Source organism: Hypanus sabinus, chromosome 1 (genome assembly GCF_030144855.1).
Source record: "Hypanus sabinus isolate sHypSab1 chromosome 1, sHypSab1.hap1, whole genome shotgun sequence".
Lineage (NCBI taxonomy): Eukaryota > Metazoa > Chordata > Chondrichthyes > Myliobatiformes > Dasyatidae > Hypanus > Hypanus sabinus.
This window is the reverse complement of record NC_082706.1, coordinates 167,867,075-167,939,163: the sequence shown is the minus strand read 5'-3', so window position 1 is coordinate 167,939,163 and position 72,089 is coordinate 167,867,075.

Here is a 72,089-nt window from a genome sequence, read left to right as displayed (position 1 = left end):
TATGTTGACACCAGAGGCATGGTGATACTTGTGGGCTGCCCCTAGGCTGCCATTCTTAGACAGCATTAGCCGTGGATGCAAGTGACAGATTTCACAGTGTGTTTTGATGTTTCAAAGTAATGTTTCAAAGTGACTAATAAAGCTGATCATTAAGTTCATTGTGTTGTGTTTGTAGTTCAGCAGAAAGTTTCCTAATTAATATCTCATTGTTAGTTTCAAGTGTACTTAAATATTTGCTTTTCTGTATTTCACTGCCAATGTTCACTGATGTCTCTGCCAGGTCATCTGATGCTGAATGATGTTATCAATTAAGCATGTAATTAATATCATTTGTTTGATAAAGTGCTATAAAAGAAATTTATAACATTGAAGGTTATTGTCCAAGACTAATTCTTCTGTTAAGCCATGATGGATCATAACACTTCAACTTTGTCGTACGATGGCCTTTCATTTTTTACATGAGGTCCTTTTGCATGACTGTCTATGAATATCAACAACAATAATGGTGAATGGGTTAGCAGATTTACTGTAGTCACAGGTACTATGGTACAGTGAAAAACATTGTTTTCATGCCATCCACACAGATCATTTCATCATAAGTCCATAAGATATAGAGGTAAAGTTAGGCCATTTGGCCCATCAAGTCTGCTCTGACATTTCATCATGGTTGATCCAATTTTTCTCTCAATCCCAATCTCCTGCCTGCTCCCCATATCTCTTCATGCCCTGCCCAATCAGGAATCCATTAACCTCTGCCTTAAATATACATGAAGACTTGGTGTCCAAGCTGCCTGTTCCTAAGAATTCCAAAGATTCTTCACTCTTTGCTTAAAGAAATGTCTCTGCATCTCTGTTCTAAAAGGACACCCCTCTATTCCGAGGCTGTGCCCTCTGGTCTTAGACTGTTCCATCATAGGTCTCTCCATATCCACTATAATAAGACCTTTTACCATTTGATAGCTTTCAATGTGAAGTTACACCTCTTTCTTCTGAATTAGTCCTTAAGACCATTAAGATATAAGAGCAGAATTAGGCCATTGAGCCCATCAAATGTGTTCCACCATTCTTTCATGGCCGATTCCGGATCCCACTAAACTTCATACACCTGCTTTTTCGCCATATCCTTTAATCCCCGACTGATCAGTAAATGATCAATTTTAGCCTTAAATATATGCACGGACTTGGCCTCCACTGCAGTCTGTGGCAGAGAATTCCACAGCTTTACTACTCTATGGCTAAAAAAAAATCCTTCTTACCTCTGGTCATTCCTCAATTTTGAGGCTGTGCCCTCTAGGTCTGTATACCCCCACCACAGGAAACATCCCCTCCACATCCACCCTATCTAGTCCTTTCAACAGTCTGTAAGTTTCAATGAGATCCCCATGCATCCTACTAAATTCCAGTGAGTACAGGCTCAAAGCTGCCAAACGCTCCTTGCATGTTAACTCCTTCATTCCTGGAATCATCCTTGTGAACCTCCTGGGCTCTGTCTGATGACAACATATCCTTTCTGCAATATGGAGCCCAAAACTGTTGACAATACTCTTAAGTGAAGCCTGACTGGTGTCTTATAAAGGTTCAGTATTATCTTCTTACTTTTATATTCTATTCCCTTTGAATTAAATGCCAATGTTGCATTGACCTTCTTTACCACAGACTCAACTTGTAAATTAACCTTCTAGAGGTCTTGCATAAAGACACCTATGTCCTTCTGCACCTCTGATGTTTGGACCTTCTCCCCATTTAGATAAAAGTCCGCATTATTGTTCCTTTTACCAAAATGCATTATCATACCTTTCACAACACTGTATTCCATCTGCCACCTTTTTGCCCATTCTACCAATTTGTCTAAGTCCTGCTGCAATTGCATTGCTTCCTCAGCATGACTTACCCTCTCCCTATCTTCGTATCATCTTCAAACTTTGTCACAATTAGCCATCAATTCCATTATCCAAATCATTAACAAATAATGTGAAAAGCAGCACTTCCAATACTGACAGCTGAGGAACACTACTAGTCACCGGCAACAAACCAGAAAAGGCCCCTTTTACTTCCACTTACTGCTTCCTGCCTGTCAGCCATTCTGCTATCCATGCCAGTATATTTCCTGTAATGCGATAGGATTTATTCTTGTTAAGCAGCCTCATGTGTGGCACCTACTGAAAATCCTAGTAAATGACATTCACTGACTCTCCTTTGTCCACACTACTTGTTACTTAGTCAAAGAACCTCATAAACTCCATATGCAGATCCTCATCACTGGTTCTACCCATGTCATTGGTATTTATATGAACCACGTCTTCTGGCTGTTCAATGCCACACATGAGGCTACTTAATAAGATAAAAGCTCATGGTATAACAAGAAAGATACCGGCATGGATGGAATATTGGGTGTCTGGCAGGAGACAAAGGTTGGGAATAAAGGGAGCCTTTTCTGGTTGGCTGCCAGTGAATAGCGTTGTTCCACATGAACCAGTGTTGGGACTGCTTCTTTTCATGTTACATGTCAATGATTTGGATGGTAGAATTGATATCTTCGTGGCCAAGTTTGTGGACAAAACAAAGATAGCTGGAGGAGCAGGTAGTGTTGAGGAAGCAGAAACCTGCAGAAGGACTTGAACAGACTGGGAGAATGGACAAAGCAGTGGCAGATGGAATAAACAGTATTGTAAAGAAGCATATGGTCATGCACTTTGCTAAAAAAAAAGGTTCAGGGCATAGATTTTCGAAACAGGGAGACAATTCAAAAATCAGAGGTTCAAGTGCCTCAGGAGTCATTGTGCAGGATTCCCTAAAGGTTAACTTGCAAGTTGAGTCAGTGGTAAGGAAGGCAACTGTAATTCTGTCATTATTTCATTATTTTCAGATAATCAAGAATAAAGATGTAATGCTGATGCTTTATAACAGATTGGTCAGACCACACTTAGGGTGCTGTGAATAGTTTTTTGGTCCATTATCTAAGAAAAGATGTGCTGACATTGGAAAGCATACAGAGAAGATTTACATGAATGTTTTCGGGACTGAAAAGGATGAGAAGTGCTTAAAGGCTCTGGGCCTATATTCACTGGAGTTTAGAAGATTGAGGGGGGGAATCTCATTGAAACCTTACAAATCTTGGGAGGTATAGGTAGAATGGATGTAAAGAGCAAATTTCCTGAGGTGGGGGCATCTAGGACCAGAGGTCACAACCTCAGAACAGAGGGATGTCAATTTTGATCTGAGATGAGGAGGAATTTTTGTAACCAAAGGGTACTGGATCTGTAGAATTCATTGCCACTGGAGTCTCTGGATTTAAAGCAGAGTTTGATAGGTTCTTGATTAGTCAGGGCATCAAGGGTTATGGGAAGAAGGCAGGAGAATGGGTTTGAGAGAAATAATAAACTATCACTGATGAAATGGCAGAGAAGACATGATGTGTCAAATGGCCTAATTCTGCTCACATGTCTTATGGCCTTATGATTGTGGAGGTACTTTTATATAGGTCAGCACAAAATTGTGGTGAGAATGGCCTGTACTATGTTTTATGGTCTGTGATCTATAATATTAAAGAATCATGTGATCATGAGCACTTTACAAAGGTCAGTTCAGTGTAAGCTGTGCAAGAATTGACATTAAGTTCTAACAAATTTAGTTGTGAAATAACACTTTCGTCAATTCAAGCAATGGAATACAAACAAGTTCTTTTTGGAAGATCGGTAGGTCTCAGAAAAACTGCTACGCACTTCAGTCTTTAAATAATGTGCATGTAATAATTACGTTTTCATATCAAAAAGAGGAAACAGTGGTTTATGTCAATGTGTGACACATACAGTATACTGGAGTGGACGGAACAAGATACAAATATCTTAGCAATTCTCTACCTGTTTGTCACTTTGTGAATTATTTTATTTGTCACAGTGCTAAATACCAATTACAATTGGAGATGTTACAAAGGTTTGCACAATTTTTCATAGCAGTTTAACAACACTATCAATTTCTCCATCTGACTTGGCCAGAGATTGGATCAGATATTGTAGCATATTCTAGAAGACTTGAATGTATAGAGGCAAATGGACTGTCCACATTTTGGGTCAAGGCCCTTCATCTTGACTGAAGGAAAGAGAATGAACCCTTGAACATGACCTCATTATTCCTTCTTTTTACAAAGTATATTCATCTTTGTAATCTGTTGTAATTCTATATCTTTGATAAAGAAAAGCTTAACTATTAGATACTGATAAAAATTAGCTTTATTTGCCACGTGTACATTGAAACATGCAATGGAGTGTGTTACTTACATCAAATCAATCAGTGAGAATTGTGATGCATTGCCTGTATGCATTGCCATGCATCTAGTACCAACATAGCGTCCCTATAACTTACTAACCCTAATTGTTTATCTTAGGAATATGTGTGGAAACAACAACAACTGGAGGAAATCCATGTGGTCACAGGGAGAACTTACAAACTCCTTACAGACAGCAGCAGGAATTGAACCCTGACTGGTGATTTCTGGCACTGTAATAGCGTTATGCTCACCACTATGTTACCATACCACCTTCACCCAAACTAAAAATTTCAGTTCCTTCCACTGAAGCTGCCACCCCATTGAATTTATGTGTTGTTTCAGATTCCAGCATCTGCAGCCCCGTGTCTCTCCCTTTCTTCCAAATGAGTGTAACTCCTTTTTTTACACCATGGACCCCTACCTTTAACCTAGGGGTGTGTAGGCCCCAGTTTGAAAGAATCCAATACCAACTTCTGTTTTTGAGGTTTGTAAGCTACATGACTAACATTGATAGCTAAAGCAACACACAAACCATTCCCCAGCTTTGCAATTCATATTGAATCAGTTCAATGTGATCTTCTGACCTGTACTAGATATGTAACATGATATTCATAGTGGCTTATGAAAATAGATTCAGAGAAGGAACCACATGTAAAAGGTGGCTGGAGACTTCACTGTCATTCTTACTGAAAGCCTCACCTGAATATTTTGTTTTCGATACACAAGTGGTACATTATATTGTTTTGAAATCATCAACTGGGAACTGGCTGGGCTTATCTGTATATCTTTCTCTATCCTACTTAAGGTTTCAGTGACACTTACAGGTCAGAATTCAGAGTTATATTAATGGCTTAAAGTGTACAGTTACAATAGTCTATTTCCTCTCCCCTTAGTATAACACTGGTTCCCATTCACAGCAGTTTGAAAATGTACTTAGTGGATTATGGAGATCAGAGCTTACAAAAAAAAACTATTTGCCCTTACAGAGTCAGTTAAATATTTGAATGTTCATGTATCATATAGAATTTCAAGTGATGGAAACTAATGTTATAGCATACAGACTTTTGGAGAGTTCTGAACAGAATATACTGTTTATATGGCTAGAATTGACAGACACAGTTCTTACACAGATGTACTTACCCATATGTGCAGCTAGAGTAAATAAGTAAGAAGGCAAATAAGCTAGGGTTTAATGTAGATGGGATAATGCATAAAAATAAGGAAGTCTTACTACAGCTATTGAGTACATTGGTGAGAACTTATCTGTATTGTGCATTGAATTTTGATTTCCTTATTAGGAAGACTTTAGTTTTTGAGGCTGTGCAAAGAAGTCTATTGGATGTAGGATTTGTCTTATCAGCAAAGACAGAGCAGGAGAGATGACCTTTTTGAAACATTAGATTCTAAAGCTTGAAAATGTATACTCTGAGAAAAAATATTTCCTCCTGCAGAATTCTAGGAAAAAGGTTTCAGAAAAAGGAGTGGAAGAGTGCAGAAGTTTCTTAAATGGTTTTGTCATTGGATATGTCATAGCCAATGCTAGACATATTTTTGGTATATTAAGTAGACATGAATGATGAGTAATAGCAGAAAACAAACTGAGACTAGATCAACAACACACACAAAATGCTGGTGGAACACAGCAGGCCAGGCAGCATCGATAGGGAGAAGTGCTGTCGACGTTTCGGGCCAAGACCCTTCATCAGGACTAACCGAAAGTAAAGATAGTGAGAGATTTGAAAATAGTGGGGGGAGGGGGAAATGCAAAATGATAGGAGAAGACTGGAGGGGGTGGGATGAAGCTAAGAGTTGGAAAGGTGATTGACGAAAGTGATAGAGAGCTGGAGAAGGGAAAGGATCATGGGACGGGAGGCCTCAGGAGAAAGAGGGGGGGGGGAGCATCAGAGGGAGATGGAGAACAGGCAAACAACTAAATATGTCAGGAATGGGGTAAGAAGTGGAGGAGGGGCATTATCGGAAGTTCATGCCATCAGGTTGGGGGCTACCCAGCCAGTATATAAGGTGTTGTTCTTCCAACCTGAGTTTGGATTCATTTTGACAGTAGAGGAGGCCATGGATAGACATATCAGAATGGGAATGGGACATGGAATTAAAATGTGTGGCCACTGGGAGATCCTGCTTTTTCTGGCGGACCGAGCGTAGGTGTTCCACGAAACGGTCTCCCAGTCTGCGTCGGGTCTTGCCAATATATAAAAGGCCACACCAGGAGCACCGGACGCAGTATACCACACCAGCTGACTCACAGGTGAAGTGTCGCCTCACCTGGAAGGACTGTCTGGGGCCCTGAATGGTGGTGAGGGAGGAAATGTAAGGGAATGTAGCACTTGTTCCGTTTACAAGGGTAAGTGCCAGGAAGGAGATCAGTGGGAAGGGATGGGGGAGGGGGGATGAGTGGGCAAGGGAGTCGCGTAGGGAGCGATCCCTGTGAAAAGCAGAAGGGGGGGGGGGGGAGGGAAAAATGTGTTTGGTAGTGGGATCCTGTTGGAGGTGGCGGAAGTTGCGGAGAATTAAATGTTGGACCTGGAGGCTGGTGGGGTGGTAGGTGAGGACAAGGGGAACCCTATCCTGAGTGGGGTGGCGGGTGGATGTGGTGAAACCCCATTACCATTTCACTGAACACCTACGCTTGGTTCGCCAGAAAAAGCAGGATCTCCCAGTGGCCACACATTTTAATTCCACGTCCCATTCCCATTCTGATATGTCTATCCATGGCCTCCCCTATTGTCAAAATGAATCCAAACTCAGGTTGGAGGAACAACACCTTATATACCGGCTGGGTAGCCTCCAACCTGACGGCATGAACATTGACTTCTCTAACTTCTGTTAATGCCCCTTCTCCACTTCTTACCCCAACCCTGACATATGTAGTTGTTTGCCTGTTCTCCATCTCCCTCTGGTGCTCTCCCCCCACCTTCTTTCTCCCGAGGCCTCCCGTCCCATGATCCTTTCCCTTCTCCAGCTCTGTATCACTTTCGCCAATCACCTTTCCAGCTCTTAGCTTCATCCCACCCCCTCCAGTCTACTCCTATCATTTCACATTTCCCCCTCCCCCCACTAATTTCAAATCTCTTATTATCTTTCCTTTCGGTTAGACCTGACGAAGGGTCTCGGCCCGAAACATCGACAGCGCTTCTCCCTATCGATGCTGCCTGGCCTGCTGTGTTCTACCAGCATTCTGTGTGTGTTGTTGTTTGAACTTCCAGCATCTGCAGATTTCCTCGTGGTTGAGACTAGATCAGATTGGTTATCTTTATTTTATTTATATTTTATTTAGAAATACAGCGTGTCAACAGGCCCTTCCACCCAATGAGCCTGCACCACCCAAATACATTTATGTGACCAGTGAACTTACTAACCTGTACATCTTTGGGAAGTGGGAGATCATATAAACACCTTACAGACAGTAACAAGATCTCAACCTGTTTCACTGACACTGTAAGAGCATTTTCCGATCCACTATTCTACCATGCCAACCCAGTGAAAGTGAACTGGGCACGAGGGGCCAAATAGCCTCCTTCCAATGCTTTATTATGAATTGCCATCGAAGTTTAAAACCTCATCAGTAAAGACTTTGAGTGAAAAGGAAAGTTAAAAAAAAATAAGCAAAGTTTCACTTCTTTTTCAAACAGCAATAATTAAAAAGCAGATAAATATCTTTCCCTTTCTATGATCAAGATAATCCATACCTTTGAATTAGAGCATTGGTGATCAGTTTTTAAAAAAAATTCATTTGACCAATATTAACTTAAATTAATTTGTCATTCTTAGCAAACTTGACAGATTTTTATACCTGATACAGGAAATTAGGTTTTCCAATTAACCCAACATTGTTTCAGCCTCCTCCTCACCTCCTGCCTTCACCACTTCCTTTTAGAGAGGGTTGTTGTTTCCTTTTTTACTGACATAGGAAAGTGGTAGAGTGAAATAACACAAAGTTATAATACATTCTCGGAAAATGGACAATTGTGTATAATATCCAGTCTATTTGCAGACAAATCAAATTTTATAGTAGCATCATTTTAAGAATGCCAGTGACCTGAATTGAAAGTGAATAAGTAAATGTTTGAAGAGATGTAAATATAAAAATATGAGAAGCTGATGGGTGTCACAGCTGTTGTTATCAGATATTTGCAAATATTTGCTGTTGTACGTTTGAGCTCTTTTGCATCAGTCAAATTAGATGCACCAGTTTATAAAAGTTGTGTTTTTATCATGCAAGGATTTGAAATTAAAATAACTAAATTATATATACAATAAAGTTTATATGTTTTTAATCTATTTCTGTGAATTTCAGTCTTAAGTGAATGAGCTGAGTTAAGAGTAATGTTAAATGTTGAGTAATGACCTGAGTTAAAACAGGACTCCAGGTGGAAGTCATTTTATGTATATTTTCATAACAAAGAACAATGGAGGAGATTTTATATCTGTTCTGTCACTGTGGAAAACTTTTCCACTATTGAACAATACTGTAAATAAACGTCCAATTTTGGTTCTACAGAGAGGATTGGAAGATTGTGGACACACTTAATTTCCAATTTGAACAGCACTTAGAAGGGAAAAGATCAGCAGGAGATACTTGTGCGTGCAGCTTTTTTAATATGTCTGATGTTTTAATAGCTAATATAACTGCAACACCTGTACACACCTGACATTGTAGAAAACATGGATTATCTAGTCCACAAAATGGAAGACAAATTATTCTGCCCAATTACTTCCTATTAGTCTACACTCAGTCATCAGTAACAAAGGAACAGGAGGTCATGACCTTGCTGTCAAGTGCTATTTTCTTCACCAATAACCCTGTCGTTTCTTAATTATTGAAAGAACTTCTAAAATCCCAGGAAGTTTTTCTTTATATTTACATTTTGCCAAATCTACTAAACATTTTTTTATGTAGTTCAGTCTAGTTTTTGTACTGTGTCATGTAACACCATGGTCCTGAAAAATGTTGTCTCATTTTTACTGTGTACTGTACCAGCAGTTATGGTTGAAATGACAATAAAAGTGATTTGACTTGACTTGACTTGAATAACCTCATTGTCAATGCTCATGTTAGCTGTGCTCAACCCCAATTCATTACAATCTTGGTAAAATTCCAGACAAAGGAGATAATTTCCATATGTGAGATGGGAATAATTACAATTTAAGATACAGGAGTAAATTTAGACACTTGGCCCATCAAGTTTGCTCTGCCATTTCATCATGTGGTGATAGGGGATTTGTTAGGGGAATGGACAGAAGGTACTGTAGGAAAGAATGAGATGCACAGATGGTATGTGCCTCCTGGGTGCCAAAGTCTGGGATATCTCGGATCGAGTCCTCAGCATTCTTAAGTAGGGTGGTAAACAGCCAGAAGTTGTGGTCTATTTAGGGACCAATTTGGTGCCATTTGCACCAACCTGATTTTCTCAGTCTACCTGCTTATTGAAATTCCCCATGACATTCGTAACCTTGTCCTTATTACATGCCTTTTCTATCTCCTTTTGTAATTTATATCCCACATCCTGGCTACTATTTGGAGGCCTATATATAACTCTCATCAGGGTCTTCTTACTCTTGGGTTTTCTTAACTTAATCCACAAAATTCCTACTACTTCTGATACAACGTCACCTCTTCCTAAGGATTTGATTTCATTTGTTATTAATGGAGCCACCCCACCTCCTCTGTCTACCCACCTGTCCTTTCAATACAAGGTGTATCCTTGAATGTTAAGCTCCCAACTATGACCTTCTTTTAGCCAAGACTCAGTGATGCTCATGATGTAACATCTGCCAAACCATCTGCACTGCAAGATCATCTACTTTATTCAGTATGCTGAATACATTCAAATATAATACTTCCAGTCCTCTATTCATTGCCCTTTTTGAGTTTGCTCCATGTTACTCTTGAAGTCATCCCACTGACTGAAATTTTGCTCTACCATCTGCTGGTCTGCCATGCAGTCTCACTACACAGTTCATCAACTTGCATACGAATTACCCTATCCTCAACACTATCACTTTGGTTTACAGTCCCCTGCTGAATTATTTTATACTCTTCCCACCTCTAGCAAACCTGTCCACAAGGCTAATGGTCCCCTTCTGGTTCAGGTATATCTTCCCCAGAAAAGATCCAAATGATCCAGAAATCAGAAACCATGCCATCCGCTCTACTCCGTCAGCCACTGATTCATTTGTACTATCATCCTATTCCTGCCTTAAAGAACTTGTGGTACTGCAAGTAATCCAGTGATCACTACTTTGGGTGTCCTACTTTTTGCCAGACCCTTATACTCACTGTGCAGTTGTTCTTCCCCTTTCTACCTTGAATTAAAAATGCAGTCCAGTATCATGAACCTATGATAAAAATAAAGTTAACAATAATCAGCCAGGGAAAGTCAGAAAGAGCCAATTGAAAGGTGAAAATAAAATCTATAATGTTTCATTCCAAATCTTTTAATTCTGTTACACAGAAGGCTGAATTGTTTTCCATAAGACTTTACTATTTACTTGGAAACATAAGCTGTTCAGTCATTAAGTTGAGTCTGACTCTTCGTGACCTCATGGACTCCTGCACACCAAGACTTCTCGTTGGAAACTGCCTCTCTAAGATCCCCCAAAGTTATATGCATTGCCTGAATCATATTATCTATCCATTGTAGCCTCTGTCATCCTCTCCTTCTTTTATCATCTGTTTTACCTAACATGAGAATCTCCTACAAGAAATACAGCCTTCTCATGATGTGGCCAAAATATTTCAGCTTTTGTCTCATAATCAAGCCTCCTAGTGAGCAGGCTGGCTGTATTTCTTCAAATATTGACTTGTTGGATCTTCTTGCTGTCCAATGAACTCTTAACTCCAGTATCCAAGTTCAAAGGCATCGATTCTTTTGTATTCAGCTTTATTAATAGTCCAGCTTTCGCAGCCATACATCACAACTGGAAATACCATAGACTTGACTATACGGAGCTTCATTGACAATATTATGTCACTGCTCTTCAATATTTTATCTAAATTTGCCATTGCTGCACTCCACAGAAGTAAGCACCATTTAATTTTATGGCTGCAGTTACCGTCTATAGAAATATTTGAACAGAGGAAGACAAAATTGTTTCCACTTACTTTCCATTATTACCACAGAGTTAAAAGGGCTGGTCGATATTATCTTGTTTTTCTTAATATTGAGCAACAAGCCAGATTTTGCACTTTCTTCTTTCACTTTGATTGGAAACTTCCTCAGATCCTCCTCACTTTCAGCCATTAGAATAAGCAGGGTGACAGTATGTAGCATTGTCATACTCCTTTCTCAATCTTGAGCCAGTTTATCGTTCTGCATTCAGTTCTAACTGTTGCTCCTTGATCTTTGTACAAGTTTCTCATAAGGCAGATCAGATATCCACGTATCACCATTTCTTTAAGGATTTGTCATAGTTTATTATGGTCCACACTGTTGAAGGCTTTAGAGTAGTCAATAAGACATAGGTAAATACTTTGCTGGAATTCCCTCGATTTCTCCATTAGCTAGTGTAGGTTAGCAATTTGGTCTCTGGTCCCTCTGCCTCTTCTAAAACCAGCTTGCACATCTGGCAGCTTTCATTCCATATATTGCTGGAGTCTTGCTTTCATGATCTTTAGTATTACCTTACTGGCATGTGAAATTGCTCAGTAATTTGAACATTCCTTTATATTTCCCTTCTTGAGAATTGGGATATAAACTGATCTTTTCCAGTCTAAAGGCCACTGCTGTGTTTTCCAGATCTGCTGGCAAATTGTATGCAACACTTTTACAGCATCACCTTATAAAGTTTTAAACAATTCCACTGGAATCCTGTCACATCCTGCAGCTTTATTATTAGCAATGTTTTCTTTTGCCCATTCAACTTCACTTTCCAAAATGTCCGGCTCTAGATCGATGAGGGAGTCATTGCAGGTGTCTTCACTGTTGGGATCTTTCCTGTACAATTCTTCTGTGTATTCCTGCATTCTCTTTTTGATGTCTTCTGCTTCTGGAAGATCCTTCCCTTTTTTGCCTTTTACTATACTCATTTACTATACTCATAATCTTCTTGAATAGATATGTTTTTACAATTCTGTTGACTTCATTAGATTCTTTAAGTAAGTTTCCTTATCTTTCCTTGCTATCTTCTTGAACTTTGCATTCAGTTGGAGATATTCTTCCAATCTCCATTACCTCTCAGTTCTCTTCGCTGCTCAGCCACTTGTAGAGACTCCGCAGAAAGCCATTTTGCTTTCCTGGTCTTCTTTTTGTTTGCAATATTTCTTTTTCCCTATGTCTATCCATAGTTCTTCTGGCTTTCTCTCTACCATTGGTTTAATCCATTGAATCCATTCTTCACCTCCAAGTCATATCCTTGAGGGATGCTGTGAACATCAAACTTTGATGGTACATTGGTTTTCCTGATGCTCCTCAGTTTCATTCTGAATATTACAACAAGCAGCTTATGGTCTGAGCTACAGTCTGCTCCTGGTCTTGTTTTAGCTGACTATGGCACTCTTCCATCTCTGATTGCAAAGTATATAGTCAATCCAGTTTCGGCGTTGACTGTCTGGTGATGTCCATGTATAGAGCTGCCTCTTAGGCTGTTGAAAGAGGGTATTTGCTATAACCACAGAGTTAATTTGGTAGAATTCTACCAGTCACTGTCCTGCTTCATTCCATACTCTAAGGCCAAAGTTGACCGTCACTCCAGGTGCTCTGTGATTTCTAACTTTGGCATTCCAGTCTCCAATGATAAATGTAATGACCATTTTTGGTGCCATAGCCAGGAGGTGCTGCATTTCTTCATAAAGTTGGATAATTTCATCATCTTTGGCATCTGTGGTTGGAGCATAAACTTGGATCACTGATGTTGAAAGGCTTGCCTTGAAGTCATATTGTCATCGTTCTATCATTTCTCGGGTTGTATCCAATCACTGATTTTGATACTTTTTTTTCACAATTAAAGCCACTTCATTCTTTCTGCAGATTTCCTGCCCACAGTAGAAGAAGTGGTAATTGTCTCATGTAAAATGACCCATTTCAGTCCACTTTAGTGTACTGCGTATGTTAATCAAAATGGCTTCTTTGTTTGTTAAAAGTAAAACTTCTTCTTTGTTATGCTAACTGGTGAGAGAGTGTTGTCTGGCAGAGCATTCTCGAAGCTTCTCACAGCTTGTTTAGGTTTAGGGTTGCTGATAACGGGGATTGTATTCATTTGTTAACCAATGGGGTTGGATGCCATTTCTTTCTTGTGGGTCTGGGAGCTGAGATTTTGTGATCTTTTCGGGAGTCGGGGGAAGAAGACACCGAAGAAGGTGGGCGTGTGCCGCAGTGCTTGGTTGACCACTTCATGTGGTCCCAGGTGTGAGGTCGTGCGGGTCAGAGGAGAGGGAAGATGGGCCAAACAGTTCGATAGTTGAGCTCCAACGATGTGCACTAAATTGACTGAACTCTGATAAGTTTGACGCCTTTTTCTTTATTTTCTTTTCCTTCATGTATACTGTATCATTATCAATCACTTAGTTTTAGTAAAATCCTTAAAGTATATTCTATAACTGTATCTGGTGTAAGCTTGATATTATGTGTGTGACGCTGCATTAGCTTGTTTTCCACAGCATCTGCGTATACGGGAAATGGGGTCAGGGAACGTCTGGAATTTTCCCCCTAGACATATACCAGCCTCTCACATAATCACTACATTAGTTCGCTACTTCCCAATATGTTAATGCCATCTTGCCATCTCGTTTTTAACCATATCTAGATTACCTTGATACATGGATCTTACATTTCAGGTTCCAATGGTGTATTGATCTTTACAACATCAGACCTTCTTTCCATTTCCAGGTACATCAGCAGCTGGACGTCCTTTCGGCTTTAATCCAACCATGCCATTAGCTCTGGTACTACTCATACTTGTCCTCCATTATTCTGTATTAGCATGTTGGGCACCTTCAGACCTGTGGGGCTCACTCTCTGGTGTCATTCTCATATATCTCTGGTTACTTCTATCTATAAGGTTTTCCTGGCAAATTACAGGAATAGGTTGTCATTTCCTTCTCCAGTGGACCACATTTAATATGACCTCTCTGCCATCTTGAGTAGCTCTACATGATATGGCTCATAGCATCACTGAGCCCCCTCAACACTTCCATGAGGAAGTGAGAAAATTAAGACCATGAGATATAGGAGCAGAATTAGGCCATTTTGTCCATCAAGTCTGCTCTGCCATTCTATCATGGCTGATCCATTGTTTTCTCTCCAATCTCCTGCCTTCTCCCTGTATCCCTTCATGCCCTGACCAGTCAAGAATCTATCAACATTTGCATTAAATATGCATACTGACATGGTCTCCATGGCAGCCTGTGGAAAAGGGATTTCACAGATACACCACTCTCATACAGAAATTCCTCCTCATCACCCTTCCAAAAGGACATCCCTCTACTCTGAGGCTGTGTCTTCTGTTCTCAGACTCTCTTACCACAGGAAACATCCTCTCCACATCCACTGAATCAAGGTCTTTCACCATTTAATAGGTTTCAATGAGATCACCCCTCATTCTTCTGAATGCTAGTGAATACAGGCCCAGAGCCATCAAACGCTCTTCATTTGACAAGCCATTCAATCTTAGAATCATTTTTGTGAATTTCCTTTAAAACCTCTCCCGTTTCAAAACTGCTCACAGTACTCTAGGTGCTTTATAAAGTCTCAGCATTACATCCTTGCTTTTATATTCTAGTCCTCTCAAAATGAACGTTAACATTGCATTTGCCTTCCTCATCACAGACTCAACCTGCAAAATAACACTTAGTGATTTCAAGGATTCCAAAATCCCTTTGCACACCACAGTATTTTTTAATTTCTCTCCATTTAGATAATAGTTAACCCTTTCATTTCTTCTTCCAAAGTACATGAGCATACACTTCCTGTCACTGTATTCCACCAGCCCATTTTCCTAATCTAAGTTCTCTGTACCTCTCTACTGTGTTGGCACATGGCCAAGTGGTTAAGGTGTTCATATAATGATCTGAAGGTCATTAGTTTGAGCCTTGGCTGAGGCTGCATGTGTGTCCTTGAGCAAGGCACATAACCACACATTGCTCTGCGATGACACCAGTGCCTAGCTGTATGGGTCCTAATGCCCTTCCCTTGGACAACATCGGGAGTGTGGAGAGGGGAGACTTGCAGCTTGGGCAATTGCCAGTCTTCCATTTAAAAAAAACCTTGCCCAGGCTTGCGCCTGGAAACCTTCCAAGGCGCAAATCCATGGTCTATCGAGACTAACGGAGACCTACACACACACACCTCTCTACTTCCTCAAAACTACCTGCCACACCACCTATCTTCATATCATCTGCAGACTTTGCAACAAAGCCATTAATTCCATCATCCAATGCATCATCCTTAATAATCGGCTCCAACTTCTTCCAAACATCTGAGTCACTCTAACTGGCTTATAATTTCCTTTCTTCTGTCCCTCTCCCTTCTTGGAGTGTGCAGTGACACTTGCAATTTTCTAGTCGTTTTGAACCATTCCGGAACCTAGTAATTCTTGAAAGATCATTGTTAATGCCTCCACGATCTCTTCAGCCACCACTTTCAGGTCTCTGGGGTTTACACCATCTGGTCCAGGTGATATATTTACCTTCAGACCTTTCAGTTTCCCATTAACCTTCTCATTTTTTATGGTAACTTCACACACTTCGTGAGCCTGTCACCTGGAACTTCCACCATACTGCTCGTGTCTTCCACAGTGAATACTGTACTGATGCTAAATACTTAACAGTTCATGTTATTTCATTGTCCCCTATTACTACCTCTCCAGCATTGTTTTCCAGTGGTATAATATCCACTCTCATCTCTCTTTTACACTTGATGTATCTGAAGAAACTTTTGGTAGCCTCTTTAATATTATTGGCTTGCTTATTTTTGTATTCCATCTTTACCTTCTTAATGACTTTTTTAGTTGTCGTCTTTGGCTTTAAAAGCTTCCCAATCCTCTAATTTCCCACTAAATTTTGCTCTATTGTTTGCTCTCTCTTTGACTTTTATGTTGGCTTTGACTTCTTTTGTTAGCCACTGTTGTCCCTTTTTTCCTTTAGAATACTTCTTTCTCTTTGGGATGTATTTATCTTGTGCCTTTCAAATTGCTTCCTGAAATTCCAACCATTGCTGCTCTACTGTCTTCCCTGCTAGCATTCTTACCCAATCAATTCTGGCTAACTCCTCTCTTATGCTTCTGGAATTTCCTTTCCTCCTCTGTAATAGTACTACATCTGACTTCTTCTCCTTCTCAAAATTCACGAGAACTTCAATCACATTATGATCACTTTCCCCTGGCAGTTCTTTTACCTTAAGGTCTCTAATCAATTCTGATCTATTGCACACCACCCAATCCAGAATAGTTGATACCCTTGTGTGCTCATCCATGATCTGCTCTAAAAAAAACCCATCTCGTAGGCATTCCAGAAATTCCTTCTCCTGGAATCCAGTACCAACCTGATCTTCCCAATCTACCTGCATATTGAAATTTCCCATGACTATTACAACATTGCTGCTTTGGCATGCATTTTCAATTCCCATTGTAATTTGTAGGCCACATCCTTACTCCTGCTTGGGGGTCTGTATGCAACTCCCATCAGGACCTTTTTACACTTGCAGTTCCTTAGCTCCAGCCACAATAATTCAAAACCTTGCAACCCTATGTCACCTCTCTCTAATAATTCAATTTATATTTTTACCAACAGAGCAACGCTGCCACCTTTCCCCTCCTGCCTATCCTTTCGATACATACAGAGTTCATCCTTGTAAATTAAGCTCCCAGCTATAATCTTCATTCAGCCAGGATCCTGTGATGCCTACAACATCATCCCTGAAACTGTTCATCTACCTTATTCTGTATATTGCACACTTTTAAATATAACACCTTCAGTCCTGTATCATCCTTTCCCATTTTGTCTGCCTTTTACATTGCAACTCATCCTGTTGATTGCAATTTTGCCCTAACAACAGCCTCTCCACACTACAGATAGCCTCTGTTTGTAAACTCATCTTCAGCACTATCACCCACCTATCCTGCAATACTTCCTGCATTGAAATATATGCAGCACAGGACACCAGTCACACCATGCTCAATGTTTTGATACCTAACTTTGTCTGAGGTCTTACAACCTGCCTCCACAACCTCCCTATTAATTGTTCTGGCATTCTGGTTCCCATCGTCTGCAACTCCAGTTTAAACCCCCCCCCCCCCCCACCGTGCAGCATTAATAAACCTTCCTGCTAGGATTTTAGTTCCCCCCACCCCCACCCCCCCCAGTTCAGGTGCAAACTATCCCTTCAGTACAGGTTCCAACTTTCCAGGAAGAGAGCCCAATGATCCAAAACTGTTATGCCCTTCGTCCTACACCAGCTCCTTAGCCACGTATTACATTGTATAATCTTCCTAGTTCTGGCCTCATTAACACATGGCATAGGCAGCAATCCTGAGATCACAATGCTGGAGGCCCTATCTTTTAACTTAGCACCTAACTCCCTATGCAGAATCTCATCACTCATCCTACCCATGTCATTGGTACCTACATGGACCACAAGTTCTGGCTGTTCAACCCCTCACTTAAAAAAGCTGAGAACTCAGTCCGAGATATCCCAGACTCTGGCACCCGGGAGGCAACATACCATCCGGGAATCTCATTACTGCCCATTCTCCTAACCTCCTGTCCATTCCCCTAACTAACAAATCTCCTATCATCACAGCGTACCTCTTCTGCCCCCTTTTGAATCACAGAGCCAGGCACAATGCCAGAGAAACAACTACTGTGACTTTCCTCTATTGGGTCATCCCCTCCCACTCTGAAAGTGATATACCTCTTGTTGAGGGGTTGGCCAGAGGGGTACTCTGCACAGGCTCCTTAACCCTTTCTCCTTTCTGACTGTCACCCAGTTTCTTGCGTCCTGCACCCTGGCTGTTGGTACCTCTCTATATGTTCTATAAATCACCCCTTCAACCTCCTGAAGGATCGAGTTCCAGCGCCAACTCCTTAATGCAGATTGTTAGAAGCTGCAGCTCAATACCTGGGGGATTAACAGTAGCCATGCCTCTGGCACAGAGTCTGGCCCTGTGGATCAGAAGGGTAGGGAGAGGAAGACGATGGCAGCAGTGATAGGGGACTCTATAATTAGAGGGTCAGATAGGCAATTCTGTGATCACAGGTAAGAAACATGGATGGTAGTTTGCCTCCCAGGTGCCAGGGTCCGGGATGTTTCTGATGGCGTTCACAATATCCTGAAGTGGGAAGGAGAACAGCCAGAGGTCCTGGTACATATTGGTACCAAAGACATAGGTAGGAGAAGGGAGTGACATAGGTCCTGAAAATGGACTACAAGGAGTGAGGAAGGAAGTTGAGAAGCAGGACCACAATGTAGTAATCTTGGGATTACTGCCTGTGCCATGTGACAGTGAGTATAGGAATAGAGTGAGGTGGAAGATAAATGCTCGGCTGAGGGATTGGAACAGGGGGCAAGGATTCAAATTTCTGGATCATTGGGACCTCTTTTGGGACAGGAGTGACCTGTAGAAAAAATTATGGGTTGCACTTGAAACTGCGGGGGACCAATATCCTGGTTTGCTAGGGTGATTGGGGGAGAGTTTAAACTAGAATTACTGTAGAGGTGGGAACCGAACTGACGAGATGGAGGAAGGGGCAGTTGGCTCACAAATATATAAAGCTCAGAGACAGTGTGTGAGGGAGGATAGGCAGGTGATAGAGAAGGGATACACTCAGACCGATGGTTTGTGATGTGTCTTTTTTAATGCCAAAGCATCATGAACAAAGTGGATGAGCCTGGTGTGTGGATCAGTACTTGGAGCTATGTTGTTGTGGCCATTACAGAGACTTGGATGGCTCAGGGGCAGGAATGGTTACCTCGAGTGCCAAGCTTTAAATGTTTCAGAAAGGACAGGGAGGGAGGCAATAAAGTTGGGGGCATGGCACTGCTGATCAGAGATAGTGTCACGGCTGCAGAAAGGAAGAAGTCATGGAGGGGTTGTCTACAGAGTCTCTGTGGGTGGAGGTTAGGAACAGGAAGGGGTCAATAACTCTACTGGGTGTTTTTTATAGACCACTCAATAATAACAGAGACTTTGAGGAGCAGATAGGGAGACAGATTCCGGAAATGTGTAATAATAACAGGGTTGACGTGGTGGGAGATTTTAATTTCTCAAATATCAATTGGCATGTCTCTAGAGTGAGGGTTTAGATGGGGTGGAGTTTGTTAGGTGTATTCATGAAGTTTTCTTGACACAATATGTAGATAAGCCTACAAGAGGAGAGACTGTACTTGATCTGGTATTAGGAAATGAACCTGGTCAGGTGTCAGGTCTCTCAGTGGGAGAGCACTTTGGAGATAGTGATCACAATTCTATCTCCTTTACCATAGTATTTGAGAGGGATAGGAACAAACAAGATAGAAAAGCATTTAATTGGAGTAAGGAGAAATATGAAGCTATCAGGCAGGAACTTGGAAGCATAAATTGGGAACAGATGTTCTCTGGGAAATGTACGGCAGAAATGTGGCAAAGGTTCATAAGAACATAAGAGATAGGAGCAGGAGTAGGCCAATCGGCCCCTCAAGCCTGCTCCGCCATTCAACAAGATCATGGGTGATCCAATCTTAACTCCAGTTTTCACCGAATCCCACAAGGCAACAGTGCCAACCAACAGGGCACCATGCCGCCCATTTTATTTTATTATTCATCCCGCCCAAACCCATGTGATCACCCGGGGGAAAAAAAAACGATTTGCCAATTGAGGAGAAAAAATCTGGAAAATTCCTCTCTGACCCATCCAGGCTATCAAAAGCTGGTCCAGGAGATCACATGGCTGATCTAAACCTAACCTCATGTCCACTTACCTGCTCGCTCACCGTATCCCCTAATGCCATTTTTATCCAGGAAAATGTCTATCTCCGTTTTGAATTTATTGAGTGTAGTAGCTTCCACAGCTCTCTGGGGCAGTAAATTCCACAGCCCCACTTCCCCCTGAGTGAAGAAATTTCTCCTCATCTCAGTCCTGGAACAGCATGCCCTTATTTTAAGATTATGCCCCCTAGTCCTAGTTTCACCCATCATTGGGAACATTCTCCCCACATCCACCCGATCAAGCCCCTTCACAATCTTATATGTTTCAATAAGATCGCCTCTCATTCTTCGGAACTCCAATGAGCAGAGTCCCAATCTACTCAACCTCTCATCATACATCAACCCACCCATCCCCGGAATTAACCTAGTGAACCTTCTCTGCACTGCCTCGAGAGCCAGTATGTCCTTTCTTAAATATGGACACCAGAACTGCACGCAGTACTCCAGGTGTGGTCTCACCAATACCCGGTACAACTGCAGTAAGACCTCCCTGTTCTTATACTCCATCCCCCTAGCAATAAAAGCCAGCATTCCATTGGCCTTCTTGACCACCTGCTGCACTTGCATACTAACTTTTTGTGTTTCCTACACCAGGACCCCCAGATCCCTTTGCACAGAAGCACTTTCCAGTTTCTCCCCATTTAGATAAGAACTTGCTCTATTATTTTTCCTGCCAAAGTGCAAGACCTCACACTTGTCAGTATTATATTTTATCTGCCAAATGTCTGCCCAATCACTCAGCCTATCTATGTCCCGCTGCAGGGTTTCAATGTCCTCCGCAGTCATTACGCTCCCTCCCATCTTTGTGTCATCAGCAAACTTCGATACTTCGATTCAGGGGATACTTGCATGGCGTTCTGCATAGGTACGTTCTAATGAGACTGGGAAAGGATGGTAGGGTACAGGAACAATGGTATGCAAAGGCTGTTGAAAATCTAGTCAATAAGAAAAGAAAAGCTTATGAAAGGTTCATAAAACTAGGTATTGATAGACATCTAGAAGATTATAAGAGCAAACATGAGGAAATCTGCAGTTGCTGGAAATTCAAACAACAATACACACAAAATGCTGGTAGAACACCTTTCCAGCTCTTAGATTCATCCCACCCCCTCCGGTCTACTCCTATCATTTTGCATTTCCCCCTCCCCCCCTACTTTCAATCTCTTACTATCTTTCCTTTCGGTTAGTCCTGACGAAGGATCTCGGCCCAAAACGTCGACATCGCTTCTCCCTATAGATGTTGCCTAGCCTGCTGTGTTCTACCAGCAATTTGTGTGTGTTGTTGTTAGAAGATTATAAGGCTAGCAGGACAGAGCTTAAAAATGAAATTAGGAGAGCCAGAAGAGGCCATGAGAAGGCCTTGGCAGGCAGAATTAAAGTAAAACCCAAGGTATTCTACAAGTATGTGAAGAGCAAGTGGTTAAGTATGTGAAGACTGAGAGAATAGGACCAATCAAGTGTGACAGTGGAAAAGTGTGTGTGGAACCAGATGAGATAGTGGAGGTACATAATGAATACTTTGCTTCAGTATTCAATAGGGTAAAGGATCTTGGTGATTGTAGGGATGACTTACAGCAGATTGAAAAGCTTGAGTATATAGACATAAAGAAAGAGGATATGCCGGAGCTTTTGGAAAGCATCAAGTTGGATACGTTTCCGGGACTGGATGAGGTGTACCCCAGCTACTGTGGGAGGCGAAGGAGGAGATTGCTGAGCCTCTGATGATGATCTTTGCATCATCAAGGGGTATGGGAGAGGTTCCAGAGTATTGGAGGATTGCAGATGTTGTTCCTTTATTCAAGAAAGGGAGAAGAGAAAGCCCAGTAAATTATAGGCCAGTGAGTCTTATTTCAGTGGTAGGTAATTTAATGGAAAAGATCCTGAGAGGTAGGATTTATAAACATTTGGAGAGGCATAACATGATTAGTAATTGTCAGCATGGCTTTGGCAAAGGCAGGTCATGCCTTACTTTAGACCTGACGAAGCGTCTCAGCCTCAAACGTCAACTGCACTTCTTCCTATAGATGCTGCCTGGCCTGCTATGTTCCACCTGCATTTTGAGTGTGTTGTCATGCCTTACGAGCCTGATTGAATTTTTGAGGATGTGACTAAACATATTGATGAAGATAGAGCAGTAGATGTAGTGTATATGGATTTCAGCAAGGCATTTGATAAGGTACCCCATGCAAGGCTTATTGAGGAAGTAAGGAAGCATGGGATCCAAGGGAACCTTGCTTTGTGGATCTAGAATTAGCTTGCCTACAGAAGGCAAAGTGTGGTTGTAGACGGGTCATATTCTGCATGTAGTTTTGTGACCAGTGGTGTGCCTCAGGGATTTATTCTGGGACCCCTTCTCTTTGAGATTTTTATAAATGACCTGGATGAGGAAATGGAGGGAGGGGTTAGTAAATTTGCCGATGACAAAAAGGTTGGGGGTGTTGTGGTTAATGTGGAGGACAGTCAAATGTTAAAGTGGGACATTGTTATGATGCAAAACTTGGCTGAGAAGTGGCAAGTGGAGTTCAACCCAGTTAAGTGTGAGGTGGTTCATTTAAGTAGATCAAATATGATGGCAGAATATAGTATTAATGCAAGTCTCTTGGCAGTGTGAAGGATCACAGGGATCTTGGTGTCCAAATCCGTAGGACACTCAAAGCTGCTGTACAGGTTGACTCTGTGGTTAAGAAAGCATATGGTGCCGTGGCATTCATCAACCGTGGGACTGAGTTTAAGAGCTGAGAGATAATGTTACAGCTATATAGGACCCTGGTCAGATCCCACTTGGAGTACTGTGCTCATTTCTAGTCACCTCACTATACAACACGGTTGTAGAAACTATAGAAAGGGTGCAGAGGAGATTTACAAGGATGTTGCCTGGATCGGGCGGCATGCCTTATGAGAATAGGTTGAGTGAACTCGGCCATTTCTCCTTAGAGCGGCGCAGGATGAAAGGTGACTTGACAGAGGTGTATACGATAATGAGAGGCATTGATCATTTGGATAGTCAGAAACTTCTTCCCAGGGCTGAAATGTCTATCATGAGAAGGCACAGTTTTAAGTTGATTTGAAGTAGGTACAGAGGAGATGTCAGGGGTAAGTTTTTTTTTATGCAGAGTGTTGAGTGTGTGGAATGGGCTGCTGGCAACAGTGGTGGAGGTGGATACAAAAGGGTCTTTTAAGAGACTCCTGGATAGGTACATGGAGCTTAGAAATATAGAGGGCTATGGGTAACACTAGGTAATTTCTAAAGTAAGTACATGTTCGGCACAGCATTGTGGGCTGAAGGGCCTGTATTGTGCTGTAGGTTTTCTACATTTCTATGTTTCTATGATGCACTCCTCACAGTTTTAGTCATCAGTAATACTTCCCACATCCTATAAGAGGAGCAATCAACCATCTTGCCTGGCATCTCTACTTTCCTAGCAGAGCAGATATAAAGAAGGAAAGGAAAAAAAAGCTTAACCTTGAGCTGTTCTTTTATTTGAGTTGAACCTATTCAGTTTTGCTTTTGGTGAACCCTGTCACTGGATTTAATTGTATTATTGAAATTACAGCACAGATGGGAGTTATTTGTTCTATCACACCTATGTGAACAGTAGTTAACTTGAATCAGGAGATGATGAAGAACAGAAAAAAAAAATGTACGAGTTTTAACTAAGGAAATTATTCCGAAGGTGATCCTGTTCCTAATTGTGCAGCCCGTCTCACGTGCAACCAACAGACAGATCAGAATGGAATGTGAATTTAGACTGTTTCAAAAGGTCAGTGAGGGATTTTTATCATTGCAGTTTGTAGATAACCTCTCAGCTAGGAAGCTAATGCTTCCATCTAAGAAATATTTTGAGAGATACTGGAAGGAACAATTATCTCCCAGCTAAGCCTTAGCACTTGGTTATTTGACATCAATATTGATCCTTTTCTTTTCGTAGAGAAAAATAAATTTGTTTAAGCAATCTCAGACATTGTAAGCTGGTCTGTGCAATATGACACCACCTTCTTTCAATCCAGAACCTTTTATGTGGAAAAATATTTTAAGTTAAATTAGCACGCGTGTATGTAAACAATGAGTTGATACTGAGACACAGAAATGGATATTAGGTCCAATGATTGCAAGGCTGGTTGAAGATGGGATGAAATGGAAAATCTGACAAGAAAGATAGACAAGTTTGAGGAGAGATGTTTAAGAACATAGAATTTTGGCAGCTGAGGGCATCACGTTCAGCAAGGAATCAATGATACTAGGGTTATTCAAGACCTTACAGTTAGACACACTTAGCATGCTGCCTGCATGGGCTTGCCTGGTGCAGCACATTACCTCAGGAATATGGGAGAAGAACACTGGTAAGTGGACAAACCAGTAATGTGTTGAAATATTCATGTCTGATGTTAACAGGGACAGTGGCCAATCAGTCAGATACAAATAAATGTCATTGATATTACAAATGTGGGACTCCATTTTTTGAGGCACTGCAGCAAGACACAGTCTGGGGTTTAATACATTCAAAGATGACAAGCTCCCTGACAGTTTCAGCCAGATATCGGGACAGGACAAGGGCTCGGAGAAGATGGTTTCAGTCTTCCCAATAGTTCATTGTGGAAAAACAATTTTAAAAAAAAAGCTCTTCGTCCAAGCATTGAGTACAAGAGTCATAATAATCATAATGTCTGTTGCAGATTTATAAATCTCTATCTAGGCCACATCTGTAGTATTGCACTCATTTCTGGTCACTCCATTATAGTAAGCATATAGACAATATGGAGGACATTCAGAAGAGTTTTCGAGGAATGCTGCTTAGATTGGAAGGCATGCGCTATAAAAAGATCAAAGTTTAAAGTAAGTTTGTTATCGATGTACACATATGTCACCATATACAACCCTGAGATTCATTTTTGCGGGCATATTTAATTAAATCATTATATAATAAATAATAATAGAATCGATGAAAGACTGCACTAGATTGGGTGCTCAGTGTGCGAAAGACAATGAATTTTGCAAATAGGATAGCGTGGACAAGCTAGGGTTGTTCACTCTGCAGCAGTTGAGGTTGAGGGGATACTGATAAAAGTTTATATGATTATGACAGGCATAGGTAGTAGAGACAGCTAGTATCTTTTTCCCAGGATCAAAATATTGAATACCAGAGGGTATGAATTTAAGGTGAGGAGGAAAGTTCAAAAGAGATATGCCTGGTGAGTTTTTTTTACACAGAAAGTGGTAGGTCATCTGAAATACACTATTTGTAGTGGTGGAGGCAGATGTGAGGAGGTGTTTACAAGGGTCAGAAGTAGTAAGGCGTCATTAACTAAAGACTTTGGCACAACATTGTGGGCTGAAGGGCCAGTTCCTGTTTTATACAGTTCTATGTCCTGTCAAAGCATTATTAGATTTTGAATAAACTGTTTGATAATTTGGATATACTGTAGTGTAAGAGGCACAGGAAGTAGATCGTGATGAAGTTAGATGTCATCAGCAGCGTGCATGAGGAAATGACATTTTCCTGTAACAATTTTGTATATTTCTGTTTGGTTATGTAATGTGAATGCCCATTGCACCTCTGGATGAATGAAATCCACATCGTGATTTGTAGAACTGGGACTGAGGGCTAAGGGGGAGCCAAAGGGACAGCAAGGAAACTGCACTGCACCTGCTGTCAAAAGGCCATTGGGGCTGGCCCAGAAGACCAGGCTTCATGTTACTGGATGCCCAGTGAGATTGCATATAAGAATTTTGAATGTACGCTTTAAATGTGTCAGGTGTGAATACAACAAAGTTGTTTGCTGTGATGTTACTTGTCAGACTGTGGAAGTTAGTAGCAGTCAAACCATTGCATCTCTGTTCAAACACTCCAGAACTACTCCAAACATCAGACCATAAGACATAGGAACAGAAGTAGGCCACTTGGTCCAGTGAGTATGCTCCATCATGGCTGATTTATTATTCTAAATTAGCTTAATCTTAACCCTATTCTTCTTCATTTTCCCTCTATACTTCGCTCCCCTTACCAATCAAGAACCTATCAATCCTTTAAATACAGCCAATAACTTGGCCTCCTGGGCTGTCTGTCAAAATGATTTCCACAGATTCACTACTCTCTGGCTAAATAAATTCTTCCTCATCTCTGTTCTTGTGTTCTGAGGCTGTGCCCTCTAGTTCCAGACTCCCTCACTATGGGAAACATCCTCTCCACCTGATCCCTACCAATATTCAATATTCCATCGGTTTCAATGAGATCATCTCACCTCATTCTTCTAAGCTCCAGCAAGTATAGGCCAAGTATGGAACGTTTCTCATAGTTAATCCACACATTCCCGGGATCATTCCTGCGAACCTGCTCTGGACCCTCTCCAGTGTCAGGTGAGGGTCCTAAAATTGCTGACCGTATTCCAAGGTTTTCAACCAGACTGCTTTCTGCCAGTAGATCTCGTCCAGCTCCAAATATTTATACTTTTTTTTCCCTCGATGCGGTTGACCCTCTCTCACCTATGCTCCGAACTTAAAGGCTATTTTCGCTGAATGGACCAGGAATGTTACAAGTTCTCTCACATTGAATATCAAACCTGAACAATGCGTTTGTATAGTTAAATTAGAAAGAACTCTCCTGCCGACTCAACCTGAACGTGGCCAAAACATTTCAATTGCCAAGTAAAACCTGTCAGCCAAACATGGAACCTGTCTTGTTATTTTGCAAACAATGCTATGCAAATATAACCATGGATCACTATTTCAGGGCTGCTTTTCCTCCGCCGCAGTTTCCTTCTGACGCAATATCGGAATGAGGTAGAAAATATCAACTTTTCTTGTTTCGGACACTCAAGTTAAGAACAGTGAAGTGGCTTTGCAAACTGCCGCAGTATTTATTGTTTGAGATGTTTTGGTCAAAACATTACCCCGTTCTCGCACCTAAGGAGAGAAAGAAAAACTACAGAAAATTTCCACAGCAACCAAAGCTTGTTTCTTCCTTAAGTTGTTCTTATATTTGGTGTTACATTCAGAATTTAGAATAAGAAACATGCCAATTTTGTGCCATAAGATGTGCATCATGTATGTCACGTTTAAATTGCTTTCCAACTTTTCTCACTCTAAGTGTTCACGTGTCCTGAATATCTCTCCTAAAAACAATCTCTATATTGGATCTGTTTGAACTGAACTCTAAAACCACTTGGCTGAAAAATAAGTTTTATGTGGTTTCCTGCAGGACACGTGTGTCAATTTGAAACTTTAAAACTACTTTTAAAAATATATAGATCTATTTCACATGATTGAGACATGCTAAGTAATTCGAGAGTAAACCTGTTTGAGGGGGAACGTACAATCTGCTGAATGCAAAGAAAGCCGTTGAGGGTTGAGTTTACTGACAACTAAGTTCAGTCACATGACCCACAAAGTTTGTTGTGAAGTTTTCTCTGAAGTCACTCAACAAAAAAGTTGAACAGAACAACTCTGTAACTTCTTCCGCAAATCGAACCACACCCAGAACAACTTCATGCACACAGTAAGTTCAAAAAATAATTTTTTTCCTTGCAACTGATTGTATTTTATATTCATTTGCTAAAAGACAATATATGAATCTGATTGGAGTTTGCTGTGACTGAAACTGAGTCAGAGAAAGCGAGAGGCAGCAGAGTCTGGACAGAGACAAATGTCGAGAAACATGGGCTGTTGTTGAAGTAGAAACTTCAGTCCTTATCGGCGGCGAAAGATAAGGGATAATAGAAATATTAGTCGAACCGAACAGGAAGAAACAGGGACAATTGTCACAATGCAAACTAAAAAGATATAAGCACAGATATATATAGAGAAAAAAATCGTTACTATATCAGATGTTGCACAGTTCATTATGCCTAGGAGAGAAGATGTTATAGGACTGTAACAAGGAAGTATCAACTTGAAGGCAAAAATTTCCGACGACAAATAGCTTAAAGAAGTGTGAAAGAGGACAAGGCAAATGAAGTGAAGGGGGAAGGGAAATATGAGAGTCGAATGACACATACAAACCGAGGCGCAGGAGATGTACAGGAATAGACAGACAAACTTGGAGAAAGATGCCGGGCAGAGTGAGTGTGTGTGTGTGTGTGTGTGTGAGAGAGAGAGAGAGAGAGATCCGAAAATAGGCTCCCAAGAAATACCAGTAAAAGCTTGACAAACTGCGATTGAGGTAAGCGTAGAAGAGCAGTGGTGTTGATGGGCAGCGACAAGCCGAGGCAGTCTCCAGTGACCGCTGAGACGGGACGGTTCAGTCAGACTGAACCGAGACAGGGACACCTTTTCCCTGATGCCTATAAAGTTGTCTATTGCTGGATCGGAAGAAATGCCTGTATATCAAATTTACGTCGACATCAAGAGTTATTGATATGACTTCCAGCATATAGATTTCCTAGGGCAACCCCTATCTTAAAATCGATCGCCTAGCCAGCTCTTTGCAAAAAACTTGAAAGAGATCATATTTTGGAAAATGCTTTAAATTTCTTTTTTTTTGCGCTGCACTTCTAAGAGTTTGCACCATGGAACGGACTGTTTGTTGTCCCAAGTTGTGTTTCTCCACCTGTGTTGTAAACTTAGCTCCAGTCACGGCCACACTCTACTCGTTGGAAACTGGGCTCATTTGGGACTCAGCTGCCGCATTTTGACAGACTGGCTCGGAATTATGTAACCTCACTGGAAACTTAAAAAAGAAACTTCTACCTCCCCTCAAATTCTCGCAAGATCAGGTGAAAGTAATCATAAGATGCTCCTTGTCCCTCAGCCCACAACCACAGGAGGGCGTTTTGTGGATAAGTAATACATTTTTGGCACTTCAAATCTGAAGCAGTGTTAAGATTAGAGAAGATTTTTATTTTGATTACATGTTGGTCTTATTACAAATCATCTACATTTAAGGTGCCATTCACCTCTCTAAAGAGGAGAACAAGCAGAATATCTTGTCCTAAGCAAAGGGATCCCAGTAAAAATATCTTCCATGGTCAAATTGTTTTTGGTGAAGCTAAAGATAGTTTATTAAAGTTAACATTGATTTGGAAGCTTAAATGAAATAATTGAACTGAATTGAGAAAAGGAACACTTTGAAAAGGTAAAGTTGTCTCAGTGGAGGAAGAATGGAACAAAAGAGTTCAATCCAAGACAAATGTAGTGAAAAGAACTCAGGAACAACATTCATTTTCTTATTGTGGGGGAATGGAAACATTGCCTATATCAAGTCTTGCAAACTTATCAGTAATAGGAAAGCAAATCAAATTATTTATGGTCTTTTCACATGTACCAGAGTTAATAATGGATATTTTGGCACAAAAATGTTTATCTGGTTAAATGTATTGTTTTAATTAGGTAAGTAATGGTGCCTTCAGTATTAAATCTGACACCCCAGCCCTGTAAGTATAATGTATATGGGAAAATTGTTTCCTACTTATTTGCAATCAGTGGGCGAAGTTTCCAGCTGGGATTCAAAATATGAAAATAACACTTGTACAGAGTGATGACATGGATATAGTGGAATAGGATTTATACACTCACCTGACTCAGACACCCTGTGAATAAGGGTGATGACAACACTTTTAAAATTAAGAAGCAGATAGAGGTGAAATCTCATAGCACAGGATGTACTGTAAATCTTAACACAGCAAAACTTTAACAGAAGGCATGGGAAAGAACAAAGTCAGTACAGATACAAAATATTGAGGAACAAATTATTGATAAATATCAAAAAAGTAAAATTAGGCAAAAATTTGAGGTATTCAAACCTGAGATAAAATTAGTTTGTCCATATTGAATATAGAATAACCTGAATTCTGAGGTCAGATGTTCGTGAACTGTATTTTATCTTGGGCTCCTATGATAGGATCCAAATTTTACAGACAAGTTCATTAGAAATACAATATGGAATGACTTTGTCCCATTAATTAGAAATTTTATTGCTATTGTTGCACTGAGATCAGTTTGAAACTTGGAGTTAGGAAGAGGTGTGAGGACAGTTTTCAATACTGGTTGCCCAAATTAATCCTCAAACTGAATATTAGATAAAGGAAATATAGATGAATTTATGGAATCAAGACTTCAAAACAAAAGTCAGTCTCTCATAATTTTCTTTTGGATTTTCCAAGTACATGGTGTGGTCAGGGAGTTTTATTCTGTACTAGTCTATGTTATTCATGTCCTTCTGGTTTTAACCACAGCATGAATGCCAAAAGTAAATATAATTATCAAACATTGGCTTGCTAGATGAGATTGACCAAACTCAACCCACTCCTCCCCCAAAGAATTGGGGTGGCTCAGTAGAGTAGTGGTTTGCACAACCTTTTATAGTACCAGCAAACTGCATTCAATTCCTGCCGTTGTTTGTAAGGAGTTTGCATGTGACTGCATGGGTTACCTCCCGTTGGTGGATTAATAGGTCATTGTGAACTGCAATCGCCACCCACTGATTGCAAAAAAGACAATTGTAAATTGTCCTGTGATTAGACTAGGATTAAGTTGTGGGATTGCTGGGTGGTGAGACTTGAAGGGCCTATATGGACTGTATGTCAATAAAATGAAAAGTAAAATTTAAAAGGAAAGCCGTTGCACTCTATACACAAAATTGGTTCTACTCTCAGATCATTTAAAGGTACTTTTCAACTGAACAGCAATCATGAACAGAATAAAGCATCCTTAATGGCCAGCAGCTCATGTCCATTAGACAATGTCGTCTCATTTAGTTCCTTTGCTAATGCAGAAACCATAATTATTCCAAATTACTTTAACTGATTTCAGAAACAATCAGGAGAGTTACAGGACTGCAGATGCTGGAATCTTTGTTCAATTACATTGATTTATGGGAGATTTTGTGTTGAGTTGAGACTAGTCTGGCTAAATCTTCCCAAGTAAGCATGCAGATCTGAGTCAGTAAGTCTTCAAGGAAATACTGAGGATGATTCCATTGTTAGCAAAGATAACAATTTTTAAAAGAACTTTTCAGGAAAAGTGTTCTCTTCCTGATTTAGTTAGTCTCATTCAGTTCAATAAAGCTGTACCTCATTCACACTTCCACCTACTACTTCCCTTTCAGATGGTACCATACCATCCAGTGCTCAGTGACCTTTAGTAGCTTGTTGATTTTATAAGGATGAAGCATGGAGGTTTATCAGGTTTCCAGTCATTCCCCCATTGTTAATCTGAATGGAAATTCATTCTTTATTTTTTGCTCAGTTATTTCTCACCTACTGGTGAGATCCCTGCCAATGCCAGATGCACTTTAAAACGTTGTAGTTTCAAAGGGGGTTGTAGCCCAAATAATTAAGAGAGAAGTCTCGAAAGCTTTGTTTGAAAAGCATCAAGAAACTTTCAAAGAGCCATTGAGCATAAAATCAAGAGTCATACAGCATGACAGCACAGGCCATTTGTCCTTCTAGTCCATGCCAAACTACTATTCTGCCTAGTCCCTTTGACTTGCAGCCTGGAACTTAACACTCCATAACCTTCCCATCGATGTACCCATCCAAACTTCTCTTAAATGCTGCAGTCGAACCTGTATCAACCATTTCTGCTGGAAGCTCATTCTGCACTCCTACCACCTTCTGAGTTAATAAGTACCGTCTCAGGTTCCCCTTAACTATTTCACCTTTCAGCCTTAACCCATGACCTCTAGTTCCAATCTCAGTGGAAAAAGCCTGCTTGCATTTACTCTATCTATACCCCTCGTAATTTTGCATACTTCTATCAATCCATCCCTCATTCTTCAAGGCTCCAGGGAAAAGTCCTAACCTATTCAGCCATTCCCTATAACTCAGTTTCTCAAGTCCCGGCAACATCCTTGTAAACCTTCTCTGCACTCTTTCAACCTTATTAATATCCTTCCTGTAATTTGGTGACCAAAACTGCACACACTGCTCCAAATTTGGCCTCACCGATGCCTTAGACAACTGCACCATAACATTCCAACTCTTATACTCAATATTTTGATTTATAAAGGCCAATGTAACAAAAGCTGTCATTACTACCCTATCTAGCTGTGACGCCACTTTATGGGAATTTTGTATCACTATTCCCAGATCCCTCTGTTATTTCTACTGCACTCCTGCTACTCTGATCTACTCTGATTTAAGACTGACCAAACTTTTCTACAACCAGAAGATGAGATTTTCTGCGAGGTAATAACGTGCCTGCTTGAAATAAGAATATCTGTACAACTCTGCAGCTGAGTAACAATGATACAGGTATATGACTGGGAATTTCAGAAAAAGTAATTCACTGAAGTGAATGTTTGCTGACAGTAATAATGGGCTAAATTTTGTCCAGTTCCTGGTTTCCCACCAGAAGTGCAGCACAATGGGACTTGTAGCTGCTGGTTGAGTCTACAAGCAGCCAAGATCATTTTCATACAGAGGTAAGAACCATTCTCCTGGTACTTTCCTCCAACCAGAAGGGTTGGTGGTTTATACTGCTGTCTGCAAGAAATCTGAAAATTTCCATAAAATTTTAAGGATCTGCTCTTTGGCCAAAGTGACATTTAAAATATTAAATCCCCTACTTGCAGTCCTTAATAACGCAGGATGCCAGAATTAAATCTAAAATTAAAATTATGTTCGTAAAACCATTGTCGACATTCTGCCCTTATGACTTGTTTGTTGTAATAATTCTAGATCTTTGTAGTAGTAATCCTGCCCAGATCTCTCTGTACTTATTACATAGTTAATGCTACAGTGGTCAAAAATGGCAGAAATGGTCAAACTAACCCTCAGTAATTCAAATAGGAAAAAAAGAACATGTTTGTAGATCTCAGCATTTATATGTATATTTATATATAGAGAGAGTTCACCAGCCAGAAGAGCTAAGCTGGAAAGCTAACTGGAATAAGCTGCTTTGAACTACATAAAATAAAGGAAATGTTAACATCCACTATCAAAATCAATAAAATACATGAATATTCATAGTAACTTTATTAAATCATATTTCTGTAGCAGTCCGATTGTAAGGATAACAGGACACTTCATTTTAGGGAGGAACGGTATGGTGAGTCCAAGCTGGAGAGAAGAGGTGGAAACTGAGGTGAGGTGGGTGAGCCATGGCAGAATTCAAGATTTCAAGGCTGATTTTCTCCCCACACATACCCTCCATAACACCACCAGCTTCACCATGGGGAAACAAACCCCAAGAGAGGAGATGAGAGTCTGTAACAGCATGAAACAAGCGCTGCGATTCCATCAAGCCTTGGGAAAACTGATACTGTGGGCAAGTGATTTTGGACCTCGAATCTATAAAACTGTGTATTCAAAGTGGCATGAATCAATGTATGACTTTTCCAATGTGCTTTTTGCAGACATCTGGCTTTTCACACATCTGCAACAAATGACAGTGGTCATAATGATGGTCCCATGCACTGTTGATTTTAGGGAATAGGTGGGTTAGGTTATGGGAGGAGGGTTGTGATGGTTGGTGTGCCTCCTGCTTGGATATTCAGCTGGGGATATCACCAATCAAGTCAAAGTGCTGATTGGTGGCTTCCTTCAAGGCAAATGTAATGCATAGACATAGAAATTCTCCACTGCAGCTTATCAATGTTTATGCTCTGGCTCTGAAGAACAAACAGCTGCTAGTCCTGCATTTCATCCAACTCCTGCTGGCACAATCTTGGCTAGTTGCTCCAGCCAATAACTTCAATTGCATAGTGATACAGCTGGACAATTCAGTGGGGATGACATGAGACTGGACGGCACCTCCTGAAATGTGCATCTGATACAACGTGCCTGGGATGCTGCTATGTGTAAGTTTTTCAATGCACCTGTGCATATGACAATAAACTCAACTTTGGTTTTGAATCAAGCTTCCCTTTGCCTTGTCAGGGTGGTTAAGTCAGGAGTCTAGAATTTCTACAGGCTTTGACAAAAGAGCAAAGAAATAACTGGAAAAGCAGATGCTTCTTGTCTTTAAAATTACATTGATTTTCTAAGGTTTTGGACAAAGTTATAATAAGATGTGAAAAGTTATCCATAATCCTCATTTCCCAAGTTGATTTATTTTTCATTGATAGATATGAAATGGAGATTTCTAATGCTGAACTTCTTTTGAGGTTGCAAATTGGAGAAATACATGTGAAATTCACATTATGTGTACAGCTTAGATCAAGGTGGGTGCTTGGCATAGAAGGGGAGGGAACAGAACTGGGAGAATAATGGCGGTAGGAAATTCTCTTGTGACAGGGATAGAGCGTTGTTATTATGGCCACAAAAGAAACTCCACATTAGTATGTTGCCTCCCTGACGCCAGGGTCAGGGATGCCTTGGAATGACTGCAGAACATTTGGAAGGGGGAAGATGCATAACGTTACCAATGACATAGGTAAGAGAATGAAAAAAAATCTTGTAACAAGAACTTAAGGGCAGCCTTTTAAATTGCAGGACTGCAAATTCTGTAATATATGGATTCTTTCAGTGTCACGAGCTGGTGAGTGCAAGAATAGAAGGGAACATCAGATTAGTGCAAGTCTTTAGATTCTTGGATCATTGGAACTACTTGGATTTGTACCTGCAAGACAGGTTACACCTTAACCAGAAAGGAATCTGTATATTTATGGTGAGGTGTACTAGTAGCGTTGGGAAAGGATTAAACTGAGTTGGCACGAAAATGGGGCTCAGAGTAATACTTGGAGGGAGAGGTACAATCACCTGGAGGAGAAATAGTAACCTCAGTAGGGAGATGCAAGGGGGAAGTGTTCATCAGGGAAGTTCAAAGCTGAGCTAGCTTTTTTAATGCAAGGATTCTAACCCATAACTACGTAGACAGACCAGTGTGGAAGGGAACATTACTGAGCCTGATCTTGAGGATTGAAAGCTGGTCAAGTGGAGGGAATATACATCTTAAATTAAGAGAAAGCCAATTTCATTGGAATAATATAGGACTTGGCAATTGTTGACAAGGACCATTTACTTGCAGGCAAGTCAACATGTGCACAGTGGAAACATTCAAAAGAGAAATATCAGGAGTTCAAGGCCAACGTAATCCAGTTAGGGTAAAAACCAGGGGTAACAAATTCACATAACCATGGATTTCCAAATGTATTGAGGATTGGATAATGGGAAAAAGACGGAAACAGGCTGCAGTTAAAGGGAACTAAAGAAAGCAAGGCTGGAAAGGAGCTTTAAGGGTTTAGTGAGGTTCTTGTAAATGAAATTAGGAAGGCAAAAGAGGTCATGAAATAACATTACTAAATAGGATTAAGGTTTACCTCAAGGTATTTGATAAATTTAAACAATAAGCAGGAAAGTGTAGGGGCATTAGGGGCAAACTGTGTATGATCAGAGAGAACAGGAATGGTCCTAAATGAATATTTTTCATTCATGTTTACTAAAGAAATGGGCTTTGTCATTTGGAAACTTAGCAAAAGGGAAGTGAAAGTCTAGTACAAGTCTGTACTCTACTATTGTTCTGTTCTATGTTCTTTCTAAGTCTCAATAAATGAGGAAGCATTCAGAGCCTCAGCAGGCCTAAAATTTTATAAACCCCTAAGGCTGTACAGGAATCATCCTGACTGCTGTGGGATGCAAGGGAAGAAATTTCTGGGACTTCAGCTCAGAATTTTAAACCCTTGATGTATACCTGTGAGATTCCTGTTAACCAAATAACGGCAAATGTGGTCTTTTTCAAGAAGGACAACAGAAAAAAAGCCTGGTAATTATGGATCATGTGAGCAAAACTTCAGTAGTAGATTAAGTAATTGGAGGAAATGCTGAGTGAGGGCCAATGTTAATGATCTGTTACAACAACACAATATAAGAAATTACAAAAAATATGGCTTTGTCAAAAGCTGATCTTGATTGAATTATTTTAAGTGATAAGCAGGTGAATTGATGAGGGGAGCACATTAAATTTGGCTTACACTTGACTTCAGTAAAACCTTTGATACACTCCCATAGAGAAGACTGGTCCAATAGGTTATGGGCCTGTGGGTTCAAGATTCGTTTGGCAAATTGGATTCAAAATTGGCTTGGCAATAGGAGACAAAGGGTGATGGCAAAAGATTATTTGAATGATTGGTTGCCTGTTATTGATGGTGTTCCTCAGGAATTTGTGCTGGAGTCTTTCATGTTTGTAATACATATGGTCTCCATATGTATATTTTGGTACATATAATATATAATATACATACTTTTGGTCTCCAAATTTGAGGAAGGACATTCTTGCTATTGAGGGAGTGCAGCGTAGGTTCACAAGGTTAATTCCTGGGAAGGCGGGACTGTCCAATGTTGAGAGATTGGTGCGACTGGGCTTGTATACACTGGAATTTAGAAGGATGAGACGGGATCTGATTGAAACATATAAGATTATTAAGGGATTGGACACACTAGAGGCAGTAAACACATTCCCAATGTTGGGGGAGTCCAGAACCAGAAGCCACAGTTTAAGAATAAGGGGTAGTCCATTTAGAACAGAGTTGAGGAAAAATTTTTTCACCCAGAGAGTTGTGGATCTGTGGAATCCTCTGCCTCAGAAGGCAGTGGAGGCCAATTCTCTGGATGCTTTCAAGAAAGAGTTAGATAGAGCTCTAAAAGATAGTGGAGTCAAGGGATATGGGGAGAAGGCAGGAACAGGGTACTGATCATGGATGATCAGCCATGGTCACAGTGAATGGCGGTGCCAGCTCGAAGGGCCGAATGGCCTACTCCTACACCTATGTCTTTAGTATAAATTGGACATCGACGCAGAGACATGATCAGTAAATTCACTGATGACATAAAAATCGCAGAGTGTAGAGGATTGTCTCAGCCTGTAGAGCAATGTCGGTGTGTTGGCAAAATAGGCCAGTAAATGGCAGACAGAGCTCAGTCCATATAAATGTGAAATGATTCATTTTGGGTGTAGTAATTCAGTTAGCACAGAAACTATGAATGGCAATCTTAGAGGCCATTGATAAACAGAGTGATCTTGTTCCCTGAGGGAATATTCTGAGATTTCTGTGTTCTTGTTCCAAGTTTAGCTGACCCACAAACTTTCACTGAAGGAAGTGTGGTACGAAGTCACCCACAGAATGTAAAAAAACTGATAGAAAGAATGAATTATAAAGATATAAAAATGTAAAAAAACATACATTTTTCTTAATTCCATGCAATTATTATTGAAGGAATGAGACTCAACACATTCAAGAGTTATTTTCAGTGTCCGAAACATTGTTTGGAGGTAAGTCACTTAGCCTTAAACATTCATTTACACATGAATACATAAAACTTCATATTTTTGTGTCCATTTCGTGGGTTTCTATCTTGCATCTTCATGTGTATTTTAATGCTGAGCCTCCCAACAAGCTACTATTTAAGCAGTCTTTGGAAGAATATGGAAATTTTCTGATCTCTGTTTTTAATGATATTCAGAGTAATCTCTGTAAATACTGCCAAAATTATTCTGCCTCAGTATTAATTCTACTGCAAAATGTTTCTCTAAGATAGGCAGATAAGTTTGATGAGATCTTAAATGTTGATAAACCTCAACATTAGCCTTTTAAAACATTAACATCATAAATTGTGAAAAATTAGATAAGAATATTGTTAGCACAGAATTATGATGAATATTTTTGATTTGCATATCAGGGACCATGATATTGAGTGCACTAGTCTATATTTATAGAAATTGTTCATGGCTTTGTCTATTGCAGTGCACATGAATTACTTACCGTGGTAATTTCTTTGTGGTTGAGAGGCGGAACACAGTACAGGGGAGCAAAGTGCGACAGCCAAGTATCCATCAGTATCAGCCTTGTTCATTTCACTCCACTTAAGTGTCTACCCCTTTCAAATACATAGGTTTTCAAAAGTCCAGCATTCCCCCAATTCATTTCAATGGATGCCTTTTCTGTGAAGTGCACAGTAATGAGGGTAATTTTCTTTAAAGTGTATAATTTTACAGTCCGTGCCTCCATTCTCCACCATTACAACTAGTAATTATTCAGCAAGAGTTCTAGCTTGTATAAATATCATAGCTCTAAGCTCGGAGTGTTAAAAGTTTAAACGAATGAAGAATATCTAAATGGATAGATGCTGCACTAAGCATTTAAATCAAGACCAATGTCATGGAGATCACACAGAGTAAGTTCTAATACTTTGGGCACAGCAGTTTCAGAAGAACAATTCTCACAGCTGAACATTTTCAGATTTCCTGGCTGGGCAGAGAAAGGTACATTGCAGATGAAACCATACAAAATAAGTCATTTTTGTAGATACATTCGCAATAGCATTATCAACATTCAATTTTTTTACATTAGATTGCACATAGCAAGGAAATATTTTCATAGCTTTTAAAATACTGGCACATAGCTAACTTTGTAATGAACTAAAGAAAGAGTTTCCTTTGCTGGAACATGTTTATCAGGTGCTCTCTCAGATGGGGATCAGGATGTTTAGGCTCCCTTTCCCTCTGAATTCCATTGATTCAATAATCCCTGGTAGTTTTTTATAAGTGCTCAAAAGTAACACAGAAATATGTATTAATTCTTCAAAAACCAGTTAAATTTTGAATGAGTTAGTAGCCGCTGTGGCGACCTATTGAAAAGACAACTTTACTGCAATATATTGCTATTCCGAATGGAAAATCTGGCCTTCTCCACAATTAATATTCATTGTAAGCCTGCAAGTGCTCCACTGGTATCAGTAAGCTCGGGACATCGACTGCTTATTCCTTTCCATAGATGCTACCAAACCTGCTGAGATCCTCCTCCAGTATTTTATATGTGTTTCTTCAGTAAGTTCATCATTGACAACATCAAAATCCACTCCTTCTGAAAGATCATGGTGCTATTTGACTTCAAAGACCTTTTAAAAAATGGAAAGCTCTAACAGCTTGATCCTGAATTTAGTTTTAATGGCTTGCAAACATGAGGTATGGAACGAAATGAGACTGGTTTATTGTCGCCTCTACTGAAATACAGTGAAAAGCTTGTCTTGCATACTGTTCATGCAGATCAAATCATTACACAGTGCACTAAGGAAGAGCAAGGTAAAGCAACAATAGAAGGCAGACTAAAGTGTAATAGCTACAGAAAATGTCCAGTATAAGCAAACAATAAGGTGCAAGTTTATGACGACACTGACAGCTTGCAGGAGGGGGCAGTTTAGAAATGAATACTTAAAATCTTCAAAATGTGTAATTGGGTTGATAACCCTGGAAGATGTAAAATCATAGGCTGTGACAGCAGTGCTGGAAGGTGTTGTAAGTGAATGCTTTATCTTCTAGGATTATCCATAGTTAAGTCAGTTCTCCCCACTACTTCTTGCCACAGCACCTGTTGTACTAATTTCTGACACTTCATGTGTAAACCTTTACTGTTTTATTGCTTTTTTAAATTCTGCATTTCAAGCTAAATGTGGTTCTTTAAAGGCATAAAATTATTTTTAAAACACAAATAATATCTAACTGGATGAACTTGTAAAGTATTGATGCTATATTCACTACATTTGGAGAAATTAATATGGAAATGCCTTTTCTGGGGTACATTGCAGGAGGCCTCTGCATTTCAATCATACCTGCAAACTGGCCCACATTCTTCGCTTCTTTTCTTTTAAATGGAAACAACAATTGTGACCCTAAGTCTGTCATCCGAGATCCACCAATTTTGAGGATCAATAGACTTTTTAAACATCTTAAAATGATGTTGCTTACTGAAGTACCAGTGGCTGTAACTGTGGATATCAGCTGTAGTAGTCCTACCTGGGAATATCTGATGATTCCCATTGGAACTGCATGCAAAGTGTCAACACTTATTGGCACCATTTTCCTGTCTCCTACAACCATTCAGCAATTCTATAACTTCTGATGAGCTGAAGCCTGAAGCTGTTGAACCTGGATTTCTGTAGGACTTCAAATTCACATGTGTGTCCAAACAATTTGTAATGAATATGCACACTCTTATAAAGTATAAAACAGTACAGCACAGTGTGGTCTCTTTGATGTTGTGCAACTGAAATAAACCTAGTCCTCAATCTCAATCTAATTCTTCCTGCCTACACAACCCATAAGCTCCATTGTTCTATCATCTATGTGCCCATCAGAAAGTCTTTTGTATCAGTCTCCTCCTTGGCAGTGTGTTCCAGGGATCCACTGCCCTCTGTGTAAAAACCCACCTCTGATATCTCCCCTAAACTTTCCTCCACACACCTTAAATGGTTCTCCTCTGATATCGGCCTTCACTGCCCTGCAAAATAAAGGTGCTGGCTGTTCGCTCGATCTATGCCTCTCATAATCGTTCAAGTCACCTCTTCTCTTTCGTTGCTTCAAAGAGAAAAGCCCTAGCTCACTTAACCTTTTCTCATAAAACATGTTCTGTAATCCAGGCAGCATCATGGTAAATCTTGTACTCCCTCTCAAGCTTCCACATCCTTCCTATAATTAGGTGAGCAGACTGAGCACAATAACTTAAGCATGGTCTAACCAGAGACAACATTACCTCGCGCATCTTGAACTCAATCCCCCAACTAATGGAGAGGGTCTCGGCCCAAAACGTCGACATCGCTTCTCTCTATAGATGCTGCCTGGCCTGCTGTGTCTCACCAGCATTTTGTGTGTGTTGTTGTTTGAATTTCCAGCATCTGCAGATTTCCTCATGGCTGCTCAACATATGCCTTTGTAACAATCCTATCAAATTCCACAGCGACATTGAGGGACCCATGTATTTACTTTTAGGCAAGTACTGTGGGGGAGGGAGCTTTGCCCCAGTTTACCTTCCCCATGCTCATACCTCACAGTGGGGTATTTCCAGCATTTATGTTTTTTTATTTCAGATTTCCGCCAAAAGCAACATTATGATTTTGTAGAACTTTGCCATGATGTATTGGGTAAATTCAAACATTCTAGCAGTCAGATTCTACTACTACAGACTCAGAATCACCGCCTTTGGCCAACCCAATATCGAATCTACCTGATCTGGATATGAGGCTACTTTGCTGTCTGCAATGTCCTATCCACAGGCAGTGAGACTTAAGTATCAACAGAGCTTAAGTGGTACATTGAAGACCTACTGCTGCAACACATGTGGAAGTTTTTGCGATCAAAAATGCGCAAGAAATCTGTGAGGGTCCTTAAATATGTTTGTCGTTCAGACATGTTCAAAAACTGTTTAAAATGAAGTATTAATCTAAAATTAATTAGAACTACTGCTTTTTGCAAAAATTAAAAATAAATAAATTAAGCCAAAATTACTAAAACCATTCAACAACATCAAAATAATCCTTTTGAAAAAGACCTTTGCAGATTGTGCACCGTGTCTTAAGAATGTCTGGTATAGGTTTCAAAAGCAAACTCCCCAATGTTAGTTCTAGGTAATTTCAGCTGGATGGATTGATTCTATGCAGAGTTCAGTGGCACAGCATTTTTACAAAAATGGCACTCATCTGCTTCTGACTATAGACTTGCTTCAGTTTAGATGTGTAAATGCTGATGGTTCGATTTGGAAATATGGGCACTTACTAGTGCAATCAGTCTGCCTACACCATGTGGAGATGCACTCACAGGAAATACATTTTGAGAAATCTTAGTGTGAACCTAGAGTAATTCTGGCCACTGAATCTAACCTCTGAATAAGCACATGCGATATATCCTTAATTTCCCATTACTAATATTATTGGTATCACATGTCAGTACTGAATTGCAGAGAAATGCACACAAAGTTCTGGAAGCGCTCAGCGGGAGAGGCAGCATCTATGGAGAGAAATAAACAGTCAACATCTCCCGCTGAGTTCCTTCAGCATTCTATGTGTGTTGTTCTCAATTTCCAGCATCTGCAGAATCTCTTGTGTCACTGAATTGCAGAATTATCATTTGTTATATCTCTCATTTTCGCTCCGTGATGGCTACTTATCTTTTAATTTAATTTATAATATATTATATAGGTCATTGTGGTAAACTACTATTTATTTTTCTAACTTATCAAATTGTAACTCTTTGGTTTTTGAACGTCTTTAGCTATCTAAGTTCTTTGAGTCAGTTTTTATGATTGAGGCATTCATTTCAATGTCTACCCTTTCCTAAAAGTACCTTTGTCATGGTTCCGGTGGACTGTTCCCCTTTAATGCTCCTTTCTCCCTGATTATACCCTAATTTCAGTCATTAGATTTCCAATTGCTGCTAGTTTACTTCATTATAGTACATCTGGTTTCCATCAGAGACTGTGAAATAAGTACGATGGCGTCACTATCACAGGTTGCCAGTTTGTTAGTCTATTCTCGTGTGATACTTCATTCCCTTGTCTGATTAGAACCACTAGTTCTAAGTTCAGCTCTAGTTTCAAGATAGTCCCTGTAAATCCTGTCTCCTTTTCAAGATTCCTCCAGTTTTCTCTCTATGTTCACATCTACGCCAGCATCCCCAATTCAGTCAATGTGCCCTTGGGTTCACCCCAGTCGCCCCATGCAATAACCTTATAACTTAAACTGTGATTGCTAAGATCAATTCTGTTCATCTCAACTAATATTGTTCTAATAATTATTGATAAGAACTCAGTGGTGTAGAACTTCTGAAGTCTAACCATCCAGTGATACAATTCTGCCTAAGAACACTCCCAGTTGGGAATGGGGCTCACAGAGAATACATTATGGATGCACATGTTGTCAATGTTTTACTACCAGACTAGAAAATCATTGGGTATTGCCCTTTATTTGTATCCCAGTCCAGGTAAGCACCTTATTTATTGTATCTAAACAATAACTGAAACAATCACCTTCTAATATCAATATAAATGGATAGATAGTTATGAATCCAACCTATAATTTCCTGATCTGTGTATCACCAATCAAAGCCTGTCACCAACATTCCAAAGAGAAAAAAATCAGCCTTGATTGCTAAATAAGTACAATATGAAAAAGGGGTTGACGTATTTAATGGAATAATCCTTAGCATCTCATCCTCCTCCTCCATAGACATGTGTTTGGCTAACTGTTACAGCTAATTTTCTTATGTTGGTACTAACTATTAGTCTGGACAAATCAAAGTAATCTGCCAAACAGGAAAAAAATAACTCCACATATCATGTCTGAACTGCAGTGTGGCAGTATTCACAGGCTTATCAGCTTTAACGGTAGCCATCTTTTGGGGGTTAATTAGTGCATCTGTTCACATTTGGCTCTAAAATTGGAAGGCTTAATTTATTGCATTTAATAAGTATATTCAATTAAGCATAAGGAATATATAATATTTGACAGCTTGGTAAAGATCAGCCATAATAAAAAATAAACTCAGAAAATGTGATGACTGATAACTCAGGACCAAGTAACATGAAAACATCAGAACCAGGAAACATAATTGGAATATTGGTTAATTTTTATACTATGACCAATCACAAATAGTGAATTTCAGAGAATGGGGTAATGACAAGACACATTCAAAACTGACATCTACCCTACACAGTACCTTTTATCAAGCATCTGTCCAAAGGAAATCAGTGGATGTCTTGTTTAAGTTTGTTAAATGTTTGATTGTAGGCAGAAGTAAAGAACAAAGTGAATGCTGTTGAAAGAGTTTCTATCAGTGTCTGCTCCTGTTTATCACACTGTTCATTTGAAAACATTTGGCTGTTTGTATCTCTTCTTAAATTGAGCCAGCTGCAGTGAGCTAAATTTTACAGGAAATTATATTTTTAGAACAGATGTCTATGTCAGATTCAAGGGCATGAGGCCAATAATAGTTAGTGGCTTATAATTGTGTTCTGTCTGATGGTTTATGATCCTACTGAAGAATTGTGGTTAAAATACAATACAATTTTCTGCCAGTCAGAAACTGCACTAAAAAGATGCTGCTGTTGTTTTCCTGAGTTTCAAATTAATTTAAATAATTTTATTTTCTTATCAATAATTTAAAAATCACATTATTCATTAACCTTGCTATGAGAACTGATGAAGTTCGATGAAAAGCTCCATATTATTGTTGGGAATAAGCAGCTTATCATTCTACCCATTGTCAGCTGCAGGTAACACGATGCTCATGCATCCATTGGTGAGATTCAATTGTGCACTTAATTTTCTTGCAGTTTCTTTAAGCCAATTATTTTTTTCTGTAATTAAATTCAGTTTAACATTGCATTGCAGCAGCCACAAACAAAATTAGTTCTTTATATAAAGCAAAAGAGTTGTACTTAAGAATTTAAATCTCATTTTGATATGTTTCTTATCAATTCAGTTTTGTAAATTAGTTTCTAAAAATGTAATGGCAATACACGACAATTTTTTTGATGATGGTGAGGAACTTTACCTCAGCTTTAGAGCATTAGCACTACAAGAATAATTCCTTTATCATTAACTTGTTTATGACTAGCTTTCTTTTATAATTTAGGCTAAAAGACATCTGCCAATACCATCACAGTTCAGTAGCAATAGGTGGTGTGAATTGTGACTGATTAAATTGTGATGTTTTCTGAATCATGTTGGTGCTGGCAACAAAGGTTTAATTTTGTGAAAAATATTAGGTTTCGGAGATTGCTTATTATATTTCATTGCTTGCAGTTTTTATTGTTGAAATCATGTTCATTGTTATATCATTATTATGCATGGGAACGAGCTTATTACTATCTCTTCTTTTGCATCCTACCTTCTCCATTTCACTTGTTGCTACTGAAATATTCAGGGTGCAGAAGTCTTTAGGATGCTTACTAGTGCTTTGGACGTGAAGAAAGATGAGTAGTTATTGCAGAAATTAGAATATATGCTGTAATTTATTTGCACAGCTCCTTATCCTAAGACCCACATAATCCAGGCATCATCCAAAAGAGACTTGCATATCACAAAGGTGATAGCAGATATATCCTACAGTTCTGATCATGTGTGGCAGGAGAGAGTCAAGGAGCTGCTAATATTGAAATAATGTTGGCCAAGTCATGGATATAGCTCAGGTTGATAAATTTTAGATTAATAAGGGCAGAAAAATAGGGTTGAGAAGCAAAGTAAATCAGATGGTGAACAGACCCAATGGTCTGATTGACCTAATTTTGCTCATATGTTTTGTGGTCTTGTGTTCAAAAAGAGCAGAAAGGATAAATCATGCAAATTCAGGCTAGTTAATTTAACTTGAGTCAGTAATCTATTGGAATCAATTCTGAAGGTCAAGCCACATGTTTTTTTAATGGAAAGCTCAGGGCTGATCAATTTGATTGATTGGTTTGAAGAGTTAAGAAGAGTAGCACATTCAGTACGTACTGTATGGATTTCCACAAGGCTTTTGACAGGATTCGACTTGTTAGGCAGTTAAAAAAAAGGTTTGGGCATGTGGGACCAAAGAGAGAGTGATAAATCACATCCAGAAATGGAAGGAAGCGGAAAGTAATGATCAATAGCTCTATGTTTTTGTTATTGATAAATCAGTCTTCATTGCTGGGTCTCTTCCATTTTGTTGTACATTTGAATTACATGAACTTAAATTTAGGAGGCATGATAAAGATTATAGTTCATGATCCAAAATTGATCTTGTGCTTAACAGAGAGGGAGCAAGCTTCATGATAATCTAGGTAGTCAGGTGAATTGCGCAGAAAGTAGCAAATGGAATTAAATCCAGAGAAATGTCAGGTCATGCATTTATGGCAATGCATAGGCAAGAGAATAGATTTTAATGGGATGCTTTCCTTTATCAGCTAATGCATCGTATATAAGTGCAAGGAATTTAAGTTGGAATTATACACAATGCTGGTTAGTCCACAGTTTGAGTATTTTACACATTTCCAGTGGCAGGAGCAATGTAACTGTGTTCAGAAGAGATTTGTGATGATGTGACCAGGACTGGAAATGTTTTGCAATGGACAATGAATAGATAGACTGGAGTTGTTTTCTTTAGAATGGAATTGCTGATAAATTGGGCCATGTGATATTGCTTTGACCTAATTGTCAGATGCAGTAATATTAGTGGGTATGAGAGTATGGGAGTGATACAGAATCAAATGGCATGATATCAAGACAATAACCTTTCCCCAAGTGTCAGCACAACAAAGAGGCTGGTCATTCTTCAGGAAGGAGGGCTGAGTTCCTAGGTGTAAATATAACCAACTATTTTCCTAGTCCACCATGTAGGTACAATGCCAAGAATGTGCATGAATATCTCAAATTCCTCAAAAGGTGAAGGAAATGTACCCAATGACTAGAAGCATTATAGAAAGTATCTGATACCATGTTGTTAATGCAACTACTCTGACAGTCAATGACTGCAAGAAATTGTAGAATTATGGGTGAAAGTTAGGAATAGGAGGGGGTCAATAACTCTACTGGGTGTTTTTGTAGATCACCCATTAGCAGCAGGGACATCAAGGAGCAGACAGGGAGACAGATTCTTGAAAGGAGTAATAATAACAGGGTTATTGTGGTGGGAAATTTTAATTTACAAAATATTGATTGGCATCTCCCTAGAGTGAGGGGCTTAAATGGGGTGGAGTTTGTTAGGTGTGTTCAGGAAGGTTTCTTGACACACTCTGTGGATAAGCCTACAAGAGGTGAGGCTGTACTTGATCTGGTATTGGGAAATGAACCTGGTCAGATGTCAGATCTCTCAGTGGGAGAGCATTTTGGGGATAGTGATCACAATTCTATCTTCTTTACCATAGCATGGGAGAGGGATGGGAACAGACAAGTTAGGAAAATGTTTAATTGGAGTCAGGGGAAATATGAGGCTACCAGGCAGAAACTTGGAAGCATAAATTGGAAACAGATGTTCGCAGGGAAACTTACAGAATAAATGTGGTAAATGTTCAGGGGATATTTGTGTGGGGTTCTGCATAGGTATGTTCCAATGAGACAGGGAAAGAATGGTAGGGTACAGGAACCAGGGTGTACAAAGGCTGTTGTAAATCTAGTCAAGAAGAAAAGGAGAGCTTATGAAAGGTTCAAAAAACTAGGTAATGATAGAGATCTAAATGATTATCATGCTAGCAGAAAGGAGCTTAAAAATGAAATTAGGAGAGCCAGAAGGGGCCATGAGAAGACCTTGGTTGACAGGATTAAGGAAAACCCCAAGGCATTCTACAAGTATGTGAAGAGAGGGAGGATAAGATGTGAAAGAATAGGACCAATCAAGTGTGACAGTGGAAAAGTGTGTATGGAACCAGAGGAGATGGCAGAGGCACTTAATGAACACTTTGCTTCAGTATTCACTACAGAAAAGGATCTTGATAATTGTAGGGATGATTTACAGTGGACTGAAAAGCTTGAGCATGTAGATAGTAAGGAAGAGGATGTGCTGGAGCTTTTGGAAAGCATCAAGTTGGATAAGTCACCGGGACCGGACAAGATGTATCTCAGGCTACTGTGGGAAGCCGGGGAGGAGATTGCTGAGCCTCTGGTGATGATCTTTGCATCATCAATGTGAACGGGAGAGGTTCTGGAGGTTTGGAGGGTGGTGGATGTTTTTCACTTGTCCAGGAAATTATAGTCCAGTGAGTCTTACTTCAGTGGTTGGTAAGTTGATGGAGAATATCGTGAGAGGCAGGATTTAAGAGCATTTGGAGAGGTATAATATGATTAGGAATAGTTAGCAATGAGAAGCATTGATTGTGTGGATAGTCAGAGGCTTTTCCCAGGGCTGAAATGGCTAGTTTTAAAGTGCTTGGAAGTAAGTACAGAGATGTCATGGGTAAGTTTTTTTTAATGCAGAGAGTGGTGAGTGTGTGGAATGGCCTGCCAGTGGTGGTGTTGGAGGGGGATATGATAGGATCTTTTAAGAGACTCCTAGATGGGTACATGGAGCTTAGAAAACTAGAGGTCTCTGGGTAAGCCTAGGTAGTTCTGAGATATGTTCAGCACAGCTTTGTGGGCTGAAGGACTTGTACTGTGCTGTAGATTTTCTGTGTTTCTATGTTTCTACGTAAATGCTGTGAAGTTTATCATGCAAACCAGCCTCGCCTCCATCCACACTTCTTGCTGCTTTGGGAGGGCAATTAAGATAATGATTTACCCCTCCGACACTAGTCATTTTCTCTTCTCCACTTTCCAACTGCACAGAAGATACAAAAGCTTGAGAGCATATGCTGTAACACTTGAATCATGGATAGCTTCTATCCATAAACACAAGAGACTCTCCAGATGCTGGAAATCCAAAATAACACACACAAAATGCTGGAGGAATTCAGCAGGTCTGGCAGCATCTATGGAAAGGAATAAAGACTCGATGTTTTGGGTTGAGACCCTTCATTAGCTTCTATCCATGGGTTATCGGACTCCTACCTTTCATATACAAAAAGATGAATGTTTGTGAGATATTCTTATTCTTTGTGCATCTGTGATTGGACTTCTATATTTTATATAATTCTGGAGTCGTAAAGAACTATCTAAGTCTGGTGAAGAGTGAGAGTTGCCTACAGTATTCTACGTTCTGGATCAAATTAGTGAGCTAATCATTTTAAATTCCATGCTTTAAAAATCGCAAATACACTGACTATACTGTGGTGATGATGTGTCACTACTGACGGCCAGTTACATCTACACACTTGGTTTAATATGCCATATTAAACTGCAACAATATAAGTGCAAGAGTGTAAAATACATTTTTTTAAAGTACGTTGTATAGTTTGAGCTTTGAAAATCTCTGGAGACCTATCCTAGGGCCAATATATTGATGAAATTACACAGAAGGCATGACAGTGACTATATTTCATGTTACTTAACGCTCTTGCAAATTTCTACAGATGTACTGTGGGGAGCATTCTAATTGGTTGCATTCCCATCTGGTATGGAGGAGCCACTGGACTATTTCAGAAAAAGGTGCAGGACATTGCAAACTCATTCAGCTCCATCACAGGCACTAGCCTCTCCAGCATCAAGGACATCTTCAAAATGCAGCATCCATCATTAAGGACCCCATCACTCAGGACATGCGCTCTTCCCATTGCTGCCCTCCAGGAGGAAGTACAGGAGCCTGAAGACACACATTCAACATTTTAGGAACAAATTCTTCCCCTTCGCCATCCAGATTTCTGACTGGACAATGAACCCATTAACACTTTTATTTTGCTCTCTTTTAGTGTTGCTTATTTAATTTATACAGATATTTTTCTTATTGTTATTTAAAGTTTTATTTATTATTATGCATTGCCATGTATGCCTGCTGCATAATCAACAAATTTCATGAAATAGGGCAGTGATATTAAACCTGATTATAATTCTGAATTTTGCTCCCAAAGACACACTTAACCAGGGTTGGCTCCCTGGTTAAGCACTAAGTAATTTAAAAGTTATAAAATTTTCACAAAAGTGCCTGGATAATCATAGTTTGATTTTTTACACTGTTGGTCTGTCAACCCCTCCCCCCATCATAAAAGTTTCCCACAAATTATAAAGCTACACATATAAGATCCCTGCATTTGGTATGAACTTGAAATTATGACCACATTTTTAGAAGCTGCACAGGTTATAGTTTATTTGCAATTTTTGAGACAGTTGTAATTTTCTATAAGAACAGCACAATATTTTCTATTTCCCTTAACACATTTTTATGACAGATGTAACTTAGATCAAAAATTCATATGATTTTCAATTTCACGTTCTTTAATATACCATGCCTAACGTGCATGAATAACAATTTCATGGAGCCATACAAAACCAAAACAGGCCCTTTGGCCAAATCATACACAACATCCACACAGTACCCATTTACTCTAATCCTGCACTAATCCCATTCTTCTCTTCTACGCTCCCATCAATTTCTCCCAGAAAGGGCAATTTACAGCACACCTTTGGGACATAAGAATAATCCAGAGCATTCAGAGGAAACCAACACTGAGCCAGGGTGAATGTGCAAACTCCACAGAAAGGATCCGAGGTCAAACCTGAACCCAGCACTGTGGAGCAGCAATTCAAACAGCTGTATTGCGGTACCATCCCATTTATATTCCTGAAAGGTTTTGTTTCCATACTGCAAAATTAAAGATGGCTTTAGTCTGCCAAATACTTAGCCTGACTTGTGCTCGTGTTTATATTTCTCAATCCCTGATTAGATTTTCTGGTAATGCTACTGAGAAGTTAGATGAAAGAAATGGACAAACACGAGGAAATCTGCAGATGCTGGAAATTCAAGCAACACAAACAAAAGTATCTTAGTATCTTTCCTTTCAGTTAGTCCTGACGAAGGGTCTTGGCCCAAAATGTCAACAGTGCTTCTCCCTATAGATGCTGCCTCTTAGTATCTTTCCTTTCAGTTAATCCTGGCGAAGGGTCTCGGCCCAAAACGTCGACAGTGCTTCTCCCTATAGATGCTGCCTGGCCTGTTGTCAGGACTAGAAAAATGGGCATGGGATTGTTGGCCATTTAGGATCTAAATCCCAAGATGTTCAGTGCACAAAATCTGGTCACAGCACCTCTGGGCTATGATGGGAAAAATGCAGACGGGTTTTCTGTTCCTCATTACAAACAGCTGACTGCTCATTTGAACATGCGAAAACCCTCTATGTGGGTGAGCTATCAAGCTGCTGGAACAACTACCCAGCAAGACCTAACAGCTCGAGGAGAAGGGAGTTGTTGTGGGGTGGGGGATGAAATCAAAATGTGTATTGCCAAAGAGGCTGTGTGATAAAATGCATAATGACAGCTAAAGACTGGTGCCAAATACTTTGAAAAGAATGAGTGAAACAATGTTGTCAAAGTTTGAGAAAAGTTTTCGAAAGAGGGCACAAAAAGCTCCCTATAAAGATTACTGCCCGTGTCACTTGGTTCCATGCCCTGGAGCTATCACTGGGCTTCATCGGATGACTACAGCTCAGGGCATGAAATCATTTGTTCACTCAGTTTCTGTGAAAAGAGTTTAGAAATGTGTTTTGAATGGACAGCATTTTCTTTGTGTAGTGAGTAAATAACAGAGCACAAAGTTAGTCAGCAAGTTTGTTTCAACATTCCCAGCCAGAGAATTTTATATTGGTGTTAATGTGAGTTTTAGAAAAATGCTCCACTTTTGACTTGAGTGAAATGCTAAAGGTAAGCTGAAGTTACAACATAGTGTCTGGAGGTCTAAAACTGAAATGTTTATGAAAAATATCTTGATCTGTATTATTTGTCAGAATGTCTAATTTAATGGAAGATAGCAAAGCTATGCAAGGAAAGATTTTCTTAGGTTGCATACAGTAACGACAGTATAAGAAGAGCAGAATATATGTTGGTAATTTGAGTTGATCCTGCTGAGTTATCTCTTTAGGATTCTGTCAAATCTCTCCATCCTAATTGATGGAGAGTAATGCTAAGGCAGGTGAGAAAACTTCGGGGCGTTACCTTACTCACTATTAGACTCATTACTATTGCCAAATTAAAAGTTCTAAAATTTTGTTATCTGATTTATTTGAAATGTGAACATAAAAGTATCTTCCCATTAATTGATGATTGAGAAAAATTTCCATCTATAATATCTTATAAAATGAAATATAATTTTAACTTGTTGAAATTCTGCATGAAATTGGTCATCTGCATGGGACTTCACTACTAATGTTAATCAAATTATTTTGAGGAGATTATTGTTGTATTTTGGATATTGAAGGATTTTTTATATTGGATAGTTTTCTCATTAAAGTTAAAGATGGGTTTTCTTGAATGTGGATGAATGTATAAATTGCAGTTGTTCCAACCATGCAATAATTTAGTTGTTTTAAAATTGCTAATCTGCTAGCTATTAGTGGAAGTTTGTTGTTAACTCCCAGAATCTTTGACTAAAGCTTTTGCGTAACTTAATTGCAAGTTAATGGGAAGACATTTTTATATTAACTTTTTTCAAAGAAATCATATAACGAAGTTCTAGAACTTTTATTTTGGCAGTTGTAGTCAGATATTGACAAACATAAACACAGGCACAGGTCAGACTAAATACTTGGCAGGCTAATGACATTTTTAGTTTTGCAGTATGAAAATGAAAGATTTCAGTAATATAAATGGGACGGCAGCACAATGCAACTGTTTGAATCGCTGCTTCACAATACCTGCTATCTGCACTACCTATTTACATTGTTTATTTCACATTATCCGCATTATCTACTTACTTCTGATTTAGATCACTCCAGAGAGCTTGTTTGCTGATTGGCAGGGCTGAGCATCAGGGACACTAATCATGTGCAGGACTCACTGGAGACAGAAGGGAGAGGAGTTGGCCAGAAAGACCAATGGCACAGCGATTTCATAGGGAAAACATAGAAAAAACCTACAGCACAATACAGGCCCTTCGGCCCACAAAGCTGTGCCTAACATGTCCTTACCTGAGAAATTATCTGGGATTACCAATAGCCCTCTAATTTTCTAAGCTCTATGTACCTATCCAAGAGTCTCTGAAAAGACTCTATTGTATCCGCCTTCACCACTGTTGCTGCCTGCCCATTCCACGCACTCACCACGCTGCATAAAAAAATTTATCCCTGACATCTCCTGTGTACCTACTTTCAAGCACCTTAAAACTATGCCCTCTTGTGCTAGCCATGTCAGCTCTGTGAAAAAGCCTCTGACTATCCACACAATCAATTCCTCTCATCATCTTATACACCTCCTATCAGGTAACCTCTATCATCCGTTGCTCCAAAGAAAATACACCGAGTTCACTCAACCTATTCTCATAAGGCATGCCCCCCCAATCCAGGCAACATCCTTGAAAGTCTCCTCAAGTTTCCACATCCTTCCTATAGTGAGGCGACCAGACCTGAGCATGGTACTCCAAGCAGGGTCCTATATAGCTACAACATTAACTCTCGGTTCCTAAACTCAATCCCACGATTGATGAAGGCCAATACACCATCTGCCTTCTTAACCACAGAGTCAACCTATGTAACAGCTTTGAGTGTCCTATGTACTTGGACCCCAAGATCCCTCTGATCCTCCACACTACCGAGAGTCTTACCATTAATACTATATTCTGCCATCATATTTGACCTACCAAAATGAACCACTTCACACTTATCTGGGTTGAACTCCATCTGCCACTTCTCAGCCCAGTTTTGCATTCTATCAATGTTCCTCTGTAACCTCTGACAGCCCTCCACATTATTCACATCAGAATCTGGACTTGGTCCCCATTCTGAAAGAAGTTTAATGACCCCACCTGTTTGTTAAAATCAGATGAAACAGCACAAAATCCTGTCATTGAAAATGTGGGATACCAGAATCATAACATGATATCACAACTTCACTGCTTCAACATTCATATGCTCCATTGAGATTAACCTAGGCATATTTTCTGTATGTGTCCTTCATATACAGTGATGCATGGTATTAAATGTCATTCTGCCTTTTAAATATTATAATGCTCTAATCTCACTGTAATCAACCAAATACTGTATTTCAATAGGGCATAAAATGTACAAATCAAATTTTTGGCCGTCTTACCCAAAGTGATAATAAAATTATCGAATAATTTCACATTTCAAAATGTCAAGTCCACCACCTTCCCATGATGGTGCCAGCTACTTTATAGTGGGTCTAGTACCCAGCCTTTTTAATTCTTTCAAGCAATTGCTTTACATTGTCAATACAAGAGTGGAACTCACTGAAAAAATTCCAACAGAGAAATTATCATTGATGAGACCACCAACCAAACATTAACGTACTCACGGGACATTTTAAAAAGAAATTTGTTAACACCTGCCCTCAGGTTGCAGATGAAGAAATGACACACTAGGGATTCTTCTGGTAATCCGTGCAACAATAATTAGGCTATTGTGTTTATTGAGCATTCTTATCATAATTACTGAGGTGAATTACTCAGAGCAAGGCCCTGATCTCAGCTCTTCCCCTCGGGACCTCAAATGAGTCATAGTCTTCAGCTAAACCCCACTTCAAGCTTTCAAGTCCAATCCAGTCATCAACAAATGCCTTTCCCTCAACCCTAATTCCTTCCAGCAGGGCAAAATAAAACCTCCATGACAGATGGAGCACAGAAACTAAAATATAATATCCAGGCTGGCAGAAACCTACAACACCTACAACAACTGAGTTTTGTTAGAAGTTTTCTGAAGGAAAAATCTGCAACCAACAAATAAACCCAATTCTTGTTTATATGCTATTTCACGCATCTCACTTTAAATGTGGTTGTGAGTGATAAATAATGACCTAGAAATGATATGCAATCTAAAAGGCACAGCGGTGTGTCATTGTAGAGCTCATTAATGAACGTTGCCTTCAAGGCCTCATGTTTCTTAGCAGTGCTTTCCCAGACCTGAGTAAAATTATTAAAAGAAAGACTGTATTGCCAGTGTTCTAATTTCCCCTGCTTTACTCCAAATGGAGCACCTGTGAATGATGTCTTTGGGTGTGTGTATGTCTGATGAAGAAAATACATCAGATGAGCAAAAACAGTTGGATTTGCTGTTCATGAAGGTCTGAACGTAACTGAAAATCTTAAACCCTGTCCAATATAGATAGCTATGGATGCCTTCACTAAAGGGAGGTTATACTGTAGCCACCTACTCTTCAAAGGCCACATCACTTCCCTGTTTATCCTCCATGGCATGTTTAGCTGCTAATGCCCTTATTTGAATGGTGGGTTCCACCTCTCTAACAAGCAGGAGATACTTCCAGATAACAATGTAGTTTATACACAGTTCATTTATTTTTAATGAAACATTTTAAATTTAGATAAGATTCTTAAAACACGTTTAAATCTCACAGAGGAATTCTAGTTTATAAAGAAATTTCCAAATTACAAACAATCTCTAAAACACAAAGGATTTCCACAACACAGGTACAATTCCTATAAGCTAAAAATACATACCAATGAATTTCAGATGAATGAGTTGTCCATCACAGAAATGGAATGTAGTGGAATGAAATATAGTCATCTTGTCTTTCTGTCATTCTTCTTGTCATCCCTTGACCATTCCCAACAAGCCTGACTGTTTTCTAACATTTATGCTGTTTTTTTGCCACATGGGTCACTTCACACTGATGGTCTAAAAGCTTCTGGTGAATGAGATCCAAAACACCCACTGTGTGAATAATACCGTGAAGTTGGACTCTCTGAGAACACAAAACTCTCGACTACAGATAGTTCAGCTATTTGATGTGCAAAGTGATAGTATCAGTCTGGTTTGCAAGCTTCCTTGAACTAAGCTACTTAGCCAGTCTTGCCTGGTTTGATGCAGGCCCTATCGTCTTAGACTGCATCTTTTGTGCAGCCAACCCCATGCTGTGGTCCAGCAGTCTGTTCTCTCTAGGCAGTATTGTTAATTTGCAAAGCTGATTTTAGACTGATCATTTCTTGCAATTTACTCTAAGAACTGAAGGCTGTTTCTTGTTTATGATGATAGGCTGGGCAAACAAAATTGGTTGGAAGTTTACTTTACTCAAAGCAACTCTTTAATCTCTGGAAGTATTAGCTGCTGTGTTAGAAAGCTGAGCTTGACAAAAAGGCCCCTTGGGCTCTGGACAGTGAATTCATCACACCATGAAGTTGTAAACTGAACATCTGGAAATAATCACAATAGCTCACATTACAGTCAAATAACCAATGTGTAACAGTGCTGAGAGTCTTAATTTCAAGGCTATTGTTTGAAATGTTATACTGCTTTAAAATGTATGTTGACTACCAATTTATATTCACTAACCCTGAATGCCATTCAAAGCTTCTTGCAGCCAGGAAAAGATCTCAACCAAAAAGAAAACTACCTTTGCTTTAACTATTCTGCAGAAATGCAGTTGGTGCTAAATCTGTATTAAGCACATCCCTGCAAATGGGAACCAACATTATCACAGAACTTATGAATACAATTTCCTAAATAAATAATTTTCATATTTGCTCCAGATCCTTCCTTGTTAGATTTCAATGGATTTGACTGCAAGCTTAATAATGTCATACGAGCAAACTAAGTATGCAGAAGCAAAGCAACACCTACCGGAAAGATATCAATAAAATTGAAATAATGCAGAGAAAGCTTACAAGGATGTTGCCAGGATTTGAAGACCTGAATTATAGGGAAAGGTTAAATAGGTTAGGGCTTCATTCCCTAGAGTGTAGGAGAATGAGGGGAAATTTTATAGTAATATACAAAATTATGAGGGTCATAGATAGTGTAAATGCAAGCCGTCATTTTCCACTGAAGCTGGATGAGTTGAACTAGAGGTCTTGGATTAAGGGTGAGAGAGGAACTGTTTAAAAGGTTTATGAGGGGGATTTTCTTTTTTCTCAACGGTGTTGAGAGTGTGGAATGAACTGCCAGCAGAATAGTGGGTATAGGTTTGACTGAAACGTTTAAGAGCAATTTATATAGATACATAGATGGGAAGGGTAGGAAGGGCTATGGTCTGGGTGCAGGTTGATGTCACTAGGTACATTAATAGATTTGCATGGATTAGATGTGTCAAAAGGCCTGTTTCTGTGCTGTAGTATTTATAATTCTGTAAGTGATTTTGCTCTTTGATTCCAGTCCATGGACTCATAAATCTACTTCCAAGATCTTGTATTTCTTCTTAACAAACAAAACTCCACCAGAGTTAATTTTGAAAGACCATTAGTTTAAGATGTAGAGATTCCTACAGATTTACAACAGTTTTTGAGAATAAGTTTCTCTGTATCTCAGCCATAAATGGAATATCCCTTATCTTGGATCATGTCTTCTAGGTCTTGACTTTTCATCCTGAGAGAACTATTTCCCAATACTTCTCCTTCTGAGTGCTTTCAGTGAAATCACCTATTACTTTTCTAAGTTCTATGCAGCTAAAGCCAATCTTACTTAATATTTTCTTATAGCAAACTATTCATCCCAGGAATGAATCTAGTGCATCAACACTGTATAGAAATAGAGGCTAGATGAATTGCTGGTTTTAAATCTGACGATGTTTTTTTTATTAACTAGAGTTATCAAGGGATACTTGGAAAAGGCTGTGATGTGAAGTTGGATCATGATCCAACCATGAACGGCAGAACAAGCCCAAGGGACAAATAAGGTATCTGTATTTCTTACTTCTGAACACAATATTGAAAGTGGCAGAAGTTGATGTCCACCTTTTGTCTTCTGCCATATGGTTTGAAAGTCAATGGAAAAAGGACTGGAAAATGCATTTCCCAAATGTGCAATGCTGAATGGAATAACTTGTGATATGTTAAAATGCTTGCTTCTTTGGATGAACAGATCTAAGGGGAGTTATCAGCTTTCCCTCTATCTATTTAACTTTTAAAGATGCATGCCTGTACTTCTCTCCTATCAGCCGCAGTTTCAGGTAATCAATATAAAAAAAGAACTTTACAACCATACAGGTTAACAAATCTTTTATTTTCTTGGAGTTTTGACTGGTTTGAAATACTGGGCTGCCATTCTGTCTGAATGGAGGGCAGATGCAGCCTGTGGGACAGGCAGGTAGCAAATATGGTGACTGTGATCAGCTGCACCATCCTTTAACTCTGTAAGCAAAAGGGTCCTGGTCTAACCAATGGGACCCCATTGTGAAAATTGCAGGGTTCTAGCTTTTTTTACTTCCTGTTGTAGATGCTCTCAATGCTTTAACCATGCATTCAGATATTTGTGTGGCTTGTGTACTTAATTATGAACTTGAAATGAAACTGTAATTATGGCACAAGCAGTTAACAGAGCTGTCAACACTGGGCAGATCTTAGGTGTGAGATTTTCAGTTGTGAGGCATATGCTTGAGGTGCTGCTTTGTGCCAAAAACATAAACATGGTTAAAAATGACAAACTGCATCTGTCACATGAGCCACAGGGGACATTAATGCACTTTTCCTTTCTCTTATCCTCTTCCCCATATCTATTTTTTATCTTTCTTTGCCATCCTTTCTCTGCATGATACTTTTCTTCACAGCCTTCCTGGAAATGAAAGGGGGCTGTGAACTGCAAGCGGGAGTGTGGGAGAATGTATCTCTCACAAGCTAGATATCTGTTTCTCTTAGAGCTTCTAGTTCTTGTCAGTTCAGCGACTAGACTTCTGTTTCAAAGGCTGTACGATGAGCTGGATCTTTTGAAAATTTGTGCGGGTCAGTTCATTATTCTGAATTCATAAAGGATTCCACCCATTCTAATTACTTGCTCCACCTACTCTACCAGCACTGTTAATATCCATCATTAAGCACCCTCACCATCCAGGACATGCCCTCTTTTCATTACTACCATCAGGGAAAAGGCACAGGAGCCTGCAAATCCACACTCAATGTTTCAGGAAAAGCTTCCTTCCCTCCACCATCAGATTTATGAACAGTCCATGAACACTCCCTCATTACTCCTCTTTCGCATTTCTTAACTTGTAATAACTTTTAGGCCCTGCACCATACTGCTGCCCCAAAACAACAAATTTCATGATGCATGTCAGTGATAATAAAACTGACTGTCATTCTAATAATGCCAAGCTATACCATTTGATCTAACAGGCACCAGCTACTTCAGTTAAAGCTCACAAGTAGAGATGGGTTGTTTAACTCAGTTCTGACTTGTGCTCAACTTTAAATGTTTGATCTTAGCTTTAGCATCGCTTTATTTTATTTTTGTAATTGTTGTAATCAATATATATCTGTCAGTCATGAGGCACTGCTGTCTAATGATGAGCTCAGAGTTGGCCAGCATCCCATTTAGTTTGGACAAAGCCCCATCTCTGATCACCATGGGTCGGGTATATGTGAGAAGGAAATATGGCAAAAAAAAAACTTGCATGAGGGCTGTTTTTCTAAGTTAATAAAAAATAAAATGAAGGTGTAAAAAGGAATTGGACTGAAAGCAGCATTTGTGTTGGTTGAAGTTTGAAAGTAGAAGTGTGGCACCTGCTGCCTCTCGTACCATCTGCAGCTTCTCCTGTGTCTTCGGCAATGGCAAGGGAATGGTCCCTGCTTGCTGGAGCCTGCAGTCTCCAGGTGGGAAGGTGGGTGATTAAGATCTCCTACATGAGACTAGACTATGTAAAATGTGTGGTTCACTGTCACTTAAATCTAGTGATTTCAGCAAGCAGCAAGTGTCTTACATTTCAGAAGCAGGGAGAGGAATTCACAGTGCTCTGTCTCTTTTGTGGTGTGTGCTGGCTGACTACAATTATAGTTATACACTATCTACCATTACACTGTCTTATACTAGTTCAAAGGGAGGTTAATGTCCTTATTTTGTTCATCTGGTTGGGAAGCTGTTGGTGTCGATCACTAAGGATATGGATTCAGGGTAATAGGAGGTACATGATAAAATAGGCCAAAGTCATCCTGGTCTCCTTAAAGGAACATCGTGCTTAAAAAAATCTGTTGGAATTCTTAGAGAAAATAATAAGCAGGATAGACGAAGGAGAATTGGTAGATGTTGTGTACTCAGAAGGCCTTTGACGGGATGCCACACATAAGGCTTCTTAACAAAGTAAGAACCCATGGTATTACAGGAAAGATGAATAAAGGATTGGCTGATTGGCAGAAGATAAAGAATGGGAATAAAGGGGGCCTTTTCTCATTGACTGCCGGTGACTAGTGGTATTCTGCAGGATTCAGTGTTGGCACTGTTCCTTTTTACAGTATGTTCTATGTCAGTAATTTGTATGACAAAATTACTGGTTTTGTTGCCACAATTGCAGACAATGCAAAGTTAGGTAGAGGGGCAGGTAGTGTTGAGAAAGCAGGGAGTCTGCAGATGGACATAGACAGTGTATGGTCATGCATTTTGGTGGAAGGAACAGAAATATAGTCAAATTTCTAAACAGACAGAAAATTCAAAAATCAGAGGTGCAAAAGGACTCGGGAGTCCTCCTGCAGGATTCCCTAAAGGTTATCTTGCAGTTCAAGTTGTTAGTGAGGAAGGCAAATGCAATGTTAGCATTTATTTTGCAAAGACAAAATAGGCACTGGTGAAGTCTCACTAGGAGTATTGTGAGCAGTTTTAGACCCCTTATCTAAGGAAATATGTGCTCATGTCAGAGAGAGCTCAGAGGAGGTTTATGAGAATGATTCCAGGAATGAAATGAATCATTCTTTTATTACAGAGCATTAGAAGGCTCTGGGACCATACTCACTGGAATTTAGAAGAATGAGGGGGGTATCTCATTGAAACCTATCGAATGCTGGAAAGCCTGGATAGAGTGCATTTGGAGAAATTGTTTACTATAGTGATGGAGTCTCAGACCAAAGGACACGGAATAGAATGGAGGGACGTCCATTTGGAATAGAGATGAGGAGGAATTTCTTTAACCAGAGGGTGGTGAATCTATGGAATTTGTTGCCACAGGGTAGTTGTGGAGGCCAGATCTTCAGGAGTATTTGAGCTGGAGTTTGATAGATTCTTGATTAACAGGGCATGAAAGGTTATGAGGCGAAAGCAGGAGAATGGGGTTGTGGGGTTGAGAGGGTAAGAGGATCGGCCATGATGAAATGGCAGAGCAGACTCAATGGGCCAAATGTCCTCATTCTGCTCCTATTGATTATGGTCTTATTAAAACCGATATGATAGAGAGTTAAAGGAATTAATTATTAGATAACTTTTATTTTATTAATGACCCCATTGCCCTCTGGTCAGATTTGCCACTCTTCAGCCTGTGATATTTTCTTCAGTCAGAAAGATCTGGTGTTCAAAATTGAAGACAAATAGTTTTGTGATCAATGTGGGGAAGAACCCGAGCAATCTGTTTTTATCCCCTGAGAAACCAGCTGAGAGTGTAGAAATGCACTGTAGGAGATAAATGGTGTGAATACTAAACACTGCTACCTTCCTCGTATTTGAGCACTGGAATTATTATGAGTATGATCTGCACTGATGAAGATCAATTACCTAAAATATTAAATCTCTACTATTTCTGCAGATGATATCTCACTTGCTCAATATTTCCAGCTTTTATTTTGTTTTCATTTTATTGTTGTCTCTCAAAACAAATGCTGTAAAGGTGGCAGTTATTTTATGGAGTTAGTCTAGAACTTTGGTGCTCTATGTGTTGTTATGCAGTCACTTTGAGTTAAAGGGATATGTCAACGAAATGCTGTCTGCCCTTTACATACTTATGGAGGAGGATCCAGGGTATGATTTTATTGTGCAGGGACACTGCTCCCAGGCTTTTTATAATCACTCTAAGCTTTCTTTTGCTTTTTGAACAATCCTAATAGTTTGACCACTGAGCCCCAATTGGCCTTCAGTATCACAGTCACAGTCAATAGAATTGCTACATGGTTTCTGATTTTGCTTCCAAAAGCACGGGGTAAATTAGCTTGAGTATATGAGAAATAGTCATTGCCCTAATCACCAGATTAAGGAGTTGTGGAAATATATATTGTGATATCTATAGCTTGGAAGCAGATTTTGATTATATTTTCTTACCTTTTTTTAATGAGAAAAGTTTGCTCTTGACTCTCCCTGACCTTATGTTGGAAGTCCTTCATCCCCTCTTTGTCCAGGGCAGTTATGGTTTTCATGCAGGTACTCCATTATCTCCGGAACCAGGTTTAATGGCACTAACATACATCATTAAATTTGTTGTTTTGTGCCAGTAATACATAGTAATTACAAGAAATATATATATAAATTAAATAAGTAATGCAAAAAGAGAGCAAAAGAAGAAAAAAAAAGTGAGTTAGTGTACATGGGTTCATTGTCCAATGAGATATCTGATGGCAGAGAGGAAAAAGCCTTTCTTAAAATGTGGACTGTATCTTCAGGATCCTGTACCACCTCCTTGAAGGTAGCAATGAGGAAAGGGTGACGGGGGTCCTTAATGTTGGATACTGCTTTTCATGACTTCTTTTGAAAGTGGCCAGGATGCCGGAGAGGCTAGTTTCCATGATGGGACTGGCTGAATTTGTGATCGTGTGCAGCGACCCCTCCATACCAGTAGGTGATGCAATCAATGAGAATGCTCTCCACATTTCAGCTGTAGAAATTTATGACAGTGTTTGGTGACATACTGTACCAAGTCTTCTCAAACTCCTAATGAAATATAGTTTATATATATATATATATATATATATATATATATATATAGTTGATATAAATATAGTTGAAATATATATTGCCTTCTTTATACTTGCATCAGTATGTTCGGCCCAGGATAGATCTTCAGAGATGTTGACACCTAGGAACGTGAAACTGCTGACCCTTTCCACTGCTGGTAACGCAATGAGAACTGGTGTGTGTTCCCTCAACTTCCCCTTCCTGGTTCACAATCAATTCCTTCATCTTACTGACATTGGGAGCAAGGTTGTTGCTGTGACACCACTCAACCAGCTGACCTACCTCATTCCTGTTTGCCTCCTCAACACCATCTGAAATTCTGCCAACAATAGTTGTGTCGTCAGTAAATTTATAGATGGTGTTTGAGCTGAGCCTAGTGATACAGTTATGGGTGTAGAGAGAGTAGAGCAGTGAGCTAAGCACACATCCTTGAGGTGCACTAGTGTTGATTGCCAGCGATGAGGAGATGTTATTTCCGATCCACACTGACAGCAGTCTCCTGTTGAGGAAGTCAAGGATTTAGGTTCACAGGGGGCCCAGATTTTGGAACCTGTTGATCAATACTGAGCGTATGTTAGTGTTGAAAGCAGAGAGGCAATCAATAAATAGCAGCCTGATATAGATATTGCTATTGTCCAGGTGATCCAAAGCTGAGTGGAGAGCCAGTGAGATTATATCTGCTGTAGACCTATTGTGGCGATAGGCAAATTGCAGTAGGTATAGATTTGATTAGGCAAGAGTTGGCTCTGGCCATGCCCAACCTCCAAAGTACTTCATCACAGTTGATCCGAGTTCAACTGGGAGATAGTCATTGAGGCAGCTCAGCCAGCTCTTCATGGGCACTGGTATGATCATCACCCTTTTGAAGCAGCTGGAACCTCCAACTGCACCAGTGAGAGATACGAGATGTCCTTGAACACTCTCATCAGATGGTTGGCACAGGTTTTCAGTGCCCTACCAGATATACCAGCAGGACCTGACACCTTGCAAGAACTCACCCTCATGAAAGATCTTGATTACAGGGTGCTCAGGTGCTATAGCAATTCACACTGGTGTAGTTTTATTCTCCCTTTAAGTGCTTGCATAAAAGCTGTTTAGGTCACCTGGAGTGAAGCTTCACTGCCATTCATGATGTTGGGTGTCTGGTTGCAGGAAGTAATGACCTGCAAGCCCTATCAGAACTAATATGCATCTGATGCCACCTCTAACTTTAATTGACGTTGTTTATTTTTCCTGCTCTTAAAATAGTCTTCCTTAAGTCATACCAGGACTTCTGGAATAGTTGTGGCTCATTGGTCTTGAAAACCACAGATATAGTCCTCAGAAGACAATGAATCTCTTGGTCCTTCCATAGCTTTTGGTTTGGGTATGTCCAGTATGTTCTTGAAGGCACACACTCATCCATCTGAGCTTGATGAAGTTGGAGACAATTGTGGCATATTCATTCAGATTTGAAGATGAATCCCTGAATCCAAAGCAGTTCTGTAAATGCTCCCCCACTTCCGTTGACCATAGCTGCTTGGTTCTCACCACTGATGCTGCAGTCTTTAGTCTGCCTGGATGTCATGCATAGAAGTACAACTAGGTCATCGGATCTTCCAAAGTCCAGGTGTGGGTTGGCATGGTAAGTGTTTTTGATGTGGCATAACAGTGGTCGTGTGTTGGCTCCTCTGGTTCCACAGGTGATATATAGTTGTTCAGAGATTTCTTCAAGCTGGCCTGGTTGATAGGGAAGGGATCAGGGTGCGTTGCTCAAGGCTGCTAATCATGTTGCACAGCTCCTCCGGTGCCTGCCTGACTTTGGCCAGGGGTAGAATGTACACCACTACCAGGGTGTTGGTGGAAAACCTCCTTGGCAGGTAAAACAGATGACATCTGACTGCTAGATGTTCCAGATTGGGTGAGCAGCATTGAGACATGCATGTTAATCATGAAGCATTCTTCATCTCTTCTACTTTTCAGTAGAGAGAATAGCCTAATTAGGTTCCATTTAAGAAGAATACAGTCATAGATAGTACTTCTCCATATCCAAACATTGCATGTGGCATGAGTTCTCGAAAAAACTTTTTGTAAAGCTCTCCGTTAAAAGAGTGGGCTTCTCTAAAAAATAATGGAGCATATATGTTCTTGTGTTGTTTAACAATCTGAAAACTCACATGTTCCCTCTATAAAATGACCTCAGGTAATCAAAGGGAATCACTGAAGTGCAATTTTATGTTTTCAATAAATTGGCTTCTGGAAGTGTTGGGTTAGTATCCAACATCAAAGTCACAACAAGGTGCTGTTAGAAAAAGCAAAATCTTGTCAAAGATTCTCAATAAAAACAATAAGGAAGGACTTAACTTTTCTATTCTGGTTTCAGGCTGACCGATAGCATGTGGGTAAAATATCCTCTAAGAATATGTTTATTCTGAAGTGGATAGAGAGAAAAAAATAACATGCAGAAAAGAGGAGGATGTTCAGAAGTTTAATTGGCTATAACTAACAAAAATGCAAATGAAAAATAAAAAAAACTGGAGATACTGCAAATTTGAAATGAAAACAGGAAAAAAATGGAAATAGTGTTTTGAATAGCGTCTACAGAAAGAAAGAGTTAACATTTCAGCTTATAGACTACTTTTGGAACAGGGAAACAGAGAAAGTAAATTAGTTTTGAATTGTAGAGAGAGAGTGGAGAGGGATCGATAGGGTAACGGGAATATCTCTGATAGGATGAAGTCACTGTTTTCTTGATGATAAGCTGATGGTGAAGGTACAGAATTGTTATGTTTCTGAGGACATGAGAGAGAGAGAAAATAAAATCAAAGGGACATGTTAAAAGTAAGTCAGGTATAGGAAAGGCTAAGCACCGTATGCAAATGCTAGAACACAGGTCCTAGTAGTCGAACCAAGCCCAATCCTTGATAAGGGCCCACTTGTTTGAGGTGTTGGTCATTGACAACACAACAGTCACAATGCAAGGCTTACACCGTGACAGAAAATTCTACAAATCTCTTCAATTAGCAATGATGAAGCACCACAAAATCTGTTTTGTGATTTTGTGGTGCTTTCTCACTGCTAATTGAGAGTGTTCCTATTGATCTGGTGAACTGAACTAATTTGCAATTACTTCACATTTAGTCAATTAAGTACTTGAGCTAATCAACACAGTTAATTTAATAGAAAGTGATATCTGATCATGACACTTGTGAGGTGTGATGCTTTCCATGTGTGATACTTCTGAGGTGTGACACTTCGAGGTGTGATATCTTTATGAAGGGTGGTTCACAGACATGCACTAGATGTAAGGTCGTTAATTATGTGGATGTTCCCAACACCTTGCTTCACTGCAATAGAAATTGAGAATTGCTCCTTAAGCTCCACATTAAGTTCATAGACTGCTGCCAAATGTTATTCATCTCCTGTCTGCCCCGACTCACCTCCTTTTCCACTCCCACTCTGACCCAACCCCACTCCCACTCCAGAACTCTATAGATCTGTTATTAAAGTGGCAAGTCTTATCCCCAGATCATGTAAAGTGCCACTGGGGAAACAATAAAAAACTATAATTCTTTAGTGATAAACAAATTAGAGACTTTGATCTGTTTGATGTTGTCTTGCTAAAAACTACTTTTGTCTTGCTAAAAGTATGTCTTACAAGCTAAATGTTCAGTGTACACAACAGTGGGACTGCACTCAAATCCACTTTAAGACTAACCTTAAAGCTTAAAGCTGCCTTAACGATTTCTAGAAAATGGTGAGTTCTAAATTCACCAGTGTGAAAGCAGAAGGCAGTAAAGGTCTCGTTGGATGGAGGTAAAATCTGAGTTGGTGAAAATGAGAAAGATTGGCTACTTGAGTGTTGTTGCAACAAAAAACTTGCCCTCAGTGTTTGCACGACCAAGGAACTGATGGTGGATTTCAGAAAGGGCGAGTCGGGAGAACACACGTCAATCCTCATTGAAGGGTTAGCAGTGGAAAGGATGAGCAGTTGTTGAATGTCAACGTCTCAGAGGATCTACCCTTGGTCCAACACATTGATGCAATCCTGAAAGAAGCATGCCAACAGTTCTACTTCACTGTTTGTGAGGGGATTTGCTATGTCACCAAAGACTTCCGCAAATTTCTGTAGATGTGGGTGGAGAGTACTCTGACTGATTGAATCACAGCTTGGTATGGAGGTTCCAATGCACAGGATCACAAGAGATGTAGAGCGTTGTAGGCCCAGCATGGGCACAGCCAACCCGCCAGCAAAGACCTCTTCAAGAGGCGTTGTGTGAAGAAGGCAGCATCTATCATCAAAGATCCTTTAACACCAGGACATGTCCTCTTCTCATTACTACCATCAGGGAACAAAAGGATACAAAAGCCTGAAGCCCCACACTCAGTGATTCAGAAACAGCATCTTCCCCTCTGCAGTCAGATTTCAGTGTTGTCTATGGGGTGCCATAGTAGCATAGTGGTTAGCGTGATGCTATTACAGCTCAGGGCATTGGAGTTCAGAGTTGAATTAGGACATCATCTGTACTGAGTCTGTACGTCCTCCCCATGGAATGTGTGAGCTTTCTCCGTGTGTTCTGCTTTCTCCCAATGTCACGGCTGTTTGGTTAGTTGGTCGCTGTAAATTGTCCCATGATTAGGCTAGGGTTGAATTGGGCTACTGGGCCTGTGTGGCTCGAAGAGTGAGAAGGGCTTATTCCGCAGTGTATCTCTAAATAAATAAATGGATGAACGCTACCTCATTGTTCCTTTTCTTTGTTCTATTTACTTTGCATATTTAGTAATTTCACCGTACTGCTTCAGCAACATAAATTTTATGTTATATAAGACAGTGACAATAAGCATGATTTTAATTCAAATTCAGATTCTAATTCTGAATGCATGGGGAGAATTGTTTCAAAGAAATAATCATATTTGAAACCTACACAATTCCTGAAGGCTGGACAGGGATAATGTTTCCCCAAGTAGAGGGTGTCTATTTTCTTGGGCTATAGTCTCAAGTGCTGATGACACAGTGCTGATAGCTACTTCTAAAAAGAAGCTCCAAGAAATACTAGATAACATCATTGAAGAAAGTGCAAACAGAGGACTGATCATCAACTGCATGTAGACTAAATGTATGGTTGTCATAAAGTAGAAAGAAATGCAAACTGAAAGTGGGTAAACATGAAACATAAGAACAAAAGAAATAGGAGCAGGAGTAGGCCAACAGGCCCATCGAGCCTACTCTGCCATTCAATAAGACCATGGCTGATCTGGCCATGACCTCATCTCCACCTACTTGCCTTTTCCACATAACCATTAATCCCCCTACTATGCAAAAGTCTATCCAATCTTGTCTTAAATATATTTACTGAGGTAGCCTCCACTGATTCACCACCCTCTGGGAAAAGCAGTTCCTCCTCATCTCTGTCTGTCCTAAATCGGCTTTCCCGAATCTTGAGGCCATGTCCCCTAATTCTATTAGAAGTTCGATTACTTGGGGATCTCAATAACATCTGACAGTAGGACTGATGTTGAAATTAGGAGGAGGATTGGAATAGCTAAATACAAATTCGAGTGTTTGAGCAAGATGCTGAAGAATAACATAATTTCTTTCTATGGGTACGAAGCTCAAGAGTGTGGTGGTGTTGCATTCATTTTGCACTAACAAAAAAGCGAATGTTGTGCAATATCAAAGCAAAATGAGGAAAGACTCAAAGCTGCAGAAATGTAGTTTTTGAGAAGAGTAATGGAAATATCGTGGAAGGACTGAGTAACAAACGAGGAGGTATTGTGTAAAGTGGGAATAAAATGAGATCTGATATCATCCATCACAAAATGGCAGCTAGAATTTCTGGGTCATGTACTGAGGAAGGAGAAACTCGAACATCTTGCAGTGATGGAAGAAAAATTCATGCTCAACAGCTCATGGCATTTGTGAATTACATCAAGAGATGGACAGGCATAAGTTTTGAAAAGCTTCTTAGAACTTCTCAGAATAAAGACAAATGGAAGACCATGATCACCCATGTCATATGAAACGATGCATAATGCTAATGATGATAGTCTCATGATAAAGGGCCACCCATGCAGGACTGACAAGACAAGATGTTTTTTCTGGAGTGAATCTTGAAATTCTCCACCTAAAGAGTTGATGGATTTTTAATTGTGAAGGGAACCAACAGATACGTTTGTAAGGATAGTAGCACCAAAATGAAACATTAGCAATGGTTTCATTGAACCATGGACTAAGCACTAATTATCAAGTTGTTTCATCCTGCTGTTGCTTATGTTCTTAAAGCAGCTATGTCCATGTGGTTTCTGAAACCTGGTAACGTACTCAAATATCATTGAGTTTTAAGGATTTTCCTTGCAAAGAGATGTATATTCTTATTAAAGTATAAAACATATAAAGACTGGAATATACAACTTACTTTAGAAGGAGAAATTACTTTTGTTTCTGGTTTAGTTTGGAAGTAATTCTTGCTACAAATACGTAAATTTGATTTGTAATCTACAACTATTATCTGATTCATTATGGATATTTATATGACTTTTAAAATTGATTTTTGACTAGTGAAAATAAAACAGATTTTGCACACGATATAGAAACTGCTGAGGTAATAAAACTACAGGCAGTCTAGGACTAAATTAAATGAGGTCTGAGGTCTTCTGCTTTCTATTTTCCCTTTGAAAAACTACAATCACAGATCTCGGCTAATGAACTAAATGAGAGCAGAATCTAAATTGTCTTTCATTGCCCTGTCTAAATCTAAGTCAAGCTTCTAATTTCCTCTCCATCATAAGGATATTAAATCTACCTTTAGAAAATTGTGTATCTCTATCCTTACCTCCTTTGTGTCCTCCTTCTGCACACTAACTATTCTGAGATTCTAGGAATTTTCATGACTTTCATTTTTAAGATTCACATCTATTCTTAATCAAGGTGAGTTAAAAAGCAAATCCTCAAAGAGCAGCTTCAACCATAATGAAACCTTTGCAGAAATTTAGAACTTACAGTAAACAGTAATCACAAAGTAAATTACCCTGTTGGTACTTATGGCTAATATGAGAACAGACAGTCGCAGTGATGGGAGCAAGTAAAAATCACAAGACCAGTATGAGTGAACAAAGGAACATGAATCAGTCACTAGGTATAGAGAAGGAAGTCAAGTTCATGGGTAAAATTAATTTTAAACATCTTTAAAACGTGCTAAATAAATAGGAGAAACACTTCTTTATTTGATATTTCCTCTTGTCTCTTGCTTCCTTAACTGGAAGTTCTGCATAATGATGCCCCCTTTATGACATGATCATTAATTAAGCACTTCCATAACTACTAACAACAAGACAAATAGCATATTGAGGATTTGATTCTGAGTTTAACATCCAGTGCACTTGTGGAATACACTACAGTATTCTGTTCTTTGTTTGGATAATGTACTCCACCAGTGCCTTGGATCTTAGACTCTTCCTTTAGAGCATCAGTAACATGTAATTATGCCTGTTGTCTGTTTTGGCGCAAAAAGTGTATAGTAAATATTCCACATTGGTGCTTTCTGCTTTCAGGTTGTACAGAGCAATGGAGAATTCTGTAGGAAAGCTCTCAGAGTAGTGATATTTTGAATTCTCGGCAGATTCTGGACTTTTAAAAGCCCCAATAAACAAAAATGCCTTGCCTCATGTTACATGATAAACAATAGTGCTGAGGATGAGCACTGTATGTGGTGAACTATGTGCCTGTCGGGACACGCCCCTGCTGACTGCTCCTTTGGCTCCTTCCACAGGCCCCTGTATAAAGGAGATCTGCGGTTTGCACTCGGCGCAAACTTGGCAGTCCCTGGTCATCGTCCTGATGTCCTCCAGGGAGTATGGCAGGTTCCAAGCTTTCACAAAATGGTAAAATCGGGTGACCCCTGGATGGCAAAGTTGTGCATGAAGGGCGTACAGCTGGTCGAGCTGTGTGCTAGCACATGTTCCCCGGGATAGGGCATCAGGGGGCTCATTGAGTCTGCCAGGCTGGTACAGGATATCATAGGTGTAGGTGGAGAGTTCTATCCTCCACCGCAAAATCTTATCATTTTTGATCTTGCCCCGCTGTTGGTTGCTGAACAGGAATGCAACCGAGCACTGGTCGGTCAGCACGGTGAACCTTTTGCCAGCAAGATAGTGCCTCCAGTGCCTAACAGCCTCCACTATGGCCTGGGCTTCTTTCTCCACCGCGGAGTGCCGAATTTCGGAGCCTTGGAGGGTGCGAGAAAAGAATGCTACTGGTCTGCCTTCCTGATTGAGGGTAGCAGCCAGAGCGAAATCGGAGGCATCACACTCCACTTGGAAGGGAGTGGTCTCGTCCACTGCATGCATCGTAGCTTTGGCAATGTCCGCTTTAATGCAGTTGAAGGCCGCGCAGGCCTCAGCAGAGAGAGGAAACGAGGTAGACTTGACCAGGGGGCGAGCCTTGTCTGCGTAATGGGGGACCCATTGGGCGTAATAGGAAAAAAAACCCAGGCACCGTCTGAGGGCCTTGAGAGTGGTGGGAAGAGGGAACTCTAACAGGGGGCGCATACGTTCGGGATCAGGGCCAATAACCCCGTTTTCCACGACATACCCAAGTATAGCAAGGCGGGTGGCACCAAACACACACTTGTCCCTGTTATAAGTAAGGTTCAGAGCAGCGGCCACTTGGAGAAATCGTTGGAGGTTGGCGTCGTGATCTGGCCTGTCGTGACCACAGATGGTGATGTTATCCAGATAGGGAAATGTGGCCTGCAGTTGGTACTGGTCCACCATCCGGTCCATTTCCCTCTGGAAGACAGAGACACCATTCGTGACACCGAAAGGGACGCGCAGGAAGTGATAGAGCCTGCCGCCCGCCTCGAAGGCGGTGTAGGGGCGGTCCTCTGGGCAGATGGGGAGCTGGTGATAAGCGGATTTCAGATCTATTGTCGAGTACACCTTATACTGAGCAATCTGGTTGACCATATCCGCGATGCGGGGTAGGGGGTATGCGTCAAGCTGCGTAAACCTATTGATGGTTTGACTATAGTCCACCACCATCCTATCTTTCTGCCTAGTCCGAACAACAACTACCTGGGCCCTCCAAGGGCTTGAGCTTGGCTCAATGATCCCCTCCCTGAGCAGCCGCTGCACCTCCGACTGAATGAAGGCCCTGTCCCCCGCGCTGTACCTCCTGCTTTTGGTTGCCACAGGTTTACAGTCGGGGGTCAGGTTGGCGAACAGCGGTGGGGGAGGGACCTTGAGAGTGGAGAGGTTGCAAGTGTCGGTAGCGCAGCTGTCGGCCTGGTGCTGGATGGGATGTGTGTGTGCGTGTGTGTGTGTGGTCAGTAGCGGGGTATGTGAAGAAGTCCCACGAAACTGAGGATTCCGGACAGTGAGTGGTGGGAGGGGCCCGTCATATATCATAGTCACACTTTCGAGATGGCTCTGGAAGTCCAGCCCCAATAGCACAGGTGCGCACAGATTAGGCATGACCAGCAGCTCAAAGTCCCGATATTCTGTGCCTTGCACCACCAATGTCGCTACACAACCCGCCCGGGTGTCTGTGGACTGCGACCCAGAGGCCAAATGGAACCTCCGACTTACCGGCCGTGTCGCGAGTCACATAGTTCACCACACTGTAATAAAAGGGACACAAGAAGCTTGACCAATTCATCCAAATTGGTTGGCACTTCTGATAAAGACCAAGCTTTGGTTGCCCTTCCTACCTGCTATTGGATCCATTTGTGTCTTATTAAACAGCACATTACCTGCATTTTGCTCATGTTATCCAATTTGATTGTAGTTCAGCCATAAAATATAAAAAAAACCCATTTTATTAATTTAAAATACATTACAAAATATGAAAGACCTTTTCAGGGTCATCTGAAATTTTTCCGTAGCCTCAGTATTTTCATTCATTTAACTTCCTGCTTGCTGAGTGCATTACAAGAGTTCAACACACACATACATGCTGTTGCTTTCACAGCTATCCCTACAAATTCTGTAGTGTCAGAGTTTTTGCTTTCAGGCACAGTCAGAAACTTGAACCCAAAGAGTAACCTTGGTTAGATTATAGTTAACATTCACACCTCAATAAATATACATGATCACACATACAACACCATTATGAATCAGTACAGTTGATTAATGAAATCTACTTGATTTTA